This window comes from Vulpes vulpes, chromosome 14 (genome assembly GCF_048418805.1).
Source record: "Vulpes vulpes isolate BD-2025 chromosome 14, VulVul3, whole genome shotgun sequence".
In the NCBI taxonomy this organism is placed as follows: Eukaryota; Metazoa; Chordata; class Mammalia; order Carnivora; family Canidae; genus Vulpes; species Vulpes vulpes.
This window is the reverse complement of record NC_132793.1, coordinates 36,638,229-36,710,317: the sequence shown is the minus strand read 5'-3', so window position 1 is coordinate 36,710,317 and position 72,089 is coordinate 36,638,229.

Below are 72,089 nucleotides of genomic sequence, written 5' to 3'. Positions count from 1 at the left end.
CATTCAGCATCTCATGGAGGGTTTTATAAATATGAAATACACCCAATCTGCATCCTTAGTTCAGACTTCCCGTGCTATTAGAACAGTCTCAACTCTGTATTTGCATGAAGGTTTTATGCTCTCTTTGGAGAATAAGAATTTTGTAAAACTTGAGCAATGGAATTGTCATTCTTGACTAAAGTGTTGAGTGTTGTTGGATAGCCTTCAGGAAGGCAAGAAGACCAATGTGATATAGACAACGTGAAGCGTTATGTATCCTGCCTTGTCATGTCAACAGACTGTTGACAGGATTTTTTGAGCAGCTCTCTGAGGTTTCAGTAAACTCTGACATAGTCCTAGAGGAGATTGTTGCACATTTTTCAATAAAAGGTATTTAAAAAGACATGCTGTGTATATATTACTAAAGATGTCCAATTTCAATTTTGAGAAAACCCTAAAGATCCTAGGACTGGAAAGCAGAAAAACTGAGTTTAAATTTTGTAACCTTGCTGTATGACCTAAACCAGTCACTTAACCTTCCTTCAAGGCTGTAATTTTCTCTCTTGTGAAATGGTGATAATAGTAGTTGATTGCAGTTCACTTGATAGACTACTTTTACTTGTTGAAGACATTGAAAAATTTGAAATGTCATTCAAAGTAAAGGTGATTGTATGAGTCGGATTTAAGTTCTGTAGGGAAAATAATTTAAGGGCACAAATGGATTAGATTTAAAAACAGAAAGACACTCCCACACCCCAAAACAGAGTAGAACCAGAGGTTGGCTATTATGTCTCTTCCAGTTTTACCTTTCATGGTCTTCAGATTGACAGAACTTTGTCTTTTCATACCTCCCAGTTTAAATTCTGGCCCATTGTGGAAGATCACCCCTTACAGAAGACACGTCTGTCAAGAGGAGCCCAGAGCTGTTTCCTTTGGAAGTAGTTTTGGACCAGGGCATTTTGGTAAGAAAGGAGAAATTGGGCATGATTGGCCCCTAGACAAATCCAACAGATGTAGCAACCCAGGTGGCTCAGGGGTTTAATGCCGCCTTCAGCCCAGGGTGTGATCCTGGAGTCCCGGGTTTGAGTCCTATGTCAGGCTCCCTGCATGGAGCCTGCTTCTCCCTCTGCCTATGTCTCTGCCTCTCTCTGTATGTCTCTCATGAATAAATAAATAAAACCTTAAAAAAAATCCAACGGATGCAGATATATAAACTGGCAAGGTGACATCATTGAAATCAGACTGTTGAACAAAAATCTCAAAGCATGACCTAATCCTTTTCCCTGTGGTCCACATGACCTGGTAAAAATCATAAAACTGCTATAAGCCCCATTTTCTTCCTGGGGATAAAAAATGGGTTAATAGGGGAGTGCCTGAGTGGCTCAATGGGTTCAGTGTCCTACCTAAGCTCAGGTCTTGATTTCAGGGTTGTGAATTCAAGCCCTGCATTGAGCTTTATGCCAAGAGTGGAGTCTACTTAAAAAAAAAAAAAAAAAAAAAAAAAAGGAAATTCAAATCAGATAATTAACATGGAAATATGTTACGAACTCAGAGATGGAAAGAATGATCACTGGACCTTAAAAAGAAGTAAGCAAGCAAACTTAGTCACTCATATGCTAGGGAAGTAATAACACTCTTGTGAAGAAGTTCACTCAGTGAGTAGAAAACATGCCGCATTCAAGAAGGCTTTTTTTATTATAGCATGTGAAATTTTTGACAAATTATAAATAGTTATAATAATGATTGAATAAGCAGCCCTAGGAGTGAACTAAAAGCCTATCCACTAATCATTTCATAAAAGGTAAGTGACAAAATTGGGATTCCTTTTAACAAAAGAGTGAGCCTTTAAAAATAAAAATAAATAAAAAAACATAAATTCAGAAGCACTGGTCTCTGTAAATGTAATCTCCTTTTTTAAAAGCTGTGTTCTCAACATCTTGCTGGTTGGCAGACAAGCAAAACTCAGAGCACATTCATGAAAGAACAGACTGAGCACTTGAAGACCAGAGGCCTGTGTCCTGTGTTGCTCCTCTCTGGCTGTCTGATGCAGTTATTTATTTCCTTCGGCTAGGCCTCCAGTTCCCCAACTGTAATACTGTCTGTAGCTCAGACTAGTGCTAACATCCTTTCCTTCTCTAACATACCCATTCCAAGGAACTTAATGTGATCATGGCCTCAAAAGCTATTTCTCTCTTCAGAAATGGTAAGTAACATTAAAAAATGTTAAACATGATAACGTTGGTATAGCAATGATCTGTTGTCATGACACTGTTGTAATAAATCGCCCCCCAAACTTGGTGCTTAAAACAACCACTGTTTATTTTTTTTTCTACAAGTCTGTAAGTGGCCTGGGTCACTTGGCTGACATGGCCTGGGCTTGGTTCATTGCACTTGTTCTCACTCACATTTCTGAAGTGTGCTGGTGTATATAGCTGGTGGTGGCTGGTTTGTGTTGCCCACAGCTAGGACGGGTAGAATGGCCCAGGGCTTCTCTCCGGTGGGCTGGAGTCTCTGATCTTCCTTAGTCCAGGCTTATTCACATGGCAGTGGAAGTTCCCAAGAAAGACAACGGGAGCAGGTAAGACTTCTTGACTCTTGGCTCAGAACTGACACATTGTCACTTCCATGGCATTTTTCTGACCAACATAAACCATAAGGTTAGTGCACATTTACAGGTGAGGAAGTAGACTTCACTTCTTGATGTGAAGAGCTACAAAATATTGCAGAATCCATGGAAACAGGGAAATTTTGGCCACTAAATGGTAGCTAGATAGGCCGATATGATTCTTTCTGAAACATTTTGCAACATATATTTTCAAGTTAGGCAGTTTAAAGTTTCACTTGCTGGTGGTCAGGAGAGTCATAGTAGTAGACTGTTGATCTTTCTAGAAAATCCTCAGAACAAACATAACAGAGACATGCCATTTGCCTAAGGAATAGCAGATTATTGGCTTATTTATATCTTTTCAAAAGAAGTGTTAGCTTCCCTGGTGACCCTAAAGGCTCTTTGCTTTTTTCCACAGTTTATAAATGACAACCAGAGATTTTTTTCTAATGCTGTCTTCCCTGGAAACTGCGACAGATGCAACTAACTGTATCAGAACAGGAGCTGCAAAACTGCCACTATGCCAGCTATCCAAACAAAAGCCCTGAAGCTCCTGTTTCATGTTAAACCTTAGTGGTCAGTATCCCCTAGTGTTGAAGGCCTCTCTCTTCCCTACTTGCCCTCTTCCAGCTAGTAATACTAACCCCATTCCAGGGCTCAGTGGGCATGAGTGCCCATTGAACAGTGGAGATATAGAACACCTCTGCTGTTGGAGAAGGTTAGGTCTAAAGCTACCTGACCCGGAGAGAGAGGGCCAGTTCAGGTGGGACACTGGCCAACTCCAGACACCTGAGAGAAAGATGATTGTCCAGAATGGACATTGTGACTCATGTAGTGTGGCCCTCTTCTCCCAAGTACAAATTCACTCAGTGACATTAGGCAACTTACTTCTTTGAGCACTAGTTGATTCTTGAGGAGAATGAGAGTTAGATCAGGCCCCTGAAACTCTTGTGCATGAATCATCTGCAGATCTTGTGAAAATATAAATTCTGGTGCAGTAGATGGTTGAGGCCTGAGATGCTACATATGTAACCAGCTCTCGGGTGATGCCAATGATACTGATGCTTCTGGTCCATGGACCTCTCTGACTAGGAAAGAATTCAGGCACAGAGTCATTGAATACTGCCTGCCACGGAAAGGACCCTTCCAAATTCCTTATTGCAATCTTGTCTCTAAGGTCTTGTCTAAGAGCTCCTAGAATCCCTGAGGTTGGAGAAAAGCCCCATTCCCATTAGCAAAGGGGCCCTAGTGCCCAAGGCTCTGTAAGAATTTAATAGTCTTTTGAATTGTTGTATAAAACAACAAAATGACTTAAGAGTAACTTCACAGTTTCCTTGTAAGGAAAGGTTTGCTTCTTGTCTAATGGCCTATATGAAGTGAAGAGCTCTTACAGTTCATATATTCCACTCAGTAGAGACTGAGTAATCTTTACATTTACTTTAAATGATCTCCCAAGGCCACTCTCTTCAAATGTTAATTGTACTCAGTAAAATATGGGTACTCCTAATACCATGGCTATTCTTTTTTTTAATTTTAATTTTTATTATTTTTTAATAATAAATTTATTTTTTATTGGTGTTCAATTTGCCAACATACAGAATAACACCCATGGATATTCTTACTTAAAATTGGCAAGTGAACAGAGAAGCAGCACAAAATCATATACCAGTGAGACTGCCCCAGTAGCTGGATGACTCTAGATTTCTCCATGTAGTTAAGAACAGTGGCTAGTAGGAAAGTACACTACATATGTATACTGTATATGTATGTGTGTGTGTATAACATATACTGTAATACCAATGTAGTCTACTTCCACAAAGTCTCACAGTGTGCTCTCTAGTCCATAGATCATTAGTCTTGAATCTAAGACCTGCTGCTTTCTCATGAACCAAGTGATGGGTGCTTTTAGTGAGCAGTACTACCAGATGTGGTGCTATCGCCTCTTTAATGTGGGCCATTCATTTTGTCCTAAATGGGTGGGCAGGTTTTCTGCATTTGCAACTTGGATTTCAAGGCTGGGAATAGTAATGCTAAGGAAGCCAGAGTACAAAAGAAAAGAATAAAGGGGCAAAGGACTAAAACCAACAGGGAAAGGCAATTTACAAGGTGTATTAATGTATACTACCCAGAAGGAGGGATTTATTACACTTTCAAGGTTGTGTTTTGTTTTTGTGTGTTTTTTTTTTTTTCATGAAAGGTAAGGGGGAAAGAACTGATATTTGTCAGTCTGAATTGGATAAGTTCAATTGCAAAGAATAAAGGGAGCTTTTAGAAAGTGGGCAGCTGCGGCAGAGCCTGAAGCCATGGTACTTGATACTGCAATATACTCTCAGTGATTCTGGGCAGCTTTTGAGAACAGCAGGCGAGGCATTCAGGGCAGAGAACAATGGCAAATGTCAAGAATGAGAAAGAATACAGAGTTTAAAAGACTGTTGATTGACAAGTAGGACAGATCAAAGAGAGAAATTCATATCAAGTATTTATAATTCTAATTCTAATAGAACTCAGCAACCATAAAAGAAGGAAACTAACAACAAGAAAGCTGATGGCTTTCAATCTTAAAAACAGGAGAAACTGGTCTGTGACTCAAACTTCATCATTTCATCCATTCTGATTTTTTCCCACTGTCTATTTTGTTATTCAACTAATCATTGAAAAGGAAGCTTAAATGTGCTTGAATGTCTGCCTTAAAAATTATATTTCTTTGCCTTAAAAAAAGTGGAAATATTTTTGGGGAAGCACAAGATGGGGTTCATGTACAATCCACTACAAATCAGGCATCAGAGACCATGTCTAAGCATGAGCTTTTATGATCTGCAGAGTGTGTTTTGGGAGAAGCGGTGTTCTGAAAATGCATCACCTGTGCCCATTGGGCTTGCTTTCACTTCCTTCCATTCTCTTCTCCACAGAGGTATTGATATGCAGAACTTCCTCATGGTAGATTGGAAGGTAGGACTGAAGGAAGAACCCTGTTTTTGGAAACTTGCTTGGGCTTGCTCAGGACCAGGGTGGTTTAGAAGCCCAGAGAGAAATGTTGAAATCAGTCATTGCAAAAGAGCTGTTGCAATAAGTAATGAATAAAAACTGAAAGAAAATCTCTTTCCTCCCCAAAGTAAAAACCTACCATAGAACTTGTCTAAACAGCTCCTTATAACAGAACTTTTGAAAGATAGCATAAACTCAAGTGCTTCCCACAGCCAAAGCCAGAACCTCTGGCCATCATCAATTGATTCATTCATTCAGGAAGTATCTATCAAGACACAGTATGTGGCAAGCACAGCCATGGACAGGTCTAAGGAACAAGAACATGATGACTCCCTTCAGAGTCCTCAGACATCAATTCACATGTCACCTCCTCAGAGAGTCATTTCTGACAGTTCAGACTTACCTCTTCCTACCTCTGTCATTCTCTGTCCTGGTTATTTCCATCATAGCCCTTGATACACTTGAATTTTGTCATTTTCTTAATAACACCCATTACTGTGAAAGACCATCTGAATTATTCACTGTTGTATTCCCAGTCTTTAGAACAATGCCCATATATAGTAGCATCTCAAGAAAATGTTTATTAAGGAAATGAAGATGGGACAAACCATCCTACTGCCTTCCTGTTCAGATACAATATCATTCACAAAAAGAAAACTGTAAAGCAGTAAGTGAAAGATGTGTAAGAAAAATCATTAGCTTACTATAGGAATTAAATTTTTAAAAGATGACTTTAGAATAAGACCATTGGAGAATACTCTCCCCAATTCCTAAAACTTTCCAGTTGTTTTTGGATTCGAATCAATGTTTTATGAAAGAACTCAAATAATTGTGAAAGCAATAGCTAACTCTTTAATCAAAATGATATTCTGGCAATAACATGTTGTAGTCAATAGAAAATGAGAGAGTCTAGAAATTATCCAAAATACACGTGAGAATTGAATATGTCTCAAAGGAGGCATTTTAAGGCAGTGAAGAAGTGTTAGGCTATTTAATAAAAAGTACCATGAAAACTTTATCTTTCTTAAAATAAAGTTTATCTCTTTCTTACTGTTTATCCCAATTCAAGTTACACATTATATTACTTTTAATTAAAAATAAAATTCTACAAGAGAACATTGGTAATTTACTATGTAATTTGTACTGGGATACTTACAGTATTTTCTTAACAAGATTTCAATATCTAAAGAACAAAGTCAGAAGAGATAATCAGGGAAAATATTTGTAATATGTATTATAGAGAGATAAATTCCTCAGTATATAAAGAAGTTTTATTAATAAGAAACATAAGTGAATAGAAAAGTGAAGCAGGGAGCTAAACAGGGAAAGAAATACAAAGAGTTTACAATAAATGAAGTTCAATATTATATGTAAGTAATTGAAAAATGCAAAATAGCAATATGATCTCTTACCTTAAAAATGACAGGAAAAAATTGGAGGTTTTCATTACATGATGTTTGATGGGGCTATGGGAAAAATATACATTCAAGCATTAAGTATAAAAATGAATTTCTATGATTTTTGGGGGTAATTTGGCAACATCTATGAAAATCAAAGCAGGTTTCCTTAGTCCCACTAAACTGCTGTACAGTATCTCTTATGTATACTTCCATATATACAAAAGCATGATAATGGTGAGACAGAGAGAGGAAGAGAAGAACGGGTGAAAGAGGAGGAGGAGAAAGGACATAAAGGAGAAGAGGAAGAAGCAGCAGCTTCTAACTGTTCATTCATAGAGACTGTTTATCTACACAGTTGAATGATACACAACAGTCAAAGGAAGTAGCCTTGTGGATGTTGACATAGAAAGATATCTGGAATATCAGAAAAAGGTAAGATAGGAACTGTGTTAAAAACTGTATTAAAAAGAAAATACCCACATATTCTGGACAAATAGATAAGAAATTTTACTGGTTATTATTTGATTGTCATTTAGCTAGAAACCCATCCTTCTATACTCTGCTCTGATCATGGAGCTGGGATACTTTAAAACATACAAAACGGCTCTCCTTTGCCGTTTGGCTCCCTGTTAAATTCTGGTGATAGATCACTCATCATGGTTCTCTTTGGGAAATAAGACTGGAGCCTATGATGGTAGAGATAATGCTTCCTTTAAAACATAAGTCACACCAGCAGAAGTTCAGAATGCTGGACTTCTAATAGATGTGTGTGCAACAATCATCTTCCCAGTTCCCAAACCCAGGAAGTATCCATGGCATCGTCTTTTTAGGGACATTCCTTAACTTTCTCCAGATTTGATATCAGCATAGGCAGGCATACCAGTTGGATAAAGTTATAAATAGGCTGGACTAGTGAAAGAACAAACTTCCAGTTACAAAAAGGAGTTAATTTAAGAATACCAGTCAAATATTTTAGCCATTAAAAGACAAATAACGGGTATTAAGGCAGTGCTTTTCAAATATTTTTAACCCACAGGGAAAATACATATTTTTCATTATAACTATGAACATACAAAGAGAAACAAAAGTTTTATCAAACAACACCTTAACCTTATTACATAAATTCACTTTGATATATTCCATTCCATTATAATTGGAAAAATAACGCCCTAGCTTTATTTCACAGTCTATAATGGCATGAAACCTACAATTTGAACAACACTAGCATAAAATAATACATATAGACTCTCTTATCAGATTGACCTCAGTCTTAAATGCAGGCTGGCCCACTTAAGATTGAGTTAATTCTCTAAATTTTGCCTCATCTGTAAAATGGGCCATTTAAACCTTAAATGATTGAAGAATGAACTTGTACAATGTGTGTAAAGTGTGTAATGTGCTTGGCCCATGGTTGACATCAGTGGTTGACTTTTTTATTTATTAAAGATTTGCTGAAGGAAGTAGATGTGGTTCTACTTGCCTGCTACACTCATGTAGCTTGCCTTCATGTAGCTTCTCACTGTGCATTCAGTAAGCTGAAAACTGACTTGTTCATGCCATCAGGCCATAGAGAGGGGCAAATTCACCATTGCTTCTAACAGTTTGTCAAAGAGACTGAGGAGCCTGTTAGCACAAAGACAGTAGAGAGGAAGGTATGTAAACACGAGAACCCATTTGTTATGGAGCCTGATTCTCTTATGGCAGTGGTTCTCAACTACGGATGATTGTGTCCTCTAGGGAATAGTTTTGGTTAGGGATGCTACTAGCACCTAGTGGGTAGAGGCCAGGGATGCCACTAAACATCCTACAATGCACAGGATAGACCCCTACAACCAAAACTTATCTGTCCCTAAGTTTCTTATAGAGCCCAGTGTGAGAAATCCTGTGTTATGGGAACTGAACCACTTTGATTACTGGTGATTTGAGGTGTCTTTAGAGTCTTGATGAGGGAGTCATTCTCACATGCTTGGGCAAGTCTCCAAAGCTCCCAGTTTCAGTTTTCTCATTTGCAAAATGGGTATAATAATATCTGCCCACCTCTATACTTGGTTGAGACGTGCAAATCAATCTAAAGATGAAAAGCTTTAAGAATTAGAACTAGGTGGCTAATTTCAATAGGTAGTTTGCTATTATTATTATTATTATTAGCCTTTTCACAAAATAAAAATTGCCAGCAAACATCAAAGATTTTGTTACTTAAAAGAGATATATCAAAAACACAACATTGGTATAATTATGGCACCAGCTCCCAATTTTCATTACTGGGAATATATGGCTCATTTGGAGGGTTTGCATTATAACATCACAGTTTCAGAAGGGAATCAAAATTAAATTAGTGTCTTAATAGTGCCAACATTCCAAATACCTGATGTAAAATAAACAAAGAATATATTATGGTTACACATTATTCATTCTGTTTATAGATACTTCCCTTTTCAATACTGTCCTGGACCCAGGGATCCAATAAAGCAAACCATGCCAAGAATTACAAATTGTGTCTTGCTCAGTACTTGACAATTTCTCTGAAATTATCAGGGTTAATTTAAAACCCAACTTGCCAGTAGCTGTTACAGAACATTGTGAGCATAAGTTGTTGATTTCTTTTTCTTCTGTATGCTCACACCTTGGTCTTGGTGCCTCTCTTAGAGAACGATTTGTTTTGTAGCTTCATGAATTATGAGCTATTCTGTTCATAATTCAGAATATTCAGCTATTCTGTTCATCTCCTGTGTAAGTCCAGCACATACTCTGATTGTGAGTCCAGAGAGAAGAAGATCTTGCCTTAAAGCTCCAAGTTGTAGCTTTGCAAAGAGTGTGCCATGTAACCAGGTGAACTAAATTCTGTTTTAGAATTTTTATTACATATTATCATGGTAGATGGCAAATTAATTTTTGAGATTAATTTGATTAATGAGTTTAATTTTGAGAAATTTTGAGAAATTTCTCAAGAGAGCTCTCATCACTTTCAGTCGTTCCTTGCTTTCTGCCATCTGTGCAGAGATAATTGGTGAACACTTCTGGAAGGAAATGAATATGGCCCCTGCCCGTATGTAACTTATACTCTCAGTGCCACCAGTAATTTGGAAACTGTTGCTGGGTTATGCCATCAGGTCATAATCAAAGCCACATTTACCATAGATCTCTGTACTTTTTTGAAGTCTGGGGACCCCATTAGCCTTTTCAGTGGAATGTCACAGGATCAGAGCAAACCTCACAGTGCAGAGTAATAAGTAAGAGTGATTTCCTCAGTCTCTGCTGTGGGAGGAAAAAGGCTGTGTGCTAGGGAGTGTGGAGCTTGAACAATCAATGTGGGTGAGGATGGCAGTAGGACCAAATTTAAGAGCTGATAGATTATTGACCTTTAGAATATATTTAAGCCAAAGGACTTTCTTTGAGCTAAGCCATTCTTTGAGACTCTTTCCAAAAATCTGATTATAACATAAACAAGGACAGTCTTGATAAGTAGAACCAAGACTTAAGTCAGTGCTTAATTAAGCACTAAATCCTGTAATCAAGTGGATTCTGGGATTATAGGGATGAAAAAACTTGGCTTCTATCCTCAAAAAAAATTCATGAGGACTCAAGGATGTCTATAGATAATGACCTAAAGTGGGATAAGTGCTAGTACAGGGATATGAGAGCATGGACTGTGTCTGGAAGTATCATAGAACTGATGATGTTTGAAAGTAGATTTAGGACAAGGAATAACCAGCACAAGGACACGTGGTCATGAATTGCAGAAACAGAGAAGCATGACTCCTATCAGGGGTTGATGATGGAGATGTTGGCAGGGTTAGAGCTTGAAGAACCATGTATTCCGGGGTATGACATTTTGCTTTCATAGAATGTGTCAGTAGTTCCAAACTTTGACATTTAATGTGCTGATATATTGTTCCAAATTAAGTGGGGTGCTCACATAGGGTGTCTTTTTTTTTCTTTTGTCATTTCATGGCATTAGGAAATTAATTTGCCATCTACCATGATAATATGTAATAAAAATTCCTACTGAATATCTCATGTCTTGTTCTTAACTACCTGAACACACTTAAAACTACACTTGCAGCCTCCTTTAATTTAGATCAGGCTGTGTGTCTTATTCTGGCCAATAATCTGGGTTACAGGCCACTTCACAGCTGAGACAGAAAATAGTTCTAGTGTATCTTGCAACTCTCTCCACAGTGACCCTGACTGGCCACATGTTTTAGGTGGCATTGCTACAATATTTAAGTAAGTACAAGTGTATCTTGGAGATATTGTGAGTTTGATTCCAGGGTGTCACAATAAAACAAACATTGCAGTAAAGTAAATCAAATGATTTTTTTTGGGGGGTTTCCCAGTGCATATAAAAGGTATGTGTAGTCAAATGTGTTAATACCATTTTATATAAAAAAGTGTACATACCTCAATTAAAAAATACTTTATTGCTAAAAAAATGCTAACCATCATCTAGAGGTTAGTGAATTGTAATCTTTTTGCTGGTGGAGGGTCTTGCCTTGTTATTGATGGCTGCTGACTGACCAAGGTGATGGTTGTTGAAGGCTGAGGTGGCTGTGGCAATTCCTTAAATAAGACATTGGTGAAGTTTGCCACATTGACTGACTCTTCCTTTTATAAAGGATTTCTCTGTAGCATCTGGTGCTGTTTGGTAGCATTTTATCCATGGCACAACTTCTTTCAAAATTGGAGTCCGTTCTCTCAAACTCTGCTGCTTTATCAACTAAGTTTATGTAAGATTCTAAACCCTTTGTTGTCATTTCAGCAATTTTCGTGGTGTCTTCACCAGGAGTAGGTTCCATCTCAAAATCATTTTCTTTGTTCATCTTAAAGAGTGACTCCTCATCCATTAAAGTTTTATTGTGAGATTGTAACAATTTAGTCATCTTTAGGCTCCACTTCTAGTTCTCTTGCTATTTCCACATCTGCAGTTACTTTCTCCACTGAAGTCTTGAACCCCTCAAAGTCATCCATGAGGGCTGGAATCAGCTTCTTCCAGACTTCTGCTCATGTTGATATTTTGATCTCTTCCTGTGAATCACAAATATTCTTGATGGAATTTAGGGTGAATCCCCTCCAGAAGGTTTTCAATTTATGTTGCCTAGATCCAGCAGAGGAATCACTGTCTATGGAAGCTATAGCCTTACAAAATATGTTTCCAAACAATAAGACTTGAAAGTTAGAATTACTGCTTGATCCATGGGTTGCAAAGGATATTGTGTTAGTAGGCATGAAAACAACAATAACCTTCTTGAACATTGCCATCAGAGCTCTTGGGTGACCAGCTGCATTGTCAATAAGCAGTAATTTTTTGAAAGGAATCTTTTTCTCAGCAGTAGATCGCAACAGTGGGCTTCAGGTATTCAGTAAACCATGTTGTATACAGATAGGCTGTCATCCAGGCTTTGTTGTTCCATTTATAGAGCACAGAGTAGACTTAGCCTAATTTTTAAAGACCCTAGGATTTTCTTAATGGTAAATGATCAGTGGCTTAACTTCAAGTCCCCAGCTGCACTGGTCCCTACCAAGAGGGTCAGCCTGGTCTTTTGAAGCTTTGAAGCCAGGCATTGACTTCTCATCTCTAGCTATGAAAGTCCTAGATGGCATCTTCTTCTAATATAAGGCTATTTCATCTACACTGAAAATCTCTTGCTTAGTGTAGTCACCTTTATTAATTAACTAGATCTTCTGGATGACTTGCTGCAGCCTCTCTGACAGCTCTCACTGTTTTACTTGGACTTTTATGTTATGGAGATGCTTTTTTACTTAAACCTCATGCACCAATCTTTGCTAGCTTCAGTCTTTTCTTCTGCAGCTTCCTTACCTCTCTCAGCCTTTGTAGAGTTAAAGAGAGTTAGAGCCTTCCTCTGGTTTATGCTTTTGCTTGAGGGAATGTTGTGGCTGGTTGATCTTCTCTCCAGACTACTCAATTTCTCTGTATCAGCAATAAGGCTATTTTGCTTTTTTATTATTCATATGTTCACTGGAGTAGCAGTTTTAATATCCTTCATGAATTTTTTTCTTTGCATTCACAACCTGGAAAACTGACATAGAGCCTTGCTTCCAGCCTATCTCTACTTATGACATGGCTTCCTCATTAAGCTTAATAATTTCTAGCTTTTGATTTTAATTGAAATATATATGACTTTTGCCTTTACTTGAACACTTAGAGGCCATTGTAGGGTGATTAACTGACTTCATTTCCATATCATTGTGTCTCAGAGAATAGGCCTGAGGAGAGGGAGAGACACAAGGAAAATGCCAGTTGTTGGAGCAGTCCGAACATGTACATTTATCAATTAAGTTTGCCATCTTATATAGGTGTGGTTCATGGTATTCCTGAATGATTACAATAATAGCATCAAAGATCACTGATCACAGAGAACCATAACAAATATAATAATAATGGGAAAGTTTCAAATACTTTAAGATTTATCAAAATGTAATACATAGACAAAAAATGAGCAAATGCTATTAGAAAAATGACACCAATAGACATGTTGGATGCAAGATACCACAACTTTCAATATGTAAAAAAGAAAAAAAATGTAAAAAAGATAGTATCGATGAAATACAACAAAACAATGTATGCCAGTAATCTAAAGTCCTACATCACTGCTTGGAAATATGGATCTTGGGAATGCCCACTAGGTCAGCAGCAAACTTTTTGTAAGAGATCAACTTTCATGTTAAGCCTTTACAATTTGGGAGTTTGTTACTACACCTGAGCAAGCCTCTCCCGACTAATACACAGTAGTTTTATAAAGAGAAATTGCAAATTTTTTAAACCAGAAAAAAAATAATCCTATAATAATGGGTAATCCTTTGAATTCAATAAGTTTAATACAATAAAGAAGTCCATATGTCTTATATTTTTTCATTTGATTTCAAATTAAGCTAAGGTCAACATTATTCATTAAACTAGAATATAGATGGAAAGAGGGGCAATGAAGGGCTTCTAGTGGGAGTTGATTGTACCACGATTAGTTTTATATTTAGAAGACCAATCTACTGCTTGTCAAGAGTGAGTTGAAGATACCAATGAGAAAAGATGATGTCAAAGTTGTTTTAGAGGAGCCATGGATGCGATCAATGTAGTGTGTAGAAAGAGAAAACGTGACTTACTGCCAGGAAGAATTGGCTCCAAATCTAGCCATAATGGCATCTCTCCAGAAGATGCCAATTTTTTAAAAAAAATGCCAGTTTTTGTGTGCTGCCACTACTGTCTATTCTCATTGGACACCTACTTAACTCATTACATCAGTTGGACCCTCTGTCATCCTAAACTCCAGTGCTATCAAGAGAACTACCTAATTTGCTATACAGCATGAATTATTCTAACGCTTAATGTGAATTATCAAAACGCTTAATGTGGAAGCATTCTAAGAGGAATGTCTAGTCTGTGTTTTATCTGTTGATTACAAATGTTGGCTCTCTATCTAGACAGTGTAGTTTTGAAAAATGTTTTGAAAACATACATATAAACATACAGGATTGTCATCACAGAGTTTTATTTTAATAAAATACAATTATTCTCCAAGTAGCAAAAGACTTGTAATTTAGTGTCTTAGGAGAGTAGTGCTTTCCAGTGGATATCAAATAGCAACTGGGTTACTGGATATGGGCTCTGGATTCTTAACTCTAGATTTTGGAGCGTTTGGGGGTTTGGGCAAAAAGGTGTGAATACCAATAGGAAACCATATTTAATTGGGCATAAACAGATTGCCTTCTACCCATAATACTCTTACCTTTCTAGCTGAGTCCAGGAGAGAAGCAAAATGCCTTCTGGATATTTTGAACTGGACATTTTCTCTTGCCACCTTGACAGCCAAAATTCTGTATAGGTTGGGGATGTGGATGGGAAATCCTAACTGTCATACCAGTTCTAGTTTTATTATTTCATTTGAAGGAAGCATGGCCAGCATTTTGTCAGCACTGCCAAGAGATCTTAATCCTTAATGTCATTGTGAAAATAGGAAACTGTTTTATCAGTTGGAAATTTTATCAGTTGGAAATGACAAAAGAGCAAAATGGTTTGTTTTGTTTCATTTTTGGTTTTTTTGTGTGTGTTTGTGTGTGTGTGTGTGTGTGTATGTATGTGTTGTTTTGTTTTGTTTTGAGAGAGAGAACATGCACGGGAGTGGGGAGGAGAGAGAATCTTAAACGGGCTCCATGCTCAGCACAGAGCCTAATATGGGGGCTTGATCTCTCAACCCTGAGATTATGACCTGTGCCAAAATCAAGAGTTGGATGCTAATCAACTGAGCTACCCAGGCACCCTGGAAATTTGGTTTTAACGCATCCTTATCACCTAATTTCTCTTGCATCCTTTCATATATACTTTGCTCTTGCTAAATGGCCATTCTCTCAGCTTAGAAGGTCTTTTCCATCTGTGTATCTTTGTGTGTTTGTACACATACACACTAAATATGGCACTCCACCCCACTATCCTTGCTATTTCACACTCATTGGTTCATCTTCCAACTGTTTGCACCTACCTCTGTTTGCCTGAGGGCTTTCTCTGGCCAGAAGCCTGTTCTAACTTTTCACAAGCAGGCAGAAAGTGCCAGAGAATTCATACTATCTCCCTTAGGGGCAAGCTTAGCCTATAGGCATGAATGGGGTACAAAAAACAACAGCTTTTTCATCCTTTGGGGAGAATTTGTCTAAGGCACTATTCAACATGCTTTCCAGGGCTTCTCACTGGGATATAAGTTGCCCATGTGCTGACTCTTATTATTTATCCTTTATTAACTACCTTCCCTTCCTATCTTCTGTACTTTTCTACTGGTGTTTCCTCTACCTCCTAAATAAATTACTTGCACTTGACTACTTATATGTATCAAGGTTACTTCTGGAGGAACCCAAACTAACATACATGCACAGTTTAATTAGAGCTTCTGAGAGGAAGCTTCTTCTGATGACTCCTGAAGAAAAAAATTTCTTCACCATTTTAATTCCCAGAGCACGCAGTGTGTGCTAGGACTCCCTACCTGGAATCAGCCAGTGGGTTTAAATCTTTCGCTCTGGCCATGATTTAGATGCCTCACCTTGGTCAAGTCAATTTAAGTTTCAAAGTCTCAACTCCCTTATCTGTGAAAGGGTGATACCAATACCCACTTCAGAGATAGTAAATGAATTTTTGTGAAGAGTAAATAAGATTATACATGGAACGTATGTAGTATAGCACTGGGCATATACTATAATATCAATGGATGTCACTGCTATTATTACAATAATTTCTATTATGTATCACTAGATTATGTACATATACACAGAAGAGTCATGCCAACCTAAAAATAATCCACATCTAAAAATACTAACTATAGGATGGTGTCTATACCACCAACCTGGGAGTCTTTGCTGGCAGATATTTAGGGTGTGTATTTAAAGTCAGTATCATAGAAACAATGATCAGTTCTACATAAGCCATGTGAACCAAATGTAAATGACAATGTTTAGCTTGAAATATATAGCTTATTTTGCTTCCTGGAGCCATTTTTATTTACCATGTGAGGAAAGGATAGAAACAAGATGGAAAAAAAACTCTACTTCTCTCCACCAAGTAGAATTTAACTTATTCCTTGAGTGTAGTGATCAAAGTAATTGAAAAACTGGAATAGTAAATTTGTGAAGCAATATTAAGTATAAAAATATTTTTGAATAAAGCATTTTAAAAAGTCATAATAATTTTTTATAAATTTATTTTTTATTGGTGTTCAATTTGCCAACAAGTCATAATAATTTTATTAAAACCATGTTGCTTAGAGAAAAAAGAATCACTGATATTATGAAAATACCATCACTCTGTTGTGTCTGTTGGTCATTACATCTCTGACATATTGTCTTTGGAGCCATCTAAGAAGCAATGACAAGGTGGTAAGAACCTTCTATTAAATGCACTTTTTTGCAGATCAGGATGCAAATCCAGGCCGACTAAGTTATCTCTGGTTCTTAGGAAATATCAGAGGCAGAATTAAGAAAAAGCCCCCAATTCATTGTCTAGTGCTCTTCTCCCTAAAACTTAAGCCTACTCTTTTTCCTCAGTCATGGTCCATCTGGCAAAGATGTTAAATTATCTGTAGCATTCTTAAATTCTGCAGTGAAGACCATCCCCCCCAATATCGCTAATGGATTAAAAAAATTGGTATAATTATTTTTATTTTTTATTTTTTTAATTATTTAAAATATTTTTGTTCTGATATCTTTGTTCTATATCCTGTTAGTGAGTCCAGTGATCATACCACTTAAATGTCAAGCAATACTAGATTTCTTAAGGCTTGCTTTCAGTTCCCACATTTATCTCACATAGTCCATTAGAAGTTGTGTGTGTGTGTGTGTATTTTTTTAAGTTAGTGAATGTCTAAAAGTTGGATATCATTCTAATACAAGTATAGTGTGTTCTACAGTGGTTTTCTTCTTCAAATATCTATAAGTATATCTGATTTATTGTGTTTGGGGATAGTCAAAAGAATCTCCTTTGAAAATATTTTTAATCTCCTTTATAGTGAATAGCACCTAAGACGTCCCCTGATGACTCTCAACTACTGGCATTCAGGCTCTGTACAAATCCTCTCTTCAAGAGTGTGGGTTGGACTTATTAACTCACTTCTAAGGGATAGAATACATTAGAAACCACGATATATCATTTATTAGATTGTTATAAATTAAGTTTGATTTTACTTTTCTCTCTCTTTCTCTCACCTTCCTCTTTCCTTCCTTCCTTCAGATCGTTGTGCTTTTGGGGCAGTAGTTGACAGTAGTCCTACTGTCAAGTACTGAGTAGTTGAGTAGTCCTACATATAGACCCACATGACAAGCAACTGATTGATATATCTGACCAACAGCCAGTGAGGAATTCTTACCTGCTCTCATGTGAGTGAGGTTGGTAGCAAATCCTTTTTTTTTTTTTTTTTTAAGATTTTTATTTGTTTCTTCATGAGAAACAGAGAGAGAGAGAGAGAGAGAGAGAGGCAGAGACACAGGCAGATGGAGAAGCAGGCTCCATGCAGGGAGCCCGATGTGGGACTCGATCCTGGGTCTCCAGGATTACGCCCTGGGCTGAAGGCAGGTGCTGAACTGCTGAGCCACCCAGGCTGCCCAGCAAATCCTTATCCAGTAGAGCCTTGAGGTGACAGCGGTCCTAGTCAACACCCTGATTTTGGCCTTATGAGAGACTGTGAGTCAGGGGCATCTAGCTTAAGCCATGCCTGGTCCCCTGACTTAGTGAAACTGTGAGATAATAAAGGCTTCTTGTTTTATGCCACTGAATTTTCAGGTTATTTGTTACATAGCAATAGATAACTAATAGACTCTGCTATGAGCATAGCCAGGCAAAGCTCTAATCAGCATCAACAATTAGTGTAAATACATGTACTTTCTTTTTAGCTGCACAGGTGAAATTCAGTAGAACAAATATGAAGTCTTATTCACATAGAAAGTGCATAGTGGATACTCTTCAAGAGTAATGTACCCATACCCCAGATGTTGAGAACTAATACATACTGGTGGCTCATAGCTTTCCTCCTCGTAAGAATTTCCCTCAGGGAACTAACTACCCTTGCCGAGAGCATGACAAATTAATTCAGGAACACAAGAGTCTGGCTCCCTTGCCTCAATTAGGACATTTTAGAAGACCATGCCAGTCCCAGAGCTACTCATGGGGTCAGCTGAGGCCTCTGTTGTTAACTGTATTAAGGGATCATATTTCCTCTCTGCCCAATCTTCCTTCCTTACTTTCTTACACATATATCTCTCATTGTGTTTCTGGTTGAATTCTTTGTGCAGGGTATCATGTGCTAAAATCTTTCTAAGTAAGTAGATATATTTATCACAGAAAGCTCAATGGGTTTATTATTTCTTCAGGATAAAACCCAACTCAACCTTCTTTATTACTGTCAGCATGACCCTCACCCCTACCAACATGCTTATATCTTCAGCTTGTCACTCACACTGGTTAACTTTCTTTACCCAGAACTGGGGAAATGAAGTAGACTGGTAGATTTGGTGGCTGAGAATCACTGAGCCACTGGCTGCTTTATCAGTCTTTAGAGTAGTACTCACAGTTCTCGCCATGTCTGGAAGAGAATATAAAGCCATTCCTGACTCCATGTTTGGCTGGCCAAAGAAGCCCCCCCACCAAATTGAACATTATAGACAGGACTTATGTTGGAACCCCCCCCCAAAAAAAAAGTTGTAGACAAGCTGTCAATCACTCCTGAGCATCTTGCTGTTTAAGTCAGCTGGCCTCTACCTCCATCTTAAGCAAATGGCCTAGTTTTCTCAGATTTTGTGAGAAACAATGTGAGATCATCTCGCACTTTTTTGACTAAGAAAAAAGTAGAGGTTGGAAGGGATAAATACCTTAGAATACTAACCCACTAAATGCTTATAATACTCTAAGGATTTCGAAAAATTACCCCATTCAACAAATGAGGAAATTAAACCTGAGAAAACGAGTAACTTGGATAAGTCCTACAAACTAGTCATGATCTAAGAGAAATTATCCCAAACTTAGAGATAATACAAAGATTGCTACGTATCCTTTCAAAGTCCTGTGAGAATATTCTCTAAGAGGCCCACCCAGGATTATTTAATTCTCTAAGGCAGGGGTTGATAAACTATGGCCTGCCAGCCAAATCTGACCCATAGCCTGTTTTTATAAATAAAGTTTTATTGGAACATACCCTGTTCATTTGTTTATATGTTGTTTATGATTACTTTTGTGCTACAGTGGTATAGAGATGAGTAGTTGCAACAGATACCTATGTGGCCCACAAAGTCTCAAGTGATTTACTAACTGGCAGTTTAGAGAAAAGGTTTATTGACCTCTGAATTACTATGTACTCCTAATTAGGGATCAGACTTGAAGTTACTTGTTAACTCATAGTTTTATCTGATAGAGATATAAATGACTTGTGTGGTTAAAAAGATAATAATAACCCCACAGGTTTCAGTCTTTATACTTGGGGAAAAATAGCTGGTTTTGCACCTAACCTAGGAATTTTATTTCTAGGGTCTTTATTTCTTTCAGTGTCTGTATACATTTGGTCTCTCAAGTTATCTTTGAACCAGCTTTATTATCTTGATGATTTCTTCATTACTGAATCAAATAAATTTCTGACTCATGCTCACTATATATTTGTATCAGATTAGTGTTCTTAAGTTTGTGAAAATTATACTTTGACACAAGCAGAAATGTGATTTGAAGAAAAGGTATCTTATTTTAAAATCCATTTTTTCTGCTACCTCCTCATCTATGAAAATTAAAAAATATACATGTTGATGAACCCTCTGATTATGATGTTAAAATGGTAGGGCCAAAGATTGTCAAGATTGTTTCCCCTTCACTTCAGTTTGAGTTCTTTGGGCAAGAGCTCTTATGTAAGCCTAATAAACACATCTTAACAAATAGCTTCATTCAGTGATGATGAAAAAATAAGCAAGTTTCCTTTCAAGCCTCAGCAAGCAGAAATTGATTTGGAAGACAAATCGAATAGCTCAGCTTTTTGTTGTTTTACTTTCCATACTCAACATTACTGTGTTCTACAATCCTTCCAACCTCCAGGATTCACCTCATGAGGAAAAGAAAAAAAATAAAATCCTCTTGAAAAAGCCTTTTGCTAGAAGATGGCTTTTGTGAAAGCCACTTGTCATTGAACAATATAAGGAGTTTGGGGAGGAGCAGATCAGACAGTCTCATAGCCAAGGTTCTTCTTTAATCTACCTTTGGCATCAAGTGAGATAGAAATATTTTCTTCAATAAAATCAGGATTATAATCCTTACATTGCAGACTTGTGAAGAATTGAACAATATATTCAAATTTCCCACAGTAGGTGTTCAATAAATGTAATTACTACAGATTCTTCTCCCATTTAGTTGGGTACTGTCATGTACATACATATATATCACCTTGATATATGCCATCAGGGTGGGAGAGCAAACATAAGTTTTGTAGGAGTCCTAAAATATTCTGGAACAGAGGGGCCTTTGGTGCAGCCAGTGGTGCCTCCTATTCTTCTAGGAAGGTCTCTTAGGCTGTTGTAGTCTTATTCTATTTTAAGAGATTATTCATGCCTTAGCGTTACTGATGCCGAGCATCGTCATTTCTGTATCTGTGTTCCTGGCAGACTGAAGTCTGGAGGTAGATCTTGAAAACTTTTCCATTGTCCCTTTTTATCTGTGAAGTTTTATGTCCTCCGTTGGCAAGCATACAACTGTCAGATTCCTTGTTCTCAAATGATCCATGTAATAAGAATGATCCCAGATCACCCACAGACTCTCAGCACAGGCTCATTTGTCTATTCCTGAAATGAGAAAGTCTCCTAGAAAACTTCATTTCTTCTTCCTGGTATATTTTCCCTGTGTATCTACTTGACTCTTCAGTTACTGAAAGGACTCCTAGTTTTTGCTTTACAGAAACCTGGCAGCCAGCACAACAGGCAGCTATTTATTTGTGGTTCCAATCATCTATTTCAGCTTCTCTGTTAAATGCCCTATATGGGTGTGCAGCTCACCCTAGAGAATGGTCTCTGCCCCATTCAGCAGGAGACCACCAGTCTCAGAGATGTCTTCCTTGGTGTACACTGTGAGAGGCAGTGCTGCCTATGATGCCCAGAATGCATGTTCTCATTGGGTGGGTGGTTTTTACCTTCCAGAGGCTCTTGACCTTTGTATCCCTAGGATTTATAAAATCCATATTCCAGAAAGAATGCTTAATTCCTGCTTGAAATTGCTCCTCAGTGAGGAAAGGCAGTAAACTTTTCTTGGTTATATGCCAGTTGTTGTTCTCTCATTATGTCCATACCCAATCCTGTGAGGTAAGTTACTATTATCTCCACTTTGTGGGTGAAAAAACAACCTCAGAGGGCTAAAGAACTTAGCCTGGGTCCTGGCTAGTATGAGGTAGAGCTGGTGTTCAAATCTAGATTGGAGTCCAAAGTCCACATTTTTATTGCATTTTAGGACATCACTTTGCAAATTTTAGCATAAAAATCACCCTTGAGAGCTTGTTAGAATTCATATTACTGGGTCTCAACCCCAGAGTTTCTGCTTCAGCAGGTCTAGAGTGAGCCCCAAGTATTTGCTCCCCAGTATGTTGATGTTACTGGTCTGTGGATCACATTTTGGGAAGCACTGAACTAAATCATGTTGCTTTATTTAACAAATACACTTTCAACAGTCTGATAGCTGGCTTCCAGATCTCTTCAGAGCTGAATCCTTCTTAAACTTTTATACTTGATTGTAAACTCAGTAGGGTGAATGTCCATTAAGGGATATGAATGATGTCCAGTCCCTTGATGTAATATTAATAACAGTATTCTAGAGTTTGAAGGGACCTTAGAGATTATCTCATTCAACCTCTTCATATTACAAAAGAGCAAGCTTGTTTTGCCCAAATTTATGGGAGAAATAAATTTTCTGGGTCAATAAACTTGTCAGAAACACAATTCATAGTTGTTCAGCGTATCTATTTCTGGCCAACTATATTCTTTCAAGACCAGAGCAGGGTGATTTGGGCCAGTTTGTGATTAGAGCTCACCTTCCTATAGTTTCAGCAAACAGATGTTTAAGAATCCAGCCTTTTCATTCATATACCAAACAGACAATGTATATGGCCTGGGATGGTGGTTCTTTGAGAAATTGGTCATGGAATCCCTCTGATTGGTATGTGTGGGAAGAGGTATGTGCATCCATACAAGTTATGAGGAGTTTTATTTTGTTTTTCCTGAACCTGATCCAGAGATTCTGACTCAGAAAGAATTCCCCAGCCCTGGTTGCTTTTAAAGTAAATCTGCCCTAGACCTAATTTTTCACTCCTCCTTAGTTGTTCTGTAGTTTATCTCACCTGGACTTTGTAAATTATATCCAGTCAGCTCAAGAAAAACTCATATCAATGGTTTATTTTATCTTATTGTCAGACACTCCAGAATATGCATATTATTGTCTTTATTTTACAGTTCAGTAATGTATCACAGAGAAGTAAAAAATGATGCCCAAAGTCACAGAGCCATTAAGTCTTAGCCCCAGGATTCAAGCCCAGCAGTTTGGTTCCAGAACATGTAATCTTTCAAAAGGTAACTGTAAGAATTTTTGAACTTAACACAGTCCTCTTAACATAGGCCAGAACACAAATGACCTCAGCACTTCATAAAGGACACTTATAAATGAACCCAGGAGTCAGAGAATATGGCCTTCCCCTATTCAGATAATTTGACTTTCCAGGCTGAAACTTGTTTGGGGGTGGCGGTGGTGTGTGTATATGCGTGCATGCACACGTGTGTGTGTGTGACTTTGTTCTGCTTTTGGTCACAGTGTAGAAAGGCAGGATATACCATTACTTTGTTATCATCAAATATGTCTTCTTTTCTCAAAATTGACTTTGCCAGCTCTTTTTACCAAAATAAGTCAGTGTACATAGGGCATTCACATATTTCTCTTCTGGTTTAGTGCTATTTTATGCTTGGATTTCTATTTAAGTTTGGATGTCTGTTGAACTCATGGGTTAGTATGAGGGAAAAATCTTTAAAACTCAATTGTAATGCAAGAGATAGGATTTATGCAGAATAAAGTGTGGACTACTTTTGTTACATATGCTTTCAAAGCCATGTACTGCCACTCTAAAAAGAAAAAAAAATGGTTTATTTAGCAACTGGAGATCCATTATATGAAAGCTCTTAACATCTCAAGAAGTGTCTTCATTATGAGCCAAGACCAAACAATGGACAATGGACCATAGACAAAAGTTGTTTTTGAGACTAAAGAATCTCCCTTGATTTTACTTTTCTTGTTGCGTTTTCATTTGAGAAAATATTGTTGTCAGATCAATGGGATAATGTTATTCAGTAACTTCTGTGGAAACATGTTCAAAGGAAGCTAACTTAGTAACCAGTTTTCCAGACTTAGGGGAAGAGGAGGTCATAATACAGCTGAGGGAAGGATTTGTCTCAGGAGAGAAAATATTTGAGCTTTAGAGTCTGATACTCTCTTAGGCCAAACAGAGTAAGGATTTTTAGAGACCCCAGAGTTGTCACTTGTTTGGAAGGATTTTGTAATTATGGAAAAGAGGCTCATCTATCAGGCTCGTTGAACTTGACAAGCTTCTATATTTAAAACATATATTACATGACATAATTCGCCATTGCTCATAAACTGTTGATGTTCCCTGGAGTGTCCACTCTTTTATATAACCTGATTCCCAGAGTCTTTTCCATTAGGCTTAATGATCTATAGGGACATATTAATTGACCCTGTTGACAGGTCTAAGTCATCCAGTGGTTCCAGTATTGTTGACACCATTAAGTAAAGTCCCTGTTTCTACTAATACACTGATCTTTGCCTTTATAGTTTTGGTGCTCTACTTGCTTTCTTAAAAGTTGGTTAGTTTTCAGCTCATTTGGAATAGCACTGAAAGATAGCAAGGTATACCTTATGTCTGATTTATGGTTATGCCTGATGAAAATAAAGAGACTAACCAGATTTTTGAACATGCTGTCATTTTTTAAAGGACTTCCATGGAATTTGGCCTTGAAATTGAAGTTGTAGAACCAAATGGCCATGTTGTACATAATATTTACATGCAGTTACCTTGGTAACCTATGGCCTATGTTGCTGGGTGTGATATTTGAGGGGAAAAGCCTCATGTCCCAGGGATTCTTGGTCTAACACTATTAACCTGCTCTTATAGACTTTAGTAAGCACAGATCTTTCTTGGATGTGGTGTTCGTGGCCAGAAATAGCTCTTCTCAGCCATAGACTGTGCCTCTGTGTCTTTCTCATTCTACTCAACTGCCAAACAACACTGGAGATTTCCATGACTTTCCTGACATGCAGATTGAGTCAAGGAACACTTCCTCCATTTCTCCCATGGCATCTATCTTTTTGTTCCAGATTCTACCCTAAATGGACAAACACAGACTCATGTACCTCTACTTGTAGGCACATGTTCCATCACCCATTAATAGGTAATGATTTTTTTAAAGATTTATTTATTTATTTATGGGAGAGAGAGAGAGAGAGAGAGAGAGAGAGAGAGAGGGAGGCAGAGACACAAGCAGAAGGAGAAGCAGGCTCCTCACAGGGATCCCGATGTAGGAATCGATCCTGGATCCCAGGATCATGACCTAAGCTGAAGGCAGGCACCCAACCGCTGAGCCACCCAGGCATCCCGGTAATGATTTTTTTAAATCACATTCTGTTGCTTGACATTTACTATTTTTAGGGCCAACAACATTTTAATACTTTCTTAGCCATTGTTTAACAGCAACAACAACATTCATCATTTTTTGAGAGATACCATGAGGTAGGCCTGGAAACACATGCTTTAGATAAAATATCTTATTTAATTTTTATGCAGACATTGAACATTAGCTGTTACCAGCTCTGTTTTATGTAGGTAGTTCAGAGAGGACTTTGTCCCAGAGGATATAGCTAAACTGACAGAACCAGGACTGCCCACTTCCAAATCCTTGATCACTTGTACTTAATAACAATTTAGCTTCTCTCCACACTGGTCTTTAAACTTTGAAAACTGAATTCCCAAAGTGATCAGAAGTTGTCCAGAAGGAATGGAGGCCCAGATACTTCTGATCATTGGTAACCTCTATCAGACTCTCCATCATTAGATCCACTGTTCCCTTAGACCTTTCTCCATCAGCCCTACTTTCCCACCTCCAAATCTCCCTCTATTTTCCTTCCCTGCCCCCAAACATCTGTAATTTTTCCATCAATCTCCTTCCTTCCATCACCCCCTTTTTTTCTCTTTCCCTTTTCTCCATCTTCTCTCCTCACCCCCTCCCTCCATTGCCCCTCCATCCTTGAGGACCCCCATATCCTTAATTCTTCATCCAACACTATCCTCACACTGCATATTTGATTTAAAGAGGATTTGAAATGTGACAGGTAGCCTTCTATGTTTACTATGTGGATAAATTTATTTCATTGTCACAGCACATTTTGCTATATTATGTGTGTGGAAATGTACTTTCAAAGAGATTAGCTAACAAACTCAAAGCAGTACCATGTGTAAGTGCTGGAATTTGAACCTCAGCAGTTTGATTCTTGATCTCTCATCTGACACTGTGATACCTTCATTTTACTAGGTCGAAATAAAATAAATGCAGATTAAAGCAATCAGATATTACCCAAATTATAGTACTTGACACTAATGAATGTGCAGTGATGCAGAGATCCTTATATTATGGGGAGTACAGCTTGCATAGTCACTTTGGAAAACAATTTCATATTCTATCAAAAACACTTTAAAACTCCATATGGTCTGACCATGTCCCCCTTCTTCCAGGAATTTATTCTAACCAGTAAAAAATGCCTACACAAATATTTGTCTCTTGAAACCCTATTTTGGGCAGGAAAAACAGAAGGCAATAGAAATGTTTAGCAATGCAGTAAATCATTAAATACAATAAATCCAACTCTTAAAATGTAGTATATCCATTAAAATAGTTCTAACCTTTTTGTCATGATATGTAGCTACTTTTATAGAAGAGTCTACAATAAAGTACAATTTAATGAATAGACTGTAAAGAAAATATCTGTGTATCTATTTTGTAGATTTCAAAATGGACCAACATTCTTTCTAGACTTCTGTCACCTACATTCCTGATTGCTGTTTCTTTCCTGACCTTTTTTTTTTTTTTTTTTTCCCATCATCCCCTTGCTGTCTGACTGGGGAAGATAGTTTAATTTTTCTTGTTTTTGATCTCTAATAAATGGAATTTAACTTGTAGGTATTCTATTGTATCTGGTGTTTTTTGTTTTGTTTTCAGTTACTGTCCATTCTACTGATGATGCAATTTGGGCTATTTCAAAGTTTCAGGCTACTAAAAACAAAATAATTCTTCTATAAAATTCATGAACTTCTGTCCTGGTGCACATGAGCACACAATTTTGTATCTGCATAGCTGTCTCTGTCTAAGGCATTACTTGGTCATAGGGTCCATAGATCTTCAGCTAGACTCTGTACTGACAGGCTGTTTTCCAAAGTGACTGCAGTAATTTGTTCTACTACTAGCAGGTTTGAAAGCTCCTGCCGCTTAATACTTTCACCAGATATGCATACCGTTATTAAGGATCTATTTAAATCTTTCAGTTTCTTGGGTTGGCTTTCTTTTCTTTATTAATTTATAGATATTCTTTATATATTCTCAAGGCAAGTCATTTTGGCTGTGTGTGCTTACACATCCTCTCCCAGGTATGATTTGCCTTTCCACTCTTTTAATGGTGACATTTGATTAAACATAGTTGTTCATGTTAATATAGTACAATGTATCTTTTTTATGTTCAAAAATCTTTCTCTTCCCCATTTTCCTTTATTGTCCTCTAAAATCCTATTTATTTACCTATTTATGAATGACTATACTGTAGTTTAAATTGATCTTTAAGAATAATATGAAGTAGGGCTTCAAAATTATTTTTCCCATGTACCTACCCACTTGTCCCATGACTTCTATTGAAAAAATACTTCCTTACTATTCTTTAGTATCACCCTTTATAAAAACCAGTTACATTTCCAATTTTGCATCATTGATCTATTCATCTATCCTAATCTTAATCCAAATCCTATCTTTAATTTTACTGTAAACTCAGTGTGATGCCAAACATTAAACCTAGTCCTAACTGTAGCTCTACCATTAACCCAACACTAATCCTCTACTCCTAACCCTAAAGCCAACACTAACCCCAAAGCTAGCAAACTAATAAAGTCTAACACTAATCCTAACCCAAATTCGAATTTTACATCTAAAGCTAGGCTTCAACTTAAAGATAAGCATAAAGCATTCCAGCCTAAATCTTTTACCTTAACCCCAAATGTAAGCAATAAACTTAACCGTACCTTTCTGAAATAACTGAAACTTTCTTTGTGATCCTGTAGAAGGTAAATTTTTATAAATTCTCCATGTAGATAGAGAAGAATGTGTACTCTGCAATTATTGGGTACTGTATTCTACATATGGTCAAGTTCAATTGTTCACTTCTCTTTTAATTTTATTGGTGTTTTTTCTATCTGAGAATGTTTTTTCTATCTATCTGAGGTTTTTTTTCTATCTGAGATGTAGTAAAATTGTCTATGCATGAGTTTTAGCATATCAGTATCATTTAACTTATTTTTGGTAAAATTTTCCGTATTCAACCCTCTCTAATTTTCAATCCATGTGTGAGGATGGAGATCAGGTTGGCGGTAAGGCACTTCAGTAAAGGAAGGAAGAGTTATTTTCTTGAAATCATCAGCCACCTTGTGAACAAGTGTGGCTTGCCAAATTAATGATGAGATGTAGTGGAAGAAAACTTTGCTATACATGACCACCCAGCCACTAGCCAACCACCAAATAGAAGAGAGACCAACTGATATCAGCAGAATTCTTTGTGATGTATAGTTGACTGCACATGTATGAGGAAGCCCAGATGAAGTCAGCCCAAATTGATAATTCAATTGTGAACAATGATGAAAGCTTATTGTCTTTAGCCACCGAATTTTAGAATGGTTTGTGATGCAGGAGTAGTTAAACAATATTCATATCTCAACAGGATTTTATAGTATTTTAACATAGAATTCACAAATTTCATGAATGGGTGGATCCTCACAAATATATTTAGATGTTCACATCTTCCTGCCTAACAGTGTGTGTATCAAAGTTTGGACTTACGCTAATTTCACCCTGAAAATTTAAAGCCACTTGACCACCCACTGTAGAAAACAACCACCCAATAAGTTAGGTCACTCTGAAAATACTACTAACCTATCTGAAGGTGGAGGAATTGAAGGATACTTCCCACAGATTTCAAAATTCTTGAACACAATTTCAAAAATCAGATTTCACCTGTGTCATATTTTGATATTGCATGTTTTTTGGAGACTGATTTCCTTCCTTTAATAAAATACTCCCACAAATCAGGAGCCATATGTGTTATTGTGGTAGTAACATTTTAAAATATATGTTAATAAAAAAACACTAAGAAAAAAAGAAACTCAGTTAAATATTTAATGTCATTTCTTACAGTTGTTTCCATTTCTTGGAAGAACTCCTAGTATAATAAATGAAGCAAACATTTCCATCATAAATACATTTATTATTTCCACATGGCGTATATATGTGTAGTATGTGCAATTAAGTTTGCTTTCAAATTAGAAATGCTTTAAATCTCACACAAAGAGTCATTTCTATTTCATCAAGGGGGCCTGCCAGCCTGAATTTTCTCATGGAAACTGGAGAGAACCAAAGCAACTCTACATTTGTGCTCCTTGGAGAATTAAAGTCATGTCTTTGGTACTTTCAGAGCTTCTTTTATTTCTTTAAACCATAAAGGAATATATGTGTCTGATTCAGTGGGTTTCCATGTCTTTGCTCATCCATCTTTTTTTCTATTTCACAAGTTGCCTTAATCCTTCAGCATTTTTCTTGGTCCTATGGTGCTTACTCACCTAGACCCTATTTGTGCCTTACACAGAGCATTGGTGGGCCTTACCAGGATAAATGGCATTGTCTCATGTCCCTACTTGTCAGTGAGTATGTATTTAAGGATCATTACTCTGTAACCACACTCTGGAGTTCAGAAACACTAGTTTTGAATTACTTAAGATGTTCAGATACTTGCTTGTGATTATGGAGTTTAGTTCCTCAATTTCCTTATCTGTCAAGGGAGATGACAATGCCTGCATGGCAAAAGCAGTGAGAGGATGAAAAATAATATTTTTAAACTAATGGTAGAACTTAATAAAAGGTAATTGTTTTTATTAGCATTTGTAGTGTTAGTGTAGGGAACCCTCTTTTTACGTAAAATTTCAAAAATACATAAATTGCCTAGGCTACACGTTGAAATCTATTGCTTTACTCAGTTATCTAATACTGCAGCTAGGGAAAAAATGTGCACTATAATGATGACAGTACACCTGGGGTTCTGGAAAAAAATTTACCATTCTGGAGACTCTCTCTCTTTAACTTCTTTGCAAGGCTTTTACAAGAGATGCCTGTCCTCCCCACTAGTGCTTTTTTTTGCTGTTTATTTATTCTACAGTCACATGCTTCCATTGCTCTACCTAACTTGCCAATATCATGAATGTTATCCTAATTGCCAAGCCCACTGGATATGTTCTATTTTCATACCTAAGCTTGCCATAATGAACAATTATAGTACTTGTTACAGGATTGGTTTTTGTTTGTTTGTTTGTTTGTTTTATTTAAAGTCTGTTTAATTTGTTAAAAGTATAGCTACTCCTGTTCTTCTTTGGTTTGCATGGAATATTCTTTTCCATCTCTTTACTTTTAGCCAATACAATAAAGTTGGATGAGTCTCCTGTGGATAGCATATAGTGATCTTGTTTTCTTATCCATTTAGCCACTCTGTCTCTTGGTTGGAGAATGTAGTCCATTCACATTTAATTTGCCAGTGCTATCTTACCGTTTTCTGACTGTTTTGTAGTTCATTTGTTCCTTCCTCTTTTACTGTCTTGCTTTGTGAATTGATGATTTTCTGTAGTGGTATGCTTTGATTCTCTTTATCTTTTAGGTATATGTTTTAAGTTTTTGCTTTGTGGTTACCATAAGGCTTATATAAGACATAGTTACACACTTGTCTTTTAACTTTTGCACTAGAGTTAATTCACTAATAAACCACATTCTAATACATAGTATTCTGGATTTGACTATATACTTCCCTTTAGCAATGCATTTTGTATTTTCACATGGGTTTATATTATGTTTCATTTCAGCTTGGAGAACTCCCTTTTAGCATTTCTTTTAAGGCAAGACTAGAGGTAGTGAAATTCCTCAGCTTTTGTTTATCTTTTAAAATCTTTATCTCTCTCATTTCTGAAGGACACAGTTTTTCAAATAAAGTATTCTTATTTGGCACTTTTTGTTCTTTGAGTTCTTTAAATATATAATCCCACTTTCCCCTGTACTGCAAGATTGCTGCTGAGAAATCTACTGATAGACTTATGGCAGTTTCCTTTTATGTGAGGATTTTTTTTTTTCTCTTTCTGCTTTTGAGATTCTCTCTATGCTTTTTGATTTTAGATAGTTTTATTAGAATGTATATTGGAAAAATCTTTTTGGATTAAATCCTTTGGGGGACTTCTGAGCTTTGTGAACTTAGATTTCCAAATCTCTCTTCAAATTTGGGAAATTTGTAGCCATTATTTCTTTAAATAGGCTTTCTGTTGCTTTCTCTCTTTCTGGGACTCCAGTAATGCATAATTTGTTTTCTGAATAGTATCCTATAATTAAAATAGGCTTTCTTTACTCTGTTTCATTCTTTTTCTTTTCTGGATTGGAAAATGTCAGTCCAAATAAAATGAGTTTAATGTGACCTGTTCAGTGGTTGGCGTCATCATTTATTAAGGAATCTGCTCAGATTTGAGATATTGGAGTCACTCTTGATTCCTTTCTTTCTCATACTCAACATTTAATATCAAGTAAGCCTACTGGATTTATCTCAAATACAGATTAAAAACATAGTCACTTTTCACCTTGGCCTTTTCTACCACTCTGATTCAAGGCCCTGTCATCTCTCATCTAGGTTACTAAGACAATATCTTAGATGGTTGATTTGCTTCTATTATTGTCTACTCTCAATACAGTAGCCAGAGTAGACCTTTTAAAACATGATGTTACTCTGTTCAAAACCCTCAAATAGATATATGTTTTTTTATGTGGAACAAAAGTCAAAGGCCTTAACTTGCTTTGTCCACTATCACACTATAATTATCCCTCTGACTGTATCTGTTACTACGTTCTCTCACTCTTTCTATCCTTGTCACACTGGCCTTCTTTCTGTTATTGGAAAAAAGAGATATGTCCCCTGCCTTAGGGTTTTGGTACTAGATGTTCATTCCACTAAAAGTGCTTTTCCCCATTATCTTCACGGCTAACTCCCTCCCCTCCTTCATGCTTCTGCTTCAAATTAACTGCTCAATGAGATCTACTATTTAAAATTGTAGTCTGCACCTTCCCAGATGTCCTCTCCAATCTTAGTTATTGTTTTCTTCCATAATACCACATTCTGACATCTTATGCTGGAACTACCCAATATGTGGTCTACTGGCCAACATCAGCATCACCTCAGAACCTGTTAGAAACTCCAATTTTCAGGGTCCTCTTTACAATTGCTGAATTACTAGGGCAGGGTGCAGGGATATATGTTTTCATAAACTCTCTAGATTCTTATGTATGGTAAAGTCTAAAAAGCATTGTTTTGTTTTATATTCCTAACTTACTTGCCACACTTAGTATTAAACTACATCTCCTGATAGAATATAATAGAGCCAAAGTTTTCTGTTTATTTTTGTTCACTATTTCAGCATTTAGAATAGGTCTGGCACATTGTGGGCATTCAGTAAACAGTTTTTAAATAAATAAATTAGTACTTCAGAGAAAATAATTCACTGTTAGTATTTTTAAGGTTAAGTTTTGAGTATAATTTACATAAGTAAAATTCATTGATTTTAGAGAATAGTTCTGTGAGTTTTTATAAATGCTTGAAGTTGTATAACTACTAACACAATTAAGACATGGGAGAGCCTATTATCACCAAAATTCCTTTGGAGCCCTTTGGAGCCACATACTGCTCACACACATGCAGTTCCTGGGAATCACTGATATTTCCTGTTTCTATACTTTTACCTTTTTCAAAATGTTATATAGATGGAATCATATAGTATAGCTCTTTGGGTCTGGCTTTCTTAACTTACCATATGGCACCTTTGATTCTCCATGTTGTTGTATATATTAATAGTTCCTTCCTGTTGTGTAGTATTCCATTGTAGAGATATAATACAACTTGTTTAAACCTTCACCACTTGAAAAAACATTTTGTTATTCTAGATTTAGTGACTATGAATGGAGGCACTATAAACGTTTATATACAGACATTTGAGTGAAAACTTTTATTTCTCGGTAAATACCTAGGGGTCAGATTGTTGGTCATATGATAAATACATGTTGAACATTAAAAAAAACAATACCAGAGTACTTTCCATTTTGCATCCCCACCAACAGTTTATAAGAATCCCAATTGTTCTGGATTCTTGCCAGCATCTTTCATTCTCAATTGATGATGATGATGTAATGGTAATGATGATAACAAAGACAATGACATTAGCTACTCTAACAGTTGTGTTGTGGTCTCTTTTTATAGTTTTAATTTACATCTCTATAATAGCTAATGAAGCTGTCAGTCTTTTTGTGGTTTAAGGAATATCTTTTTATTGAGATTTATGTTCAGATCTTTTGTCCATTTTTTAAAACTATGTTTTTTCAGTTGTTAAGTCTGAGAGTTCATTTTCCATTCTGGCTACAAATACTGTATCAGATACATGATTTGCAAATGTTTTCTCCAACTCTGTGGCCTATTTTTATATTTCCTTAAAAGCATTTTTTCAAAGAGCAGAAGTTTTAAATTTTTATTAAGTCTAATTTATCATTTATTCTTTTCTGGATTGTGCTTTTGTGAGACATTTAAAATCTTTGTTTAAATCAAGGTCACAACGAATTTTTTCTAATTTTTCTTTTTTTTCCCTTCATCATGATAATGTACTCTTAAATACCCTTTATCTATTTCACCCATCCCTCTCCCACCTCCCTTCTGGTAACCATCAGTTTGTTCCCTGTGTAGTTAAGAGTCTGTTTCTTGGCTTCTATCTCTCTCTTTTTTCTTTGCTCATTTGTTTTGTTTCTTAACATCTACTTATAAGTGAAATCATATAGTATTTGTCTTTTCTGACTGACTTGTTTCACTTAACATTATATTCTCTAGCTCCATCCATGTTGTTGGACATAGCAAGATTTCATTCCATTTTATGGCTGGATAATATTCTAATATATATATATATATATATATATATATATATATATATATATATACCACATCTTCTTTATATATTCATCAGTCAGTGGATACTTGGGCTGCTTCTATATCTTGGCTATTGTAAATTATGCTGTTATAAACATAAGGGTGCACGTAACCCTTTGATTCGTGCTTTTGTTTTGTGTTTGGGTAAACATCCAATAGTGCAATTGCTGAATTGTAGGGTAGTTCTATTTTTGACTTTTTGAGGACTATCCATACTGTTTTCCAGAGTGGCTACACCAGTTTGCATTCCCACTGACAGTGTATGAGTGTTCCTTTTTCTCCACATCCTCACCAACACTTGTTGTTTCTTGTGTTGTTGATTTTAATCATTCTGACAGGTGTGAGGTGATATCTCGTTGTAGTTTTGATTTTGCATTTCCCTGATGATAAGGGATGATGAACATCTTTTCATGTGTCTGATGGCCATCTCTATATCTTCTTTGGAGAAATTCCTGTTCACGTCTTCTACCCATTTTTAATATGATTATTTGTTTTTTTGGGTATTGAGTTTCCTAAGTTCTTTATATATTTTGGATACTAACCCTTTATCAGACATATTATTTGCAAAAATCTTATCCCATTCAGTAGATTGCCTTTTAGTTTTGTTGATTGCTTCCTTTGCTGTGTGGAAGTTTTTTATTTATTTATTTTTTTTTTTTTTTATGATAGTCACAGAGAGAGAGAGAGAGAGAGAGAGAGAGAGAGAGAGAGAGAGAGGCAGAGACACAGGCAGAGGGAGAAGCAGGCTCCATGCACCGGGAGCCCGATGTGGGATTCGATCCCGGGTCTCCAGGATCGCGCCCTGGGCCAAAGGCAGGCGCTAAACCGCTGCGCCACCCAGGGATCCCCGAAGTTTTTTATTTTGATGTAATCCCAGTAGTTTATTTTTACTTTTGTTTCTCTTGCCTCAGGAGACATCTAGAAAAAATGTGCCATGGCTGATATAAAAGAAATTACTGCCTCTATTCTCCTCTAAGATTTTTTATGGTTTTAGTTCTCCCGTTTAGATCTTTAATCCATTATGAATCTATTTTTGTTTATGTTGTAAAAAAGTGGTCCAGTTTCTTTCTTTTTTACATTGCTGTCAAGTTTTCCCATCACCATTTGTTGAAGAGGCTTTCCCATTGGATATTCTTTCCAGCTTTGTCAAAGATTAATTAACCATACATTCTGAGTGTTCTATTCCATTGGTATATGTGTCTGTTTTTGTGCCAATACTATAGTATTTTGATTACTACCACTTTGTAATACAACTTAAAGTCTGGAATTGTTATACCTCCAGTTTTGTTTTTCTTTTTCAAGATTTCTTTGGTTATTTGAGGTCTTTTGTGGTTCCATACAAATTTGAGAATTGTTTGTTCTGGTTCTGTGAAAAATTCTTTTGGTATTTTGATAGGGGTTGCATTAAATCTGTAGATTGCTCTGGGAGGTACAGACATTTTGACAATTTTTGTTCCTCCAACTCATGAGCATGGAATGTCATTCCATTTTTTTTTTTTTTTGCATTGTCTTGAATTTCTTTCATCAGTTTTTTATAGTTCTCAGAGTACAGGTCTTTCACGTCTTTGGTTAAGTTTATTCTTCAATATTTTATTGGTTTTGGTGCAATAGTAAATAGGATTGTTTTCCGAATTTCACTTTCTGTTGCTTCATTATTAGTGTATAGAAGTGCAATAGATTTCTGGATATTGATTTTGTATCATGTGACTTTACTGAATTCTTTGATCAGTTCTAGTAGTTTTTTGATGGAGTCTTGAGGGATTTTTATAAATAGTATCATGTCATCTGCAAATAGTGAGTTTTATTTCTTACCAATTTGGATGCCTTTTATTTTTTATGTTTCCTAATTGCTGTAGCTAAGATTTTGAATACTGTGTTGAATAAAAGTGTTGAGAGTGGACATCCTTGTCTTGTGACTTTAGGGGAAAAGCTCTCAGGTTTTCACCATTGAGTATGATGTTTGCTATAGGTTTTTCATACAAGGCCTTTATTAAGTTGAGGTATGTTTTCTCTAGACCTGTTTTGCAGAGGGCTTTTATCATGACAGGATATTATACTTTGTCAAATGCTTTTTCTGCATCTATTGAAATGATCATACAGTTTTTAATCTTATTGTTGTGAGAAATCATGTTGAATGTTTTGTGAATATTGAACTACCTTTGCATTCTGGGAGTAAATGCTACTTGATCATGGTGTGTGTGTGTTTTTTAATGCATTGTTGGATTCAGTTTGCTAATATTTTGTTGAGGTTTTTTACATCTATATTCATGAAAGATGTTGGCCTGTAGTTCTCTTTTTGTATAGTGTCTTTATCAGGTTTTGGTGTCAGAGTGATATTGACCTCATAGAATGAATTTGGAAGTTTTCCTTCCTTTTGTAAGTTTTGGAATAGTTGAAGAATAGGTATTAACTCTTCCTTGAATGTTTGGTAGAATTCACCTTTGAAGCCACCTGGTCCTGAACTTGTTTTTTGGGATTTTTTTTCATTACTGGTTCAATTTCATTGCTGGTAGTTGGTCTTCTCAAATTTTCTATTCTTGATTTAGTTTTGGTAGATCATGTGTTTCTAGGAATTTATCTATTTCTTCTAGTTTGTTGGCATATCATTTTTCACAATATTGTTATAATTGTATTTTTCTGGTTTTGATTTTTATTTCTTCTCTTTCATTAGTTATTTTGTTTATTTGGGTTCTCTCTTTTTATTGAGTCTGACTAGAAGTTTATCAATTTTGTTGAACTTTTCAAAGAACTTGTTCCTGGCTTCATTGATCTGTCCTATTCTGTTTTTTTAATTTCTGTATTCTTTATTTCTACTCTAATCTTTATTGTTTCCTTCCTTTTGCTGGGTGCAGGTTTTGTTCTTTTTTTTTTTTTTTTTTTTTTCTATCGCCTTTAGGTGTAAGGTTAGGTGGTTCATTTGAGATGATTTTTCCCTCGAGGTAGGTCTCTATTACTGAAAACTTCCCTCTTAGAACCACTTTGCTGCATCCCAAAAGTTTTAGACTGTTGTGTTTTCATTTTTATTTGTTTCTATATAATTTTTAAATTTCTTCTTTGATTTCTTGGTTGACCCATTATTGTTTAGCAGCATGCTATTTAATCTCCATATATTCATGTTCTCTTCAGATTTTTTTCTTGTAGCTGATTTCTAGTTCCATAGCATTGTGGTCAGAAAAGATGCATGATATGACTTCAATATTGAATTTGTTGAGGCTCATTTTGTGGGCTAATATGTGATATGTTCTGGAGAATGTTCCATTGTACGCTTGAAAAGAGTGTGTATTCTGCTCTTTTAGGATTTTAGGATAGAATGTTCTGAATATATTAAATCCGTCTGTTCTAGTGTGTCATTCAAAGCATTGTTTCCTTGTTGGTTTTCTATTTAGTTGATATGTCCATTGATATAGTGGGGGTGTTAAAGTCCCCTATTATTACTGTATTGCTATCAGTTATTTCCTTTCTGTTCACTGTTAGCTGTTTTATGTATTTGGTGCTCCCATGTTATATCCTCTTGTTGGAATGTCCTCTTTAGGGTTATGTATTATCCTTTGTCTATTGTTACAGTCTTTGTTTTAAAATCTATTTTGTCTAAGTATTTTTACCCTGGCTTTCTTTTGATATCCATTTGTATGATATATGTTTTCTCCCCCACTTCCAATCTACAGGTGTTTTTCAGTATGAAATTAGTCTCTTATAGGCAGCATACAGTTGTTGTTTTTTTTTTGTATCCACTCTGTCACCCTGTGTCTTTTGATTAGATCATTTAGTCCACTTACATTTAATTTTTGATAGATATGTATTTATTGTCATTTTGTTACCTTTTTGTGGTTGTTTATATAGATTTTCTGTTTTCTTCTCTCTTTCATGGTTTGTTAGCTTTCTTTAGATATACTTGGATTCCTTTCGTTTTGTTCTAAGCACATCTGTTACTGGCTTTGATTTATGGTTATCATTAGGTTTGTATGTAACATCTATATTAGCAGTTTGTATTAAGTTGATGGCTTTTTAAGTTTGAACCCATTCTTTACTCCTCCCTGCCCCTTCCCCCTGTTTTAGATATATAGTGTCATATTTTACATCCTTTTATCTTATGAATCCCTTGAGTAATTTTTATAGAAATATTTATTTTTACTGTTTTTGTGTTTTTTTACTTTTCATACTCTCACTAATGATCTATCCATTCAAAGTATTTCTTGTAGGGCTGGTTTAGTGGTCGTGAACTCCTCTAGTTTTTGTTTGTCTGAGAAACACTTTATTACTTCTATTCTGAATGGTAGTCTTGCTGGATAGAATATCTTGGCTGCAGATTTTTCCCTTTCAGCACTTGGATTATATCATGCTATTCTCTTCTGGCCTGCAAATTTTCTTCTGAAAAATATGCTGATAACCTAATGGGATTTCCCTTATATGTAACTGTTTTCTTTTCTCTTCTTTCTTTTGAAAGTTTTTCTTCATACTGATTTTTGCCATTTTAATTTTTATATATCTTGGTGTGGACCTCCTTGGGTTGAATATTGTTGGGGTAGGGGAAATCTCTGTGTCTCCTGGATCTGGATATCTCTTTCCTTCCCCAGATTAGGGAATTTTTCAGCTATTATTCCTTCAAAGAACTTTTCTGCCCCACTTTCTCTCTCTTTTTTCCTCTGAGATCCCTACAATGACAGTGTTATTACACTTGACGAGTCACTGAGTTCCCTAGGACTATTCTTAGTTTGCATATTGTCTTTCCTCACCTTTACTCATCTTGGTTACTTTCTGTTACTCTGTCTTCCAGGTTGTTAGTTCATTCCTCTGCTTCATCTAGCCTGCTATTTATTCCATCAAGGGTATTTTTAATTTCATTTATTGTGTTCTTCATCTCTGATTTGTTTTCATCTCTGTGTTAATTGTCTCAGTGATGTCCTCCAATTTTTTCTCACATCCAGTGAGTACATTTATGATCATTACTTTAAATTCTCTATCACTTATAACTTATATCCTTTTTGCTTAGCTCTCTTGCTGTAGTTTGGTTCTGTTCTTTAATTTGGGTCATATTTTTCTGTCTCCTCATTTTGTCTGACTCTCTGTTTTTTTTTTTTTTTCTTCTGTGTTGAGAAAGTCAGCTACTTCTCTTGCTCTTAATGATAATAGCCTTATGAAGAAGAGGTCCTGTAGTGCCCTGCAGTGCAGTGTTCCCTGTTCCCTGGGGCCTGGTGTTTCAGGGTATATCTTCTGTGTAAGTTGCATGTGTTCTGCTATTAGTCTCAGCCTCTTTTTCTTTTAGTCCAATTGTCTGCAAAGACTCTTTTTGCCTATTGCAGGCAATATTTGGTCTCCAGCAAGAATGGGGCATATTTTAACATGGTGTGCAGTGGTCTGCTTGCAAAATGAGACCTTCCCCCACTGCTGCTGGAACTGAGGTCTCATAAAACATGCAGGTCAGGAAATGTGGTTTTGGCAGGTTTTGAGCTGGTCTTCAGGGGAAGCAGGCCCATAGTACCAGGACTAAGGTGATGGTGCCTGGGAAGGGTGACCACCAAAGTGTGGTGAGCAGGGTTTGGTTCAGGCAAGTTAGTAAGGAGTGTTGGTGCTGTGCTCATTCCCACAGGTGGCCATTTATGCTGAGGGACAGGGGAGGGAACTAGTACCTGCCAGCTCCTTTATTCCTGGAGGGGTTTCCCTGTGATCCCTGTCTCCCATGCCATGCTCTAAGATGAGCAAATCACTCGTCCTCCTTTCTGCCCCTGGCATTTTTCAAACTGCTAGTTATATGCTTTATCTGCATGAGCTGTTTGCCATGCTGTCTCTTTAAGGACATGACTAATTCCTAATGCCCTCCCAGCCACTGATTTTTTTAATTCCAGACTAAGTCCTGCTGGTTGTAAGAACTCATGAAATTTGTCTCCTCTTACTTTCAGAGGCAAGTCTTATGAGGATTCATCCTCCCTGTTTTGGGGCTCCCGAGTGTGAAAGGCTATCTTTCACCCTCCTCTGGGGCCACAAGCTACCCCACTGTGGAAGTCAGGATCCATTTCACTCCCAGACCATGTTTTAATTCTTTCTACCTTCTTCAGTATAGCTTCCTCTCTATCTTTAGTTATGGAGTTTGTTCTGCCAGTCTTTGGATCATTTTCTGGGTTATTTTTGATGATGTGAGTGCTATCTATTTGTATTTGTAAGATGAGTCAAGCTTAGGGTCCTCCTACTCCACCATCTTTCCTCTGACCTCTGTTTTCTTCTAGAATTTCATAGTTTTAGGTTCTAAATTTTAAGTTAATTTCTGAATATGGTGAAATTCTTTTTTTGTTGTATGTAGATAGATGTTCAATTATTCCAGCATAATTTTCTGAAAATACTATTAGTAATTTGAAACTCAGATGCTATGTATTATTTCAAAAAGTTTATATGAACTTCTTTAATAGACCCATAAAACAAAATTTAATTTCTTTGATGACATATCAAGTAAAGTATATATATGATTTAATGTCCCAATCCTGAATGAAGCACCTGACAAGACTTATAATTATGAGTAAGAAGCTTTTAAGAAAAGAACAAATTCTGGAGAATAATTCATGAAGAATTATAAAACTAAAATTCTTAAAAGTTAATCCTGAGAATTTTAGAAATAAAGCATTTTATTGGACCAAAGGCTCTTGGTGGCAAGCAATAGAATGTTACTTTTTTAACTCAAGTAGGAAAAAAATATACTATAATGTATTCTCAGAAAAGACAGGAATCCTGGAAAGTAGACTTATTTAGCCATCAAGAGGAGCAAAAGCCTAGCCAAGACCCAACTCCAGGAAAGGCAACTGTTATCATGGCTGCCTTGTACTTCACCTCTGGATAGCACACCCGCACTACTGCCCCACTGCTCTGTCACTGCTGCTCTATATACTTGCTTCTGTGCTGCAAAGCCTACTGACCCCAGACACTCCTTGCTATGTCCTTAAAGTTGCTACATCATATCCCTGTTGCCATGGTGGCCAATTAATGGCTTTGTGAGCCTGTACCTTTCCATAACATTCTGAAGATTCACAGTCCCCACTGGAAGTCAGTCTCCTGTTCACCACATTTTAATCCCCAAGCACAATCCCTAGAAGACATAAAGTGATGAAAAGGAATATGCATATACCCTTGGCATATGTATTAGTGATATTCCTTCTGAACATGAAAGGTTTATGGGTGAGGAGTCACCTTTTTTGTGTTTGTGAACTCTCATATATACATCATTAAAATCTGGCTTTTCTCTGAAGGGAGGGAAAGAAATTGGGATGGTGGGGGAGGAAGAGGGAGATGTGAAACCAAAGCCAGAAATGTCCACCATGATAATTTTGGCAAATACTTTAATTTTACAAGTATGGAAATCACATTAAAAACTAGTTTCATTGGGGTGCTACCAGAAGAGAAGCTTTACCTAAAGTAACCTTACTTGAACTAAAGTATAGGCACTGGGCCCAATTCCCATTAAGCATAATTCTGGAAAGAGACTGGGTTGGTGTTTAACCAAAGTATTTCCAGTTGATCAAATTGGCACCCAGACAGATCTATCTTGTATGGCAACCTGTGAGGTATTAGAAGGACCAGAGGCAAGATTTTCAAGAAGAGTTATATGAAAACATCCCCTGAAATGTAATAGTCTTGTGCCTATAAAAATTTGTTCTAGCATTGGCAGCAGGGAGCATGCGCAGATGCCTTATGGTGAATACAACTACCCTGCTTCGTAGGAGGTAATTGTAGTCTTTGGCCAAAGTCTGATAGAAAAAAAAAATTCCCAAATATAAATATTTTCTTTCCAATTGAATATGCCTATAAAAGGAGAAAACTAAAACCATGTCTGGTGTTATGTCAGTTGTTGTATGATTTAGTTTTTGTTTAAGACTGTAGCTCAAGGCCATGTGTCTCATTAATTCTGATCCGCCTGTCCCTGCTCCTCCCTCTCCCCTGCCCTGCAATCTTTGGATATGGTGGTTGATGGTGAAACCTTCCCTGTTTGACGGGCAAGATTAGGCAGTTGTAACTTATCGTGACTCTGCTATGATAAAGACTATGTTTGCTAATGGAGGTGATTTTTTTTTCTTGGAAGTAATCCTGAACCAGGGTAGCTTTCAGCTTCATTTAACAAAGAAGGAATACACTTCAAGAGAGCCAGAATTTTTTTAGTAAAGCAAAATTTGTTCCCATTTTGCAGATGAGGTGACTGAGGTTTAGAAAATTGAGCTATCTTGGCCAGTGTCCCTAATCAAATAAGTGATAGAAGAGGATTCTTTAAAGCTAGAAATACACCACACACACACACACACACACACACACACACACACAAACACACACACCATTCACATGGCTTTTATCAGTCAGAAGAAGCTAAGTTATATTGTAGTAATAACCCCAAATCTTAGTCACTTACATCAATAAAGGTTTTCTGTTTCTTATCCATGCTACCTCATTTCTTCTGCAGACTGTAGATTTGTTCCATGTGTCTTTATTCCCACATGCAGGCTGACTGAGACACATCTGCCTAGATCATTGCTGATCTTATTGTAGAAGGAAAAAAAAGTCATGGACAGTCATATATTACCTCTTAAAGCCTCTACTAGAAAAAAACACATATCATTTTTGCCCATTTCATGACCAAAACATATATGGTCAAGCCTGACATCAAAGAGATGGGGAAAGTATCAACCATCTCAGAGTTAAGCAACACAGTTTGGGTAATAATAGAATTTTCCACTTTTTTTGAAGTGTGGTCTGTAGATCAATCAGTATCACTCTGGAACCTTATGTGAAATGCATGCTCTCAGACCTTACCCAAACCTAATCAGAATCTGCATTTTAACAGGATGTTTAGGTGATTCATATGCTGTTAGAGAAGCACTGGCTTAACACACTACTCAAATGTTACTGTTACTTATCCCGAAACTTTGATACTTCTTTTGCTAATTTCTTACTTTTATTCCTTCTCTAATATTTTTTCATGAATTGAAAGGAAGACTGAGATACACACAGGATCCCCAGCTTCATCTATAAACTTATGTTAAGCCCTTGATTTAAAGTTTAGGACAAAGATAAATGTTCTTTTCCTTAAGTATTAACCAAAAGGTGAACTCCAGGCATCTAATGTAGCCACACAGATCTACCACCTGAGTGGTAAATTCGAAGCTTTACACACCCCATAGGGCATGCCTAGGGTAGTTTTTGCTAGAGATATTTTGTTAGGTCTCTGTTTTGTTCAGCAAAAATGCACAGACTTCAAGGTGACTGCTGCTCTAACACCAGTGACCTGCAAAGAAAAAAAAAAAAGGACATTCTACGTCACAAATCTCTAAACCTACATTCCATCCTTTTGCTACACCAAAATACTTGGCAAAAGCAAAGGCCACAAATCTACAGCTTTGGAGAATTCTCTGAAAATATACATAAAACTATGAGCTGGAACAGTTGAATGAAATAACATGCCATATTGAACAAAAAGTCTTGGAGAAGAGAAAGAACTCTTACAAACATTAATTCATAGTGTTTATAGGCTCAAAGAAGACAAGCAGAAAAACTCAGGACATCCCTCAGCCTATCATTTTATTTGAGTTGATGGTGGAGAGGCTGTAGGAAAAGAAGGAAGAGTATGGCTTAAAAAGAAGAGTATGGTTTTGGTATCCAGAAAAGAATTCTGGCCTTGAATCTACCTTGGCTAGCCATATGACCATGAACAAACAACTCACTTTTCTGTTGACCTGAAGTCTGTGTGTTCCACAAGGTTAAGTTACTGATATAAACCTAGTGAATTTCAAGAATTCCTCATTTTCTATCCGTTTTATCAGTTCGGCTTGTGTTTAGGAATTCCTTAAAAAAATATTCTGCACCTTGACAAAAACAGGATCTCCATGGTACCTTCTTACTGTAACATGCTTTGCTATCAGCACAAAGGACACTGTGGTGGTAATGGTTGAGATGAAGAAGTTTTCATCTGCTATACCAAATGGGAGAAAATGTAAATTAGCTTAATAATCTAAGGTATTATTTCCAAAAGTGTGAAGATTCACTTTTTACAGATACTTAGCTTCCACAGAGGGTGAGAACAGCAATGAATCAAGCCCTTATATATAAGATTATATATATATATATATCACCATGTATATAAACACCATATAACATGAATGGTATTTAATGTGTGGGCTTTAGGCTATCTTAGCCCTTCTATATACTGAATAGTGACCCTAGCTAATCCCATCATATTTTTATTAGCAATTTAATTTCAAATATGATATGAATATATTTGTGCCTAACTTTGTAAGACTGTTGTGAAGACCAAATGAGGTGCTGCACACAAATCACTTAATAAAGTTCCTGGAACATAGTATATTGTCAATAAATGCTGTTGTGATTATTATTGTCACAATAATAATAAAATTATAACCTTGCTACAAGTTTAATTACTATATTTTGTAGATTGAATTCTGTCCCTAACTTCTACTACACGTATAAATGAAGAAAAATGCCATTTTCCAATGAAAGAAGGTTTATAAAGAGGGCTTTGGAAAACACAAAATACTATAGAATTAAAATATTTATCTGATTATCAATATTTAGTCTGTATTAGTCACCCATGAATAGCTTACATAGAAGAAGAAGGAAGAAGAAATGGATTTAATTAGACTCTAAGAAAACCTGACTAAGCCTTGAAATGATTATGGATTTCATGATTGTGGTAGACTGTTACAGTAGCAAGCCCCAGTGAATCATGCCTCCCTGAGTCTATGCCCTTGTGTAGTCTCTTTCCATTTTGATCCTGGGATTGCTCAGGCGACTAGTTTTGGCCGAGGGAAGACAGCAAACATGATGCAGGGAGAAGTTTGCTCCTGGGTCTTACAGTCTTAGAATGCTGCCGTCATGTGAAGAAGCCCAAATTGACTGCTAATGATGGATATAGCCCAACCAGCAGCCAGTCCTAAGCACCAGACCTGTGAGTTGAGGCCATTTTAGTCTCTGTAGCCCAGGTGATCTGTCAGGCAACTGCAGCCATTAATAGTGACTTCAGCGGAGACTGGCAAAAGAAGTGCCCAGCAGAGCCAAGCCCTAATTGCTGACCTGCAGAATCCTACGCAAATAAAATGGTGGTGGTTTTAAGCCACTGTTTTTTGGTATGGTCTGTTATGCAGCAATTGATAAATGATACACAGGGAGGAAAAAAAAAGAAATAAAATTCACCTATGTACCCTTCAACCTTCTGAGCACTATTAAATTTATGACTGTCAAGGGATATTCTTCTGTTTCTAGTGGATGAGGGACCTAAGCTAAGTTGAAGCAGCTCTACATCTAGAGTAGCACAAAGTGGGCATCAGTGCCAAATTTAGTGACTCTCATCTCACCTTCCTTATTTTTGCAATGGGTTAATAAAATATTTGTGTTTATAAAATATTTACATGTACTGTTTTATTTAATACCCCAAATCTCCCAATAAACTTAAATATCCACTTTCTTCCTTATGATGAAAATAAAAAAAAAGACTGTAGAGAAATCTGGTGACTTGCCCAAAAGATTAGGATTAATAAGGTTGAAAGAAATCCAGATCATTTCCCCCAATACTCTGTTTCATGGCTACCCAGTTAACCTATTTGGTGAATCATTACTAAGGTTGAAAAAGGAAAAAAATAAAAATAAATTGATCTGCTGATGGGGTGCAAGTGTGAAGGCCAACCTCAAACAGTGACATGAATGTTATATGCTTTATTCAACCTTTAATAATTTGAATATTTTCCAATTATTTCTACAAATTATGCCCTTGATTTTCCCCATAGTTTAAAGTCAAACAATGTGGAAAGTTGCTAAAAATGGGAACTCATGTTTGCTTACATAATTACATCATTTGCTACTTGATGATCTCAGCTTTGAAATCCAATTTTATAGAAAAAAGGAGCAGTTAGAAAATGAAGTCATGTCCTCATTTTCAGAGAGGTTTTAAAGTCCCTTTTAAGGCTCTAAAATATGATGAGCTTTAAACCCTGAATGGTCAAACTGGTATTTGGATATCTCTGAATAATGTCCTTCTTAGTGTGTATACTACAACTTTCCTCATTTTGCAGCATAAAATGCTCAAGTGGGTGTCAGTAGGTGTAACTTGTCACCATTTTTGAGCCTTAGTGACTTCATATATAAAGTAAATATTTTTTTAAAAGATTTTATTTATTTATTCATGAGAAACAGAGAGAGGCAGAGACAAAGGTAGAGGGAGAAGCAGGCTCCATGCAGGGAGCCTGATGCGGGACTCGATCCTGGGACCGCGGGATCACGCCCAGAACCGAAGGCAGATGCTCAAACCACTGCACCACCCAGGCATCCTAAAGTAAATATTAACTACTATCCTGTCATGGAATAGCCACATGTGTAATGTATCCAGTAGAGTACCTGTCTTATAGAAAGCTCCAATAAACAGTGATTGCTTTCATTATTACCACCCACCTTGTAAGGTAGGTGCAGCAGATATTAAATTTCTCATCTGTCCATAATGGGCAATAAAGCTGAGCAGAGTTAATACATCTTATTTAGTCTTGCACAGGAAATTAGTGTCTATGAGTCAGAGCTGGAGCTATAGTCTCATCTTCTGTCTGTACCATATTCCTGCCAGATCACATGGTTATAGTCATGTAATGATAAAACACAAAAATGTCTCAATTAATACAGCATTTACATATCTAATATTTATGGAGTGCCTCCATTTTGAAAAGTATCATGCTAGGAACTGTGAAAGCTGTACAAATGGTATTGCATAATGGACAGATTCATGGCATTTAGAGACAGTAAGACTGGGCTCTAACTCTTCCCTCTCATCAATTCTCTGAATTTGAAAAAATTAACTTTCTCAAGACTTGATTTCCTCGTATTTAAAATAATAATAATTAGATTTATTTCTCATCACAACTCTGTGCAGAAGATTAATACAAAGGGTGTAAAGTCATAGCAAGACTCATAAATCATATCTGTTAATTGTATGTTATGCTTGCCATTTATCCTGATCTCAAAGAGCTTATAATCTGGTAGGGGATATAGACATTAACATTAAATATATATTAAGGAAAAAAGAAGTGAATGCCTGTGGACAGAATAGATTAAGTATTATGGGATGTGAAGGGTAGGACATCTTACTTCTAGCTGTGGAATCTGACAAGGTTTTTTTGGAAGAAATATTATTTGAACTGGGCCCTAAAATACAGATGGATTTGGTGCATGTAGAGACTTTGAATAGACTCCGTTTTCTTTTTTTTTTTTTTTTTTAAGATTTTACTTATTTATTCATGAGAGACACAGGCAGAGGGAGAAAGCAGGCTCCATGCAGGAAACCTGACATGTGACTCGATCCTGGGTCTCCAGGATCAGACCCTGGGCCGAAGGCAGCGCTAAACCACTGAGCCATCCGGGCTGCCCATTAGACTCTGTTTTCATAAAGAGTTATGTTTCATACTGGGCATGGGTATTGTATATAATATTTTTGGTAAAGAAATGTTTGCATATTATTGAACTGAACCATCAGGAAGCAAGGAAAGTGTTTGTGGTTATAGAGAAGAAATCTCAGTTGTCCTCTTGTGTCCTGTTTTCTGACCCACTTTCTTTACTAAGCATTGATCCTAAAGAAGTATCTGTTGACAGAAGGAGTAATTCAATACTACTTTTCCCTATTAGAGTATAATCCCTATCAAGATTATAATCTTGAAAAATTATAAAATCATACATGCTTAGAATCAGGTTCTGCCATCTACTGTTGTGGAATCAAACATGCTGTATAAGTAAAGAGTGGTATTTTCCTGAGTGGCCAATGTAATTACTTTTGTTCCAGAAGCCAGCAGGGTGGGACCTGGATCACCCTTCACATTCCAGCAAAACCCCTACTAACAAGTGAAACTAAATTGCTTCTCTCCCCTCTATGCATCTGGGTCCATTTGTGCAGGCCAAATAGATTAGCCTCTGATATCTTGAAACAGATGTTTGCTATTGGAATTGTCATATGTGTGCAACATGTTCCACAAGTTGGTGGGGATATTCTGGGCTTCAGGGTGTGTAGAGACATCATTCTGGGTGGGGTTTTCCAAACAATCAGTGTGGGTGAGAGTGTTGCTGGCAAGGTTTTGCTCTCCTTAGCTCTTTCCTCAGTAGGAGGGCTGCATGGAGGAAAATGCCAGGTGTTTATGAGAAGGATGAATGTGTTTGGACCCTAATGTGTACATTAGTTAAGATCTGGTCAAGAAAACCAAAGACACACCAGCTGTTTTAACACAAAGTATTTAACGTAGGAGATATAGCGAGTAGGAAAAGGCAAAACTGGAAAACTAATATAACAAGTAATTGCAGGAAAAACTATGACCCTGGGATTTGAGGAGAAAAGAGAAGACATTGGGCATTACTAAAATGGAGAAAGCTTGCAAAAAAAAAAAAAAAAAAAAAAGTCTTGCAGTGGTGACTTCTAAGATGAGGAAGCTTCCAAACTGAAGCTGGTATCCCAGAAACACAAGAGAGCGACCCTGCAGAGCTGGTACTTAGAACCATGACTGGCTGTTACTGGAGGCTAGAAGAGTTTGCAGTGAACTATTTCTGGGAATGCAAGGAAAATGGAAACTGGAACCAACTGACTCCAACTGACTGTCTTGAGTTTGCATGCCTATGCCCCACTCTTGACCCACTGACTCAAAATCTTAGAGTAGGCATGGGCATGTATAATTTTTAACAATCTTTCCAACTGCTAGTTGACATTGTCAACACATGTGGGACTACTGTACCTTTGCCCTCTTTGCCAAGATGTTCTAAGATGTTCTCAACTGATTTAATACGTCTATGAATTGTCTTTGGCTGTCCTGTCCTTTCCAGCAATGGGTGGTATGGATACATGAGCTGTCACCAGCCATAACTTTCTAATTGGGTATCAGATAGTCAGTTGCTAGATCTGTCTAGGTCATATTGCCAATACTTTATTCCCAGTGCTTGCATCAACCTGACGAATTAGCCACAGGGTAACTAATTACTCATTCACTTAGTGCTTATTATATGCCAAAAAATATGTGAGGAGCAAACATCCAACTTAAGTAAAAACCAACATAGTCTTGGCCCCTATGTAGTTTTCATCTACTAGAAGTGAGGCATTTACAAATAAACACATTAATCGGTATGTGGTTGCAAATCTAGGTAAATTTTCTAAAGAAACAGAAGAATAGAATATTACAAAAGAGTATTATGGTAGATTGGTTGCAAAAATGGCCCTAATTAATCTACTTACTCTACCTGTACAATCTGCAACATGACTCTGGAGTTCCTCCCTAAGAGGTAAAGTCTGTTTCCTTACCTCTTTGAATCTGAGCTGGCCTCTGTGACTTGCTTTAGCCAATAGCAATTGTGGTAGTGACACTATGTCTTTTCCAAGACTGAGTAATACCTGATAGTGTCATGTGAACAATATCAAGCTATTGTGCTAAAGGATAACTGACCATGTGAGCTGGGATGACTTGTCTCATGTGAGTTAGACCTCATGGAGCAGAGATGGATTATCCCAGCTAAAGCCATTCCAACCAAGATCCCTGAGCAGCTGACACTGGATGAGCTGTGCAGTTGAGCTCAAATCACCTACCTGAGACATCCAGAGCAAAAAAAGTGTTTGATTTTAAACCATTAGGTTTTAAGTGGTTTTTTTTTTTTTTATGCAACAAAAGAAATTGATAGTTGTAATCAAAGTAGGGAAAAATCTGTACTTTAGAATTAAGTATCCTTCTGAGTTTTCTGATTCTGATTCTGCATGGGGACATTCTGGGTCTCTCATTGCTTTAAGCTGTTTTTAATTCTCTATGCTGTACAGAACTGATGTCAGTTCAAATGATTCCTATCTGTAGATATGCAAATGAATTGTATTTATGGAGGAACAACCCTCTTCCCTGTGGAAAAGCCAGTTTTGAGCCCATTGCAACTTCATTTCAATATTCTTTTTTAAATTATTTTAAAATTTTTATTTATTTGAGAGAGAGAGCACAAACATGGAGGAAAAGAAGAAGCAGGCTCCCAGCTGAATAAGGAGCCTGATGTGGGACTCGATTCTAAGACCGTAGGATCATGACCTGAGCTGAAGGCAGATAATCAGCTGGGCCACCCAGGCACACCTCAATATTCTTGTTCTATAAAGGTGTTAGTTTCAATTTGCATACTCTTTATTACAACTTTATTATATTTATACAGCATATATGTTTATAATTTATATTGCATAAAGTTCATCCATTTTCAACTCAGTGAATATACAGCTCAGTTTTTAATATGTTTATAGAGTTGTGTAGTCATCAGCAAAATCTAATTTTAGAACATTTTCATTACCTTAAAAAGAATCCTTGTACCAATTAGCAGTCATTTGCTGACAACCCTCCTGTCCTCCCACCCTCCAAGGGCAATTGGTCAGTGTTAATCTGTTTTCTGTTTCTACAGATATACTTATTCTAGACAATTTATATAAAGGAAGTCATGCAGTATATATTTTTTTCTGATTGTCTTCCTGAATTTAGGATAATATTTTTGAGATTTATACATGTTGTATCATGTGTCAATACTAAGTTACTTTATAATATTATACTTTATACTATTATAAATAATATTCCATCATATGGATAAACTACAATTTGTTTATCCATTCATCAGTTAATGGTCATGTGGGTTATTTCCACTTTTTGGCTATTATGAATAATGGCATTGTGAACAAAAGTGTACAAAATTTCGTGTGGATATATGTTCTCATTTCTCTTGGGTATATACTTAGGAATAGAATAGCTAGGCCAAATGGTAAATGTATATTTGGCATTTGAAGGAACTTACAATGACTGTCTTTTCATTTCTAGATAATGTAGTTTAAAGCACAAAAGTTTTAAATTTTGATGAAACACAATTTATTTTTCCTTTTATCAGTTACACTTTTGGTATAATGTTAGAAATAATTGCCTAACATAATAAGCTCACAAAGACGTGTTATTCTAATAGTTTTAGCTTACATTTAAGTTTACAATCATTTGAGATATTTTTGTGTATGATGTAAAATAAGGGTTCCAATTCCTTCTTTTGTATGTAAATATCCATTTATCTCAGCACTTTGTTGAGAAAACTGTTCTTTCTTCATTGAACTATCTGCGTTTTGTTGAAAATTGACTATAAATGTTAGAGTTTACATTGACAATGGGATTCTCAATCCCATCCCTTTGATCCTTGTGTCTATCTTCATGCTAGTCTTGATTCCACATTGTCTTGATTGCTATAGCTTTGTACTAAGATTTGAAATTGCAAAATATGTCTTTCAATTTTTTCAATTTTTTTTTCACTTCTAGACCTCTTACATTTCTTTTCTTTCTTTTTTTTTTTTTTTGCCTCTTGCATTTTGATATGAATTTAGGATCAGCTTGTCAATTCTAGCAACAGCACCAGCTGAGATTGTGACAGGGATTGTATTCAATCTGTAAATCAAAATGAGGATTGAACCAAGTTGTCAGATCTGTCTGTTTCAATAATTCAAAATTAATTAAGAAGTCTTTAAATATGCACATTTTAAATGTTTATGACAGTTATGCTTTATATTTTCATAAAAATTATTTTTAACAGCAGATACTAAATTGTGGAGTATCACATGGCCCAGCCTTAGCCTTTCAGCATTCCTTACTCTACACTCTTTTTCCTAAGCAATGTCATTCACACCCACAGCCTCAATTAGCCTCAGTCTACATATCAGTGCCTCCCAGAGTTTTTTTTTTCTCTCTCTAAAACCTCATTGTCTAAGCTCCAGACATAGGCTCTTAATTCTATCTGCCTACTCAATATCTCCACTTACATATCTCAAAGATACTTCAAACTCAACAGGATTGAGCTTGAATTCATTTCTTTACCTTCCTGGCCTATGTTCTTTTCAACCATTGATCTCTATGTCATTAAATGAGAAAATCTTCTATTAGGTTGTACAAGCCAGATACCTGAGAATCAGTTTACCTTCCCTCCTCTCTGCTTCCTTTCCTACCAGATTCTCCTTAGAAGTATTCATGAACCTAGGGAGGGAAGGAAAGGGAGGAGAGGAGAGGAAGAAAGAAAGAAATGACATCTTTTGGAGTAATGTAATTGAAAAATTTAGAGGTTCATGTCCAAGTTCCAAGTAAGTCAGGAGTCAGGCACACGACTGGTGTTTTCTCCTCATCTCTTGGCTCAGCTTTCTTTAAGTACTTCATCTTCAGTGAATTTCCTGCCATGTTTCAGAAAGATGGCTTGAAAAATTCTAGGCTTAAGTTCTACCACCTGCTCTAACAGAAGATGTTTCTCTTTGCTAATTGTTCCAGGGAAAGCCCCCAGTCTGATTCTCAGTGACACAGATTGGATCACATCCACTCCTCAACAGACTACTGGGGCCAGGGATGCTTGATTGCTTCCAGAGCCAAATGATGGGATCAGGCTTACTCAAGCCATATGAGCTGGAATTTAGGAAAAGTCACTCCCCAAAGGAAGAAGAGGAAGAAGAAGGGAAATAAATGCTGAATAGAAAAAGCATCAGAAATTCTTCAGTACCTAGCACATAACTAGCATATAACTCTTGCCCAATGAATACTAGCAGAACAAATGAAGTAAATCAGGACAGTTGATGTCAGGAGAGGGAGTGATGAAATAGGATGGTTGGAGTAGGTTGGATGAATGAATGAATCTGGCCTTGAATCCTATTTCCATCAGTTACTACCTTGGTAACCATAGACAAATTACTGAAACACCTTTATCTTCAGTTTTTTCATCTGTTGAACTATGATGATAATCCCTAATAACCAGGGGTTTTGTAAGACAGATGTACTAGTAAACATAAGTGCTTATCAGTGTCATCTTTTCCCTCTTTGTTCTTTGTTTTTTGTTTTTTATTTTAAATTTATTTCATTTAATTTTTTTAATAATAAATTTATTTTTTATTGGTGTTCAATTTGCCAACTTACAGAATAACACCCAGTGTACATCCCATCAAGTGCCCCCCTCAGTGCCCGTCACCCATTCACTCCCACCCCCCACACTCCTCCCCTTCCACCACCCCTAGTTCGTCGTTTCTCTTTGTTCTTTGAAGTGGAGGCCACAGTCTGGATCTGGAGTACTATTTTCCCATTTTTTTCTAATGAATACAAAGCATCTGCCAGTCACGCAGGAAAAAAAGAGAAAGGAGAGAGGACTAAACTTAAGAAAAAATTGAAATGATGGTTGAGTCAGATGAAGTTGACAGATATACCACAAGCCCTCTTTTCTACACCAACCAATAGAACCTTGAGCCGATAATATCCTTTCTATTCAATTCACATCTGGTTCTCAGGGAGCTGTAGCTCCGAATTAGCACAGTGAACTTGGCTGTATTGTTCTGTGCTATTTCCTCCTGTCCGTGCCTGAAACCACACTTCAATCAGTTGCTAATGTCAGCGTGGGAGTCATAATCCTGCTTTAGCACTGCTGCAAGTTACCACATCTCCACGGGTCAGGCAAGGGAGTTTGTCTAAGGGAGTATACCTGAAAGCCAGACAAAGCTTTCTGTTTTCTCCCAGACAGTGAACTATATAGTGAGATCCAAACCAGTCAATCTCATAAAATACCTTCCTTCTTGCCAGGGAAGCAGTTAACTCTACAGGTAGAACTCCAGCAAGGTTGTGAACCTCTGGAAATTAATGTACCCCCAGTTCTGTCTAACTTGTCTTTACAGACTAGAGGAATATTGCCTAATATCCACAGCCTATAGGGAGACATAGCTAAAATTGAATGACTTTTTTTGTGCGAATCTTCAGGTGTGTCAAGCATAAAACACTTCTACACCATGTTATCAGATACATCACCATGAGAATAGTGGTATAATAAAGAGCTCAGAGAAGAGACATCCACAGTGTTTGGAGGTGGGACAAGCAATGACCTGATTCCCCAGTGACATGGGATTACCATCCCCCTGAGATATGTCATAGTGCCTCAGCCTAGTCAGTGTAGTATCATGTGTTTGTCAGTTAGCTTCAGCTTTAACTCAAGTGTCAGTCCTCTTCATCAAAAATGCACAATCTGGGCAGCCAATTGACATTACTTAGAGAATTCCATAGTATAGGAACACCTATCACGAACTCATCTCTTATTCCTCCCTTGATCATGGTTTTTCTAATTAGTATACTCAATGTGACAAATATTGGTGAAACTGAGTGGCTTGTTGAGAAGTGTAATGAATATCAGAAATGGGCAAAATTAAAGGCTACAATTTTTTAGAGATATTCCCAATGAAACATAAAAAGAGAATTAGAATTCAATTAGTGCAAATACGTCTTAACCAGTTTCTAAGTGATGCTGTCTAGTTTTTTATTTTAGGGGATAGATGATTACCTGAGCCCAACTCCAAAAGGAATGCTGTGTCCACCTTAAGTGAACCATCATGCAAGGAGTAGTCAAGGCACTTATATAGACTGCTATACCATCATTAAATTTACAGTCAGGTTTTTTGCTAAATTAATGTCCATATATGTGGTGGACTTTGGCTTGAGACTTGAATTTGTTAACCTTGCAGTGAAGTTGGGGGAAACAAACTCACTTACCTCAAACTCTTTAGTGGCTGTGCCATGATCTACCCAAAAGAACCTAAAGTAGAGCATAATTAGTTTAGTTTGGTTAAGAACACATAATTTTTAAGAATGTTTATCTTTTGTCACTCTTCATCAGATTGTATCAGCCATTCCTGAGTTTAAAATATTATTCCAGTAATATATGGATGGCCTGGACATGGTAATTATTAGGATGATAATTATAATTTGATAGGCAATTGGCATTTGTACAAAGCTTTGTAGATCACATATATACTTTGTCACAAGAAAGGTGATGTCATTTAACAATGGACATATTTATTCCCCCATAGCACATAATGTTCAAGTGTTAAAACAGCGGGATGTGGGTATCAGATGGGAGAGGTGCGAGGATGAGCAAGGCCAAGTGTGCGGTGTTTTTTCAAGCCTCTGCTGGTGTCACATTTTCTAACATCTCATTGGCCAGAGTAAGTCACATGGTTGAATCAAGAGTCAGAGTGAGAAAGTTCTACAAAGTCCTATTTGCTGGATTGGGGGATGCCAAGGTAACCTCACAACCATAGAAGGTATGGCCCCAACATGGAAAGTCTGGACCCTGAGTTAGCAGGGTGAGGAAATGCAGCCAGGGATATCCCCCTAAACTTCATCAGGTTATGAAGCAAGCAAGAAGTTACCTGTTATTGTAGTAAGCCTCTGAAAGTTCTTTTTTAGGATTGTGGTTGGATATTTATAAACCCCACCTAGCCAGACTGATTTTGACATATAGAGAAATCCTAACATTTCTCCCTAATATCTCTTTTAGATGGCTTCATGGTGTACACTCTGGTCTTTAATTCTGTGTATTTGTTTAGAGTTACACTTTTGCTCAATCCACATCTTATAGAAAAATTGTAAGACTAATAATCAGAAAATGTGTGCTAGAGTCGTAGGTCTACTACTTAAATAAGCTATGTAATATAAGCTATTTGGCTTTTCTAAGAAATTTCTTCTTCTAGAAGTTTGAGGCAATAGCATCTACTTTGTGTGGTTGCTGTGAGGCTATAAGAAGCATATGTGATAAATACCTATGAATTTTTCTCTTAGACTATGAAGTATGCAAATACTGATTGTTATTAGTATTTATTTTGGAACTTGCCAAATCAAATGAAGAATAAATACTGTGTTGTTATAATTCTGGAAACACATCCCTTATAATTTTCCTAATTCAAACTTACTGGACTTGAACAACAGTTTTGTGTCCAAGATTCTGGGTTCTTTAGGTTCATAGACAGAGAGAAATTCCTACATTAAGTGATCATCCCCTACAGGCAAAGTCCAAAGATCTCCTTCATGGGGTTTATAGGTTCTTTCATATGGAGGCTGCTTTTCTACCTTGTCCCCAACCACCCTATCACCGGCTTCCTCTGTATTCCTGCCATCCTGAACTTCCCAGGGTTTACAGGTCTTTGTCTCTGCACAGCTTCCCCTAGGACTTGAATCTTCCCATTTCCTTGCCAGGCCACCTGCACTTCCCAATGCCAGGGAGGCAAGCCACTCCCCAACACCAAAGTCTAGCTTCCAACTTTGTGTTTTTGGGAAAGCCTCTGTTGCCTCTCCTACCCTCCAGGCAGAATTAGTCATTCTCTTCCTGAGCTGGAACAGGGCTTCATACATTCTTCTTATAATACTTCATTTATTTTGTTTACATGTCTGTCTCTCCAACAAGGTGGTGCTGAGTTCTTGGGAACAGGTCTGTGTTATTCATCTTTACCCCTAGTACCTAGCCTAGTGCCTGGAACATTAACAAGGGCATTTGGGTCTCCAGAGAGAGTCCTCTGAATTTTCTATGCTGTATTCAGAGAATTGGTAGGTTAGATTTACTGAATATAACCTCTTTCTTCTTTGAGGGTTTTGGTGAACATTTGAAATTCTAGGATAACAGTAATACAAAGGACATATATTTCCCCTAAATAGTTTCCCCCTCCAGATTGGTGGTAATTCCCAACATTGAGCCAATGGTTATTAAACTGTAGGCGCATCTAGAAGGTGAAACCCAGACACTGTATTTCCAGAAACTTCCCCAAGTGATTCTGATGTATATCAATTTTTAGAACCAGTGCACTAGGCTGATCTGACTTACAAATCGCTGGTTCCAATTGCTTCAAATGTTTCCTGTTGTCAAAAGGAACAGAAACAAAAACGCCCATTCAGAGGGTTTGATGCTGTCTCCCCTGCTGGCCACAGGTGCCCAGGCTTTCCCTGGAGAAGCACTGTCGCCTTTCTTATCGTTTAGCCGCCTTTGATCAGGAGCTTCTTCATTCTGGCTCATTCTTTACTTCAAAGCTGGAAACCTGATCGGCTCTACTTTCTTCCCTTCACCCAGGGCCCAGGCGGCCCCACAGGTGAGCTGGTCACTTGGGAAGTCTATACAGCCAGCCTTCAGCATTCTGTTAGATGCCAGAGGCCAGTCTTTTGTGTAGCACTCCTCTCTCCTTCTCCCCCTACACAACTGGTGCCAAAGAGAAACCAGGAGAGGAAATGTGACCTTGTTCTAAGTTTGCCTGTCTCAGTGAGGAAAAACCACATATAGGGCACAGTTTTAGGAATAGTTTTGCAGTGTTCCATCTCCTAATCCCTGAGTTAAGTCTTCCTAAGTTAAAAAGCAAAAGTTCTTTTAGAAAAGAATCTCTTGGAGCCTCCAGAATAAATCTCCTTTTATCTAAGCAATGAAAATTAGCTCCTAAGTGAAACTTTATATAGGGAAAGACGATAGATGATTTGGCTTTGGGAGTTTACAGGAGGAGCAGTGTTAGTTCAGTTTCCTTGGTAAATTCCTTAATATTAGAAGAGTTGCATGTACTAGTTAGTGTAAGATTCTGTTTTCAACCCAGACTTTCAATCCATGTCCCCCAAATTCCCCCCATTTCCAAGTACCCAAAGAACAAAACAAACCTTACTTTTAAATAAGTACACATAAATTATAAGGTCATTTAACAAAAACAGTTTTGTTGAGATACATTTCACATATCATAAAATCTATATAATTAAATTATTCACTGAGTTATGTAATAATCACCACAATCTAAGTTTAGAACATTCTCATCACCTAAAAATCTTATACCCACCAGCAGTCATTCCACATCTTCCTCTTCCAGCATAGCCCTGGGCAGCTCTATTATAATTTCTGCCTCAGTGGATTTTCCTATTTGGGACATTTTTTATAAATGGAATCATACAAAATGTGGTCCTTGGTTATTGGCTTCTTAGGATAATGTTTTCAAGGCTCACCTATGTTGGAGCATTTATCAGTGCTTCATTCCTTTTGAAAGCTGAATGATACTCTATTGAATGGATATTCCACACTTGTTGATCCTTCATTCATTGAGGAATATTTGCATTGTTTCTACTTTTTTACTATTATGAATGATGCTATTTTAAATTTTCATGTCCAACTTTTCATGTGTACCAAAGGTTAAATTTCATTGCTAGGAATGGAATTACTATGTCATATAGTAATCCTATTATTAATATCTTGAGAAACCCTATAATTAATATTTCTCCAAATTTTCCAAAGTGGCTGTACTGTTTTATATTCTCACCAGCATTCTATGAGGGTTCCATTTTCTCTGTATCCACACTAAAAGTTATTGTTGTCTTTTTGATTATAACCCTCCTAATGGATGTACATTGGTATTGCATGGTAGTTTTGACTTGTATTTCACTAATAACTAATGATGTTGAGTATCCTTTCATGTCTTTATTATTTGTAGATCTCTGAAGAAATGTCTATTCAAATCTTTTGCCCATTTTTAAGTTGGATTACTTGCCCTTTCACTATTGTTAGGTTTTTTAAAAATATTTTTTATATATAAAGCCCTTATCAAAGATATCATTTTCAAATATTTTCTCCAAGACTGTGGATTCCTTTCCTTTCTTGATGGTATCATTTGAGCACAAAAGTTTTTAGTTTTAATAAAGTCCAGTTTATCTATTTTTGCTTTTGCATTTTTGCTGTTGTATTTCAGAAACCATTTCCTATTCAAGGTCACAGAAATTTATTTTTATATTTTCTTCTAGGAGTGTAAAAAATTTTAACCCTGAAATTTAAATCTATGATCCATTTTAAGGTTTTTTATTTATTTATTTTTTGGTATGGTGTGAGGTAGGAGTCCAAATTAACTCTTTTCCATGTTATCCCAACTGTATATGATTGAAAATTGCTCCTTCCTCATTTTCTTGACACCCTTTTCAAAAATCAATTGACCATAAGCTTTTGGACTGTTAAGTCTATTTTATTTATCTATAAGTTTATACCTATGCTAGTACTCTTTGGTCTTTATTATTGCAACTGTGTACTAAGATTTGAAATTGGAAAGTGTGAGTCTTACTTGTTTTTCTTTCAAGATTATTATTGCTATTCCAGATACTTTACATTCCTATATGAATTTTATGTTCAGTTTGGCAAAAATATTTTTCATTAAAATGCCAGTTGGGATACTGATAGAATTTGCATTAAATTTGTAACAAATTTGAGGACCATTGTCATTTGAATAATATTAAGTCTTCCAGTCCTTGAACAGTGAATATCTTTCCATTTATTTAGATATTCCTTAATTTCTTTCAACAGTGTTTTATGATTTTCAGTGTACAAGTCATGCACTTTTGCTTAATTCTAGGTATTTTGTGCTATTTTAAATGGAATTATTTTATTTTTGTAATTTAATTTTTAAATTGTTCATTGGTATTGCATAGAGTTATAGTTTTTTTTTAATATTAATCCTGTATCATAAAGCCTTGCTAAACTCAGTTAGCAGTCACAATAATTTTTGGTAGATTCCTTAGAATTTTCTCTATATAAGATCATGTAATATGAAAATAGAGTTAATTTTACTTCCTTTCCAATTTGGATATCTTTTTATTTCCTTGCCTAGTTGCCCTGGCTAGATATCCAGTAAAATGTTGAATAGAAGTGGTGAGAGCAGGGTCACCTGGGCGACTCAGTCAAACATCTGCCTTTGGCTCAAGTCATGATCCCAGGGATTGAGTGCCACATTGGGCTCCTTGCTCAGAGGGATGTTTGCTTCTCTACTCCTCTCCCTACTTGTGATCTTTCTCTTTCTCAAATAAATAAAGTCTTAAAAATAATAATAATGAGAGCAGACATCTGATCTTAAGGAGAAAGCATTAAATCTTTTGCAATTAAACATCATGTTAGCTGTGTGTTGTTCAGAGATGCCTTTTTATCAGATTGAGAAAGTTCCCTTCTATTCCTAATTTGTTGAGTCTTTTTATCATGACAGAGTGGTAGATATCATCACATGTTTTTTCTCCATCTACTGAAATGATCATGTGGTTTTTTGCTCTTTATTTTATAAAATTGTGTCAAATTGTTTGATTTTTAAAAATGTTAAAAAAATGTTAAATCAGACATATTCCTGGCATAAATCTAGTTTGTCATGATACAATTCTTTTTATTTGTTGCTGGTTTTAGCTTGCTCCTAAGTTGATGGAAGTTTTTATGTCTATATTCATAAGAGATGTGGATCTGTAGTAGTCTTGTATTGTTTTTGTCTGGTTTGGGCATATAGGTAATGGTGATGTTAAAGAATGAGCTGGGAACTGTTACCCTCTTCTACTTTTTGCAAGAGTTTGTGTAGGATTAGTGTTAATTCTTTAAGTTTGATAGAATTCACCAGTGAAGTTACCTGTATCTAAGCTTTTCTTTGTGAGAAGTTTTAGATCACTATTTTAGGCTTGTTACTTGTAGGTATATACAGATTATTGATTTCTTCTGAAGTAAATTATTGTAGTGTGTGTCTTTCTAGGGAACCGTTCATTTCATCTGCATACAATTTGTTGGCATACAATTGTTCATAGTATTTTCTTATAATCCTTATTATTTCTGTAAGGTCTGTAGTGATGTCCCCTCTTCTATTCTGATTTTGGTAATTTGAGTCTTCTTTCTTTTCTTCTTGGTCAGCCTAGCTAAAGTATTATGAATTTTGTTGACTTTTAAAAGCAAAAGAATTTTTGCTTCTATTGATTTTTTTCTATATTTTTTCTATTTTATTTAGCTCTCTATCTTTATTATTTTCTTCCTTCTGCCAACCTTGAATAAGTTTGCCCTCCCTTCTTTTTTCAGTTTTAAGGCAGAAGTTTACACTGATTTGAGATATTCTATTAATTAATTAATTAAAGATTTTATTATTTATTCATGAGAGACACACAGAGAGAGGCAGAGACATAGACAGAGGAAGATGCAGGCTCCCTGTAGGGAGCCCAATGTGAGACTCAATCCCAGGACCCCGGGATCACAACCTGAGCCAAAGGCAGAGATGCTCAACCACTGAGCAGCCTAGGTGCTCCAAGATATTTTGTTTTAAATGTAGATTTTTACAGTTATAAATTTTCCTCTCTGTACTACTTTAGTTGTATCTTACATATTTCAGTATGTTTTTTTTTTTAAATTTCATTCATCTCAGAGTATTTTCTAATTTTGCTTATGATTTCTTTTTTGAGACATTGATTATTTAGGACTATTTTGTTTAATTTCTACATATTTGTGAACTTCTCAAATTTCTTTTGTTACTTATTTCTAATTTCATTCCATTTTAGTCAGGAAACATACTTTGTGTGATTTCAATTCTTTTAAATATATTGATATTGTTTTATGGCCTAATATATGGTCTGTTCTGGTGAGTGTTCATGTGCACTTAAAAGGAATGTGTATTGTTGCTCCATTCTAGACATAATGAATCAGAATATCTGGGAGTTGCAGGAATCTTTGTTTAACAATCCCTCTAGGTTATTCTGATTCACGCTCCAATTTGAGAACCACTGATTTTGACTCAGTGATTGTCTGCCTTGCTCATCTTTTTCTGAGGTGTAATCGATCAGAAGATTCCCATGTAGATTTTCTGGAATTCATTGCAATTTTCTGACTCTGGTGTCAAATGAGTCCTCTAACTGGATATTCCTGGTTCTGTGGTGTTGGCTCAATTTGGATCCTTAAGCTTGAACTTTATTTGCCACCTAGCACTCTGTACCCCTGCTGGTACAGGAGGCCTGTCAGCTAGGTTCCTTGGGCAGGGTTCTGATGCAATGCTTAGTTTTTTTTAAGCCCTTCCTTACAGCCCTGGGATCTACTCCTTTTATTCCCACATAATAGCTGGGCCTAGATCTGAATAGAGTAATTGCTTGGAATCTTGGCACTGGTCCCCTCTACCCTTTCTTGAATCACTCACTACCTTCAGACTTTAATAAACTATTCCCATTTCCTGGGACTTCTGCTCTGTTGGTTTAACCTGACCCATAATAATAATGGATCTTAGTTTTTGTCACTCATCCAAATCAATCTCCATTGCACTGTGCCTCTCTTTTCACAGTTCTTCAAACTGTTTATCTAGGACTATGGTCAGACTCAGCAGATGCCCTCCATATCTGCATCCATATCCTACTGCAGAGTCCCTATCTGATCTTGGGTTCTGTTCCTTATGACTCAACAAGAGAGGTCAAGTTTTAGTATCACCTTATTCTGTCATATTGTATTTTAATAAGAACTGCTCCAGTGGAGACTTTAAGGACACTAAGACACATTGCAACCAGGTGATTTAACCAATACTTCAGCGAGGGGACTGGAAAAGCATATAAAGAATATAGAAATTTAGAGTTTGCTTCTTTTTTGACCATCCATAGACTCAGTCCAGCTTATTTTGTATTTTTTTATCTTGACATTTCCACACATAAACCCACAGTTACCCATTAGAAGAACCAATAGTATCATCAATAGGAAAACCCATTATCGTAAGGAAATACAGTACTCAAACATATTTTTCTGAGGGAGAAATAGGGAAAGTGTCCCTTAGTAGATTATTTTAGAACCCCATTTAATGAAAACCATAGTTTGTTCTGTGAGCCTCTAAGACATAGGGAATTTCTTTACTCTTATGGTGACCCTGGTTAATTGCTATGTTCTCTAAATCCTTCTGTTTTCCAGGTGCTGGTCAGGACAAAGAGATATCTTTTCCACCATAAGGAGAGATAAAACAGGATGGACAATAATAGAAGGTGGCTTTTGTGTTGAGCTGATTTTGCCTGTGAACTATGATGCATGACAGATGTAGTTTCATGATGAAAACTGGGTTGAATGCTCCAAGCTCAGTTATCCATCTGAATACCTATAATTATAGAACTTTAGGTACTTAATGTCATGGGAATTGGTGAGTTTACAAAATTCAATTTGAGCATATTTAAAAATAATTCAGTAGTATTAAGAAATGATTTCACAGTTATTCAAAATAATTCACTACTTCATATTTCATATTGACATTATAGATTCTTAACTTTTCAATTTAAATAACAAAATTTCTTGAAATTTAGAATTCCCAGAGATTTCCAAAGGGCTGATAGACAGTGTTCTTCCTATTAGGCTAGGCATTTACCATCCACATTATCAGAGACATACCTATTCTGTATATCCAAACATTAGAAAATTTTATAAAGCGTAATTTTTTCTTTGAAATAACAAAACACTTCCAAAATCGAATTAAATTTAGTTCCAGGACTGTTTTCTAGCACTCCAGCTTTATAATTAACACATTTATTTGAATAATCATTAAAGATAGGCATGAAATCACAGAAATATAGTAAGATTGAAATATGTGATTTAGGTAGTAGTGAAACTCTAGAAAGTGGTTGAGGTAGAATTACAGAATGAATCTTTGGAGATCTAAAGTGCTTATTACTCCACATAATGCCAGATATTCTGTAATCTAATTCCAAGTTGAGTCTAGAGACTCCCAGAATTTGATGGAGCTTAGCTTAACCAAATTCAGTTAAAGATGCTTTGGTGAAGGCAACTCTGCCCCTCTCTTCTTTCTGAAATCAACATCAAAGTGATAATGATGATGATTATTTTTATTGTTATCATTATTATTAAACTACATTTACAAAGAAATTAGAAGGCAAGAAAATTCCAGACCACAACCTATGAAAAGGATTGAATGCAAGGAAAAATGCAAGGTAAAGGAAATCTAGCTGAGGGATAAAGCCAAGAGTTGACAAACAACTCTGGCAAACATGTTTACCCAAAAGTAGTGCTTATAAACAGAAAGACCAGAGATATCTCCACTCTAAGGACATTTGAGTACATCCTGAGCCACATCTATTACTGTGAATTGGCAGAAAAGGTGTGTAGGAGTGAAGAGACATACCATACAGATACAAATTACAATTATTCTACCAATAATAAATAGGCAGTTGCATGGCAAGATGAAGAGAAAGAGTGGGTGACCAAGAGCTCTGAAAATGATATTGAAAAAGGTATTTCTTAAGGCATACCCCCTTCCATACACACAAAGAATTATAATTTAAAGTGGTTATGAGTACTTAATGTACCCAGGCACTGGACAAGTAAATATAAATATTTCCTCAAAGAATTTCCACAGAAAAATTTCCAACACTTACTGGTTCTCTTTCTTTTTTTCTCACACACACCATCATAAAGTACCAGCAGAAATAAGATATAAGAGATAGAAAGAAAAAAAATGCAAAATCAAACCTACAAGGAAGGCAGATATTGATTTACCAAATATAAAATAATAATTCAAGGTATTTGCATTTAAAGAAATAAATCAAATTTGAAACACTTAAAAAGTAAGAGCTTATATAAAATAACCAGAAAATTTTGAAAATAAAGCAAACAGAATTTTAAGAAATCTCTAGACTCTTCAAAGTACATCTGCAGAATACAACAAAAACTATTCTAGACTCAAGTCAGCTTAATATCAAACCATAAATAGAGAGTATCTTTCCTTGCTTATAACCTGGCTCTTATAATTCTGTTTCTCTCATGGACTTTTTCATAGCATATAAATAGTAGTTCATGGAAACAAATAGGCATGCAAAGAGGTTTTAATATTAGAAATCTATTAGTATAATTTAACATGTTATTAAAGACTGGAGAAAAGAAAGATCTTCTCAAAAACTGCTAACAGGAATTTTGCTAGGTTTTAAATCCATTTTTAATAAAAACAGTAAACTAGGAAGTAGAATGTTTCTTCAACCTGATTAAACATCTAAATCTAAATCATGGAGCCAGTTCAATACATAACCATGAAACAGCAGGGCCTTTTGATTAAAATCAAGAACAACAGCAGCAGAGGGTCGCTGCTCTTATTTTTCTGTTAGTGTTCAAGGAGGCTCTTGGTCTAGTTCTCCTCCACAGGCTTGACTCTTTGAAGCTCAACATGTATTTACTAATTCTTTATTTTCTATTTTGGATATTTGTGAGAATAGAACATTTGTTCTGTTAAATGTTACTTGAGAGTCACTTACACCAAGAAATTAGTAAAACTTTGTCAGAAAGATAAGTTTCACATTATAAATGAGATGTAAAATTTTTATAAGCTCTCATGAGAAGTTTTGGTCTAAAAATTGTGCTGTCCTACATTTAATGTTATTACTAAAAAAGAAAGAGATGGAGAGAAGAAAGAGAGGAAAAGAGATGGAGGAGGGAGATAGAGACAGACTTGTCCAGTAAACCTAAGGTAAAAATCCAATTTTACCCCATATACAAGCAAACAAGTTATCCTGCCACAGTTTCTTGAATCTCATGAAAAATTGTAGGCTCCTGGGTCAGAGATGAAGGATAGATTTTTACCCACAGCAATAGCAGTAGCCAGAATATTGATATTTTTGCACCATTTTTCTGAGCCCCAATTCCTATAGAACGATGCAGAGAGAGCCAGATGACCTCTGTTAACGCAAAGCATTGCATTATGGAAGAAACTGAGCTTAGTGAACCTGAGTCTTTTATAATGGACATACTTGCTTGCCCTTTTATCCAGGAGATGTCTTTATTATACTGGACAGTAAATATGCCTGTGCTATGCCATGGAGGGAGATAGCATCTCTATCTTCCAAAGCTATTTACTGTACATGCAACCTTGAAAAGACAATTCAGAAAAAAAAGGGCATTGGTGCTCTTGCTCACAAGACACATAGAAATACAAGAAACCCATGAAGAATTGCCTCCCCACAGTAATCATCTCTCCATTGTAATAATATAGGTATAAGCATGACATTTATTGTCAAGCTCCCATATTATACCCTTATTTCCATGAGATTGTGGACTGTGTTCATTTTGTTCACTACTACATACATGATGTATGACTCAGTGATAAGTGGACAAAACTTCACTGAGTCAAGAAAGTTTCCAGCAAATAAAAATTCTAGTGATTTCGCTTATGTCAGTACTTTTCCAGATATGTGTGTGTATACATATGGATGTGTATTTCATATAATCAAAACTAAAGTACTGTATACCTCTGTACATTTGATTCAAACCCAATAAATGAGAAGTATAAAATGAATTTTGGTTATAATATACATAAACTCGGGATTCATTTTTACCTAAGGCACAAATCTAGTAAATGCAAAGATAATTTTATACCCTTTTATCAAACATACAGTCATTTAACCACTGTTATATTGATTCTATGCAACTTTTATAATATAAACCTAGAATAATTTCGTGAATACTTGGTCACACTAGTGGGATTCTACTCTTTAACATGTAATCCACAAAGCAAGAAGTTTTAGATGGATTACTATAGTCACCAGTTCACCAGGATTCATTTAATTTGCCAAGAATCATCTTGTTTGCTTTCTCCAAGTCACTGATTACTTTCAGAAAGCAGATCCCTGATGGTTCTATATTTTTAAAAGCTGTGCTTCTCGAACTTCAGTGTATATCAGAATCATCCAGAAGACTTATTAAAACATAGACTCTAGGGACCCATCTCAAAGATTCTGATCAGTAGATCTGAGGTGGGGCCCAAGACTCTGCATTTCTAACAAATTCTAATGCTGTTAGTGACTCAAAGAACTTTAATTTTTGGAGTATTTATTGATGATCACAACAATAACAGGAAGGATAAAAGGACATGGTCATGGTGTAGCTCAATTTCAGCCACAGTGATTTACCACCCTCTGATTCATCCCTAGTGAAATTATTTATCACACTTGGAAACTGATAACTTCTGCCAAGATCTTGATATTCTTTGGAATTACCATACTCACTAGGGCATCTGAAATTTTGATTTCTCATCTCTAAATGCAAAACACTTATGTCAGTAATAATTTAATAATTTTTGCTCTTACATGCTAAAAACAATGAGTGTGACTGTTTCATTGGTGATAAGCATTCATTCAGCCTGCTCTTCCCTAGTCCTAATCCCATAGCAGCATCCTTCTCAATGAATATAAAACATTTTCCTTTTCCCATCCAAGGGACATGATATTGCAACTCATGGCTCAGGGTTAATTCAGTGTAGTCTTGCTATTTTACAGAATTCTGAACAGAATTGCTCACTGAGTGCAACTCCTTTTGCAGTTCTAATGAGTATTAGAGTATTATCTGCACTTCCTTATCGTATTGGGTTAACTCTGATACTGTAACTGATTCTCAGCTAGCACACATGATGCAAAATTGCTGTTAAAGGATAGCTGGTGTCTGTAAGATAAAATGGTCACTTTTTTACCAGGTGCCTTGGATGTACTCTCAAAAGTATAGTACTTCATTCTCTTGAATGCCAAGTGGCTTATATGTGGAAGAAACATGCTATCCTAAGAGTGAGTGTGACAATTGCTGTGGCAATAATGTAAATACAAGCATTTCATAATATTTTTCATAATATTTTGATTTTTGCATTTAGCTTTGAGGAAAATCTTCTTTATGCTCAAAAGCTGACAAATTATTCTTTCTCTGTGATTCCCCTGTTCTGCATTATGCTCTGCAATAATACCCTCTTCATATGTCCCCCAACCAGCTGAATCTGCTGCAGTACCACTGACTATAGTCAGCTTAGTCCCCTTCTCTCAAATTCAGTAGCACTTTCCACTTTCTGCCTTATAAGAATAATTTAATAAACAAAAACTAACAATGATAACTAAAGAATTATCAGATGTTGAATATATGCAAAGCATTATTTGCAGGCATAATGCATTTTGCTTTTTTCATGGTACCTTGGATAGAGACATTTAACCCTATTTTGAATGAAAGCCTTAAATGATACCCAAGAGAATCAATGGACAAATATCAGGATATAGATTAACATTCAAAAATCAATAGTTTCCATATACATAGATAAGAACCAGTTAGTGGATACAGCATAGAAGTCCTCATTTACAATAGGCAACTAAAAAGTTAATATACCTAGACATAAATGAATTTAAAAATGTTGAAAATTTAATGAGAGAAAAGTAAAAAGACATATTTTATCCTTTAATAGGAACTCTCAATATCATTTAAATGTCACTTAAACAAATTTATAAAATTAACATAAAAAAGCAATGATTTTTTTCCAGAGGGGTTGACAAAGTGAAGAGCAAGTTTATATTAAACAATAAAGATAACCAGAAACATGCTACAACAAATGTACAGTGTAGGGAGCTTAGACATAGATATTAAATAAAACACATCATAAGTCTTACATAATTAATAGTCTGACTTGAAAGATGGAAAGACAAAAGGAAGAGGGCTCTTGGCTGGCTCAGTTGGTAAAGTATGCAAACTTGATCTCAGGGTCATGAGTTCAAGCCATTTTGGGCATGGAGCCTACTTAAAATAAAAAATAAAAATAAAAACATTTTGAAAAACAAAAGGAACATAATAGAACATTTAGAAATAGACCCAAATAGATATGAAACAGAAAATATGAAAAAGATTGTGATTTAAATCAATTGAGAGGAGATTAAGTTTTTTAAAAAATGGTGTTGAGGGTTGCATGGGTAGCTTAGTTGGTTAAGTGTCTGCTTTTAGCTCAAATAATGTGGGGCAGGGGCGTCTGGGTGGCTCAGTCGGTGAAGAGTCTGCCTTCAGCTCAGGTCATGACCTCAGGGTCTGGAGATCGAGACCCATATCAGGCTCTCTGCTCAGTAGGGAGTCTGCTTCTCCCTCTCTTCCCTCTGTGTTCTCACACTCTAGTTCTCACTCCCTCTCAAATATACAAATAAAATCTTTAAAAAAAAATAGTGTGGGGCTCCCTACTCAGCAGGAAGCCTGTCTCCCTCTCCCCCTGCCCCTCCAACTTGTGCTCTAATTCTCATTCTTTTTCTCTCTCTCTTAAATAAATAAAGAAAGAAATAGATAGATAAATAAATAATTAATAAAATCTTTAAAAAATAAATAAAAATAAAAAATGGTATTGACAAAACTGGCTAGCCATTAAAATAAGATAAAATTCAATTCACTTGCCATACCATAATCCACAGTAAATGCCTTATGATTCAAGATCTGAGCATAAAAAGCGAAATCCTTTGTAACTCAATGGTGAGAAAATCTTTCTAATTTTAACAAAATCTAGAAGTAACATATAAAATATGATAGATTTAACTATAGTTTAAAAATTATATTTACACTATTGACTATTAAAAGAAAAAAAAACCTTATGAGAAATAAAATGAAAATGACAAACTGGGGAAAAAAGGCAGTTTATACCATGACCAAGAGCTAATACATCTTCAACCTACAACAGCACTGTCTTCTAGAAGGCTTAGAAGACAAACAATAGCAGTGTGCATACTTAGTGCCCTGATGGCAGGTCCTAAATATCATTCACTACTGAAATAACCAGGGTCCTTGGATAAATGGTGTTTCTGGGATTAGGGCATAACACCAAAAAATAATGCTGGGTCCTGATCTGTCAGAAAACAAGGAAGAGATTAGAGACCACGTATGGCATCTCAAAGGGATATAGATACAAATAAGATTGGAATAACAAAATGTTGAATACAATTTATTGAAACACACATAAAAGCTGTGTGTGTATATTTTTTAAATACTCAAAAAAGAGAGAGAAAAAGCCACCTTCTCCACATCCACATTCCTCCTCTTTTCCCCCCACATTCCTGGCAAAAGCAAGCAATGTATTATATACTACTATAGGTCATTAGATCACTAATTCTTTACTCAGAAAATAGCAATTAGGAAAGTATTTACCCTTATTTTCCTGTTTACACTATATTTATGGTAGCCAAACATTCCTAGTTGATAAGGAAATAGTATTTATATGAGAAATCCAGTTGTTGAAATATGGGAAGAAAAGAATTAGAAAAATCATCATTTTCAATTCCTATTGAAATAATTGATCGGGAACGATCATCACTGTTGGATGAAAGGGTGATACAAATGTTTACAATGGACAGGTCAGATCATTAGTGACCTGAACCTCATGATAATGATTCTGCTTAGCATCCCTAGATGAGTCACAACTGATGAATGTGTCATCTGGTGTGCTTTGTATTGATGAAGCACACTGCAACAACAAATGATAGTTTGAAAAAAAGAAATCTAAATCTAATCATACCTTGAATACACAGGAAATGCAGGAGACAGAGAAACAAGTTAGATATCTAACTTATCCATGAGGAAGCAGACAGTTCTGGATGTGGTATCACCTGCAGGGGGGCAGCAGCCCTAGTGTCCATAAGCCAATGGTGTAACAGACAAAATAGAAGAATAGAAAGTACTGCTCTATTCCCCAAATGAATGAGACCAATGAGTCTCATATATGAGATATATGTTTGTCCTTCTCCAATTGACTTATTTCACTCAGCATAATGCCCTCCAGTTCCATCCACGTTGAAGCAAATGGTGAGTATTTGTCGTTTCTAATGGCTGAGTAATATTCCATTGTATACATAGACCACATCTTCTTTATCCATTCATCTTTCGATGGACACCAAGGCTCCTTCCACAGTTTGGCTATTGTGGACATCGCTGCTATAAACTTCGGGGTCCAGGTGTCCCAGGGTTTCACTGCATCTGTATCTTTGAGATAAAGCCCCAGCAGTGCAATTGCTGGATCATAGGGCAGATCTATTTTTAACTCTTTGAGGAACCTCCACACGGTTTTCCAGAGTGTCTGTACCAGTTCACATTCCAACCAACAGTGCAAGAGGGTTCCCCTTTCTCCACATCCTTGCCAACATTCGTTGTTTCCAAATTGAACTCCAATAAAAAATATGCAATAAATAAATAAACAAATAAATAAATAAATAGAAAAAAAAATAAAGTACTGCTCTAGATTGAGAGAATAGTGACCAAAAAACATGTATGAACCTATAGACTGTACTTGGGTCCCGATTTAATCACAGACTGCAAAATGACATTTTGAGACTATGAGGAATAAGTGATTGTGGGCTGGGTATTAGATAATGCCAAGAAATTGCTGGTAATTTTATTAGGTGTAGTAATTGCACAGTGGCAATGCTTAAAAAAGAAAGTCCACAATTTTTAGGGAAATATGGTGAAATATGTAAGAGAGGAATGCAAGATGAATAAAAAATTATTTAAAATAATTTTTATGATAAATACAATAAATGTACCAAACTCCTAATAAATTTTGAATCTGGATAATGGATATATGAAATTTCATTGTACTACCTTGTCTAATTTTGCATATGAAAGATTTTAAAATGTATATTAAAAAAAACCCTTCAAAGTACATTAAAGCCATTGATAAAATTAAAGGCTATATCAGTGGCTTATGGGAACCTCAGAGTGGCTCATGGCATTACCCTCTAGGAGGATTATTGTGAAAGCTGTTCCCAGCCAGCTGTCCATCACCTTAGCATTCCCACACTTCAGGGGGAGCGTGAGATCTGTTGCCTCAGCAGAGCCCCTTTATTTGACTATTTGTGTTGGAGATGGGAACAAACTCTTATCAAGTACAAAGTATGTGACAGTTGAGGGAAGGTGACATTCTGTCTCACTAGAGAAGTGTTTATCTGAGTCCAAAGCTAGTGAGTTACAGGGACTATATGAAAGAAAGCACAGCCTGAGACCTATCCAGGTCTGCAGAGTAAGAGGTTGGAGTATGGATAATCAATAAACAAAATAAAACTGAGGCTTATCATTGTGTGATAGGTCAAGGCCACAAGTGGAAAGCAGTTAATTATAATCTGAGAGAAACATATTCCCAGAATAGCACCAGTGTCTTCACAGTGAATGTTATTTTGGATCAAGATACGGAGATTCAAGAGGTACTCTAGGAACAGCCATTGGCTCAGAAATAGAAAAGATTGTACAGATTGACATGGCACTAAATATAGTCAATAGATCAAATGTGAAAAGAGCTCATTTATATAACTGAAAAATGATATGACTGTACTTTTTGTAATAAAAAATGCAGAGTTGATACAGGTACATACAGGCAGCCCTTTAAAACAGGTTTGCTTAGAACCTCTGCTCCCATTACAAAAAAATTATCACTGCTTAAGACTTTTTAATTAATCACTCCTTTACCTGCTATAGAGGATACTTGGCAATACTTTAAGGCTTATATTATTACTATTATTATTATTATTACTACTATAATTTTTGTTTGTTTGAAATAAAGTTTGTTGAGTACAAACTGTATGCAATTAGAATATACAGATTTTTAAACTGATGACCAGTGTGACCACCACCTCAGTAAAGATAAGAAATAGTTCCATTACCTTCCAAAGCTTTCCTCATGTCCTTTTCCATTTGGTTCACCTTCCCCAGTAACCACTGATATATTTTCTGTCACCATATGCCATAGGCAGCAACCACTTAACTTCTTCTAAAGCTTCATTATAAACAGAATAATTTTTCATAAATTCCTATGTGAGGCTTTTCACTCTCATGTTTTTTAGATTTGACCATGCTGTGGCATATGTGAGTAGTTGGTTCAATTTTATACCGTTATTTAATACTTTTTAAA